This window comes from Marmota flaviventris, chromosome 1 (assembly GCF_047511675.1).
Source record: "Marmota flaviventris isolate mMarFla1 chromosome 1, mMarFla1.hap1, whole genome shotgun sequence".
Lineage (NCBI taxonomy): Eukaryota > Metazoa > Chordata > Mammalia > Rodentia > Sciuridae > Marmota > Marmota flaviventris.
This window is the reverse complement of record NC_092498.1, coordinates 40,749,836-40,810,783: the sequence shown is the minus strand read 5'-3', so window position 1 is coordinate 40,810,783 and position 60,948 is coordinate 40,749,836. Positions and strand designations below refer to the sequence as shown.

Below are 60,948 nucleotides of genomic sequence, written 5' to 3'. Positions count from 1 at the left end.
CTAAATCCATACAATAACCTAACAACTTTATAAATGGTGTTATCAGCATCCATTTATGTAGGAGGAAACTGAGTCTCAGAGATAATTTGACCTAAGAGCTACAAGCAGTAGAAAATGATAGTGGGAATAGAAGGCAGGTAGGAAGAAACCATTTTTGAAAAGAGAATGGGAATTCATACTTTCTGATAAACCAAACTTAGCCAGCCTTCCCAACTTTTTCCTATGCAAACTGTGCATTCCTTTCAAAATATAGTTTTAGTGAGAGAACTCAGTTTAGCTAAAACCCTTCCTCTCCATCTAATCACACTCATGCTCCATTATCCTTTGGTTGACATCTGGTCTGTTTTCAGCAAAACTTCTGTGAGGTCCCTTTAGCCAGACTTCTGCATACCCTTGATGTTTTCTCTTAATAATTTTCCATCCACTGCCCCTGGTCTTGCTTCTGCCCCCACCCAAAACTGCTTCTTGGCTTTAAATTTCCACCTGCTGGCTTTTTGGTGCTCTATTTTGAGTTGAGTGGCCCACCCCATCACCAAATGGTGTTGCCTGTGATTCCACCTCCACTCAGAATGGCAATTATCAAGAAGACAAATAATGAGAAATGTTGACAAGGTGGGGGAAAAGGTTCACTCACATTGCTGGTGGGACTATAAATCAGTGCAACCACTCTGGAAAGCAGCATGCAGATTCCTCAGAAAACTTGGAATGGAACCACCATTTGGCCCAGTTATCCTACTTCTCAGAATACCCTAAGGACTTATATCAGCAGATTATAATAATATGGCCACATAGATGTGTATAGCAGCTCAATTCATAATAGCTAAGCTATGGAACCAACCTAGGTGCCCTTCACCAGATGAATGGATAAAGAAAATGTAGTATATATACACAATGGAATAATAACTTAGATATAAAGAAGAATAAAATTATGACATTTGCCTATAAATGGATCGAACTGGAGACTATCATGCTAAGTGAAATAAGCCAAGCCTCCCAAAACAATGAACGTTCTCTCTGATATGTGGACACTAACACACAATTAGTGCGTTTGGGGGTAGGAGGGGGGAGAATAGAAATCCACTGGATTAGATAAAGGGTAATGAAGGGAATGGAGGGGAGGAAAAGAATAGAAAAGACAGTGGAATAAATCTGACATAACTTTCCTATGTACCTATATGAATACAGGATGAGTGAAATGTCATATATGTCAAAATATGCTCTACTGTAATGCATTTCTAAAAAAATAGAAAAAGATGGGAAAAAATGGTATTGCATTGGTATCTACACTTATGATATGGTCTTCAATAGTCATCTTTGCCATGTTTTAATAAATATTATTGACTATTTTCTTTAACTCTACTTCATGCCAGGAAAAAAGTTTCAGTGAATATTCAACCTTGTAAAGAAGGATTTATTTCCATTTTATGGATGGAGAGAGATTGAAATCACAACTAGGATTTAAACTTCTAGACTATTTGGCTTCACAGCTGTTGTGGAATGTTGCCTAGAAATAATACCTCCATACGTTTATTAAGTACGATCAGAGTACAAATGGGAAGCAACCCTGGAGTTTAAAGAACTCTAAGGTCAGGGAGAGCTAAGAGCCTAGGAAAAGGAAAGATGCCAAGGTGGTGGATTAATGGTAGACTTTACTAGAAATGCAGGCTGGGGCCAGGAGAAAAGGGCTTGAAAGCGGGTCTGACACAAAGTAGACACAAAGCCATATTATGTCATATATATTAAAGAACAGCAACGCCTCCTGCAGTATTTACAGTCCACATGCGGCGATCCCGCCCGAGCTGCTCCAGTTTCGGTCCAGCCTGGGGCGGTGGCCTAGATGCTTGATGTGTGTGATACTTGGTGGTCTCACTCCCTGCGCTCTTCCGCTGCTTCCAGGTCCCCGGAGCTAGGCCGACGCCCTGGCTATGACAGTTGGCACTGGTGAAGCAGTGCTGGACAATCTTAGGTCCGCCACCGCGCCCGGGTTGGGGCGGGGAGGGACCCGAGAGGGGGACGGGCTTTGGAAAGGAAGCGCGACGCGCGGTTTGACCCCAGCGGGGATCCGTACTGTGGCGGACTCGGAGGCGGAAATATGGCGGCCGCTCCCGGGCCGGTAACGGAGAAAGTTTCTACTGAGACTGGCTTGTACTAGTGTGTGAGACCTCTGGCCCTTGTTCCCTTAGGCGTGGCACTTCCCCGTTCCTTGTCCTAGGTTCTGCCCCAAAGGCCTCCTCCCTCCTTTTGCTTTGTAGGCCTGCGCAGGTCGAGAGAGCATTGGCGGTCGTCGAGCCAGGTAGGGGGGCCACGGGGTGCGCGGCGGGGCGGCGGGGCCGGGACACAGACACCGCCCAGGGCTCCGTGTGGTCCAGATTTTAAGCTCCGCCCAGGAGGCCTCCTGGGGCGCAGGAAGGGATACCAGACCCTGGAGTCGTTGACAGTGGCGGGTGAGGGTGTGGGGCCCTTTCTCTTTATTCCCCCAGCGGTCCCCCCTCAACTGGACGCCACGTTGTGGTCGCCTTCTCCGGAAGTAAAGGGGTAGATGAACAGCCAGGGTCCTGGTGTGACCGCCCCGCTTCTCGTTAGAAGGAGGCCGAATGGTTGAGAAATCGCTGCTGTTGCCCATTACGGGGGATTTAATCTTCGAGGTTTCCTATGGTACATTCGTTGAACCGAAGGACCGAAATTCCCGACGGTGGCTACTTTGTGGTTCTTTCAGCTTTTGACACTTCCCTTAGATGGATCAAAAATAGATTCCTAGCGAGAGAGTATGCAGATGATAGTGTCTTGAAGCCATCCCCTGCATGTAGGTCACGGAGACAGAACCGGTTTGGAGGAAATTGGGTGAATTAAACGAAGCCTGGAATAAGACCAAAAGAAAAACAAACCAAAAATTCGTGGAATCTTCCTTAGCTCTACTACTTAGTAGCTGTGGAATATTATACAAGTTGTTTTCTTTGTGCATTACTAAGTGTTCAATAACTCATTACCATTATTTTTAAAAGTAGTTGTTTCTGAATTAGTTTATATATATATATATATATATATATATATATATATATATATATATATATATATATATATTTTTTTTTTTTTTTTTTTTTTTTTTTTTTTTTTTTTTTCAACAAGTAGTTGGGTACTTACTGGGTGCCAGGTTTTATGCTATACACTGGGCATGCATTATTGAAGAAGAATCCTCAGAAACCATGTGATATAGTGGGGAATACAGACATTAAGGAAGTGAAGATGAATTTTCTACTATAAAGGAAGTATATGGATCATATAATGGGAACAGGGGTGCTCTTCCTAAGAAAATTATTAAAACTGAGATTCAAGGAGTAGTACTAAACCAGGTGGGGCTAGAAGGAAAGAAAGGAATGTGTCAGAAGAGGAAATATGGTATTCAGAAATGAAATGTCACTATGCCTGGAATACAGAGTGTGAGAGGAAAAGTGGTAACAGATGAGACATGAGAGTGAATTTATTCAGGTCCAATATGGAGTACCTTATAAGACATTGTAAGGAGTTTCAGGTTTTTTTTTTTTTTTTTTTTTTTTTTTTTGCTAAGGGTCATAGGAAGTAATTGGAGAGTTTTCCATAGCAGAGTGAGTTGATAAATTTTGGTTTTGAAAACACACTTCTTACAGAAGGGCAAGAGTGGATAAGGGGAGACATTCAAGCATGAGATTATGATGGCCAAAATTGGGGTGTTGAACTGGAGAATGAGAAGAAATATTTAAGAGATGTTTAAAAAGAAGAATAGACACGTGAGGATTAAATGGTGGGAAAGGAGAGGAGCATTAAAGTAGTGTATGTCTCTGTGTGTGTGTGTGTGTGAGAGAGAGAGTGTATATATATATATATATTTATTTCCCTTTGTTTTGCTTGGGATGTTATCCTGGGCCTTGTGCATACAAAGCATGTGCCTCACCACTAAGTTATATCCCCAGCCCAGAATTTTATAAATATTTAGACTCTAGAAGTGGTTAGTTAACTTTTGCCATATACTTATTGACTTTCTTGTGGTACATTCTTACCTGCCCCACAGTAATTTTTCTATTGAATCATTATTGATGGCAGACTAACTGAAAAGGATTGTCATGCTTTTTTGTTTTACTAATTCTCACTATTGTATTTTGAAGAAGGTAAGAATGGGGGAAGACATTATAAATTAGCCATTTAAAAATAAATACCTACCATATTGTTTTGTTCCGTAAGAATTTGATTGCATATATTCCATGATATATATAATTGAAGGCATGGAAATAATTGAAATTGCCCAAAGAAGGTATGTAGTGAGAGAAAAGCCTAGGCTTGGGATTGAGTATCCAGGGGATGGGCTGAGAATAAAGAACTTTCAAGGAAGACAAGTAGGTTATGAAGAAAACCTATAGAGACTTGGTCTTTGTAAGCAGAGGAGGTGGGGGAAGGTTTTAGAAGATGACAGAGTGCAACAATGTTAACATTTTTGTAAAGAATGTTCAGGATGCTGAGTGAAAAGTATTCATTTAGGAATTTACAAGTTTCAGAACTTGGCAGAGTGGTTTCCTAGTGTGAACCACTGTTTAGTGTTTTGAAAAGTGAGTGGGTGTGAAATGAAGCAATCAAATATTGGCTGTCAAGAGGAGGAAAGATTGAACTTGGTAGGAAAGAACAAGGTGAACAAGGATTGCTTTTATTTTGTTGTTTGTTATTCTTTTTTCCTTAGTTTGTTAAAAAAAATATACTGATGTTTAAGTGCTAATGGATAAGAGCCAAGTAAGAATTTGGAGAAAGGAGAAAGTGACATTTTGCAAGAGGCAAAAGGGAAGAGAAACAGTATGGATGAAAGTTTAGCCTAAATAGGGATGGTACACTCTTCTTTCCTTGTATCCAGAAATGGGTTTGTGGTATTGGAAACTCAAGTGAATTCCCTTTTGATGACTGTAGGAGGCAGTCAGTTGGTGAAAATGTGGTAGAAAGTGGATATCAGATTTAAGAGAAAGAAAGGTGCCTTTAAGCATAATATGATTTTTTTTTCCCTCCAGCAGTGTTCAGTAGTCTGACCCCAGACTGTACCATCAGCCTTTTGTTGAATGATTGCCTAACAGCTAAGAGTAATATTTTCTTTTTAAAAAAAAAAAAAAAAAATCTCAGTGAAACCCAGATTTTATCAGTTTTTCCTACTTAAGATAAAGTGAAATATACAAAGGAAGACATTTTTAAAGTTTTATCTTAAGTAACAAGTGAATGAAAATATTATAGAAGAGAAGCAGTTGAAATACTTAATCTATCAAGTATATTTCATTTTTAAAAATATGCTTTTTGGGGCTGAGGATGTGGCTCAGTAGTAGCGCACTTGCCTGGCATGTGTGAGGCACTGGGTTCGATTCTCAGCATCACATATAAATAAATTAAATAAAGGTCAGTCAACAACTATATATATATATATATATATATATATATAAAATATGCTTGTTAAACATATAGAAGTAGAATTGATAATAATACTTAGAACCTCCCAGAGACCCTAAGGTTATTTCACTAACCTTCTTCTCCAGCCAAATGGTTATTTAAGGGTTAATTCCATGTTATTTTATGTTTCCACTGGGTCTTTAGTGTATTGCTATTAAGAAAGTATAAATAAGCTGATCACAAGCTGGTTGCCCAGCCCCCTTTTTCCAGCATTGGAGATGGAACCCAGGGTCTCCTTGTACATGCTAAGCAAATAATCTACCACTGAGCAACATACTCAGTTATTTTTAAATATCTGAAATCTTGAATATTGTGTGACTCTAATCCATTAAAGTAGATTAGTTCTTCTGAAGCAGTATACTAGAAAATTTTGATGGAATTATCTAGTAGATGTTTACATTATCATTATTTTTTACTCCTATAATATTTTAGGTGCAACTTGTGGGATCACTTAAGTTTGAAGTAACTTTCTGGATCCTCCAGCAAATAATAGATGTAGTAACCTTTTTTTTTGGTGGTGGTGCTAGAGATTGAACCTATGGCCTTGTTCATGCCAGACAAGCACTCTACCAACTGAGCAATATCCCCAGCCCTATAACTTATTTTTTTGGAAGTAAAATTGAAATAGTTCTTTATTTTTTAATGGCTATTGGTCGTCATTTCAGTTTTTTAGTTTTGACTAGGGAATTCAGGAATTGATTTGCTAAAGAGGTAGTATTTAGATTTGGAATAACCAAGGTAGTTTAGTAGAGGTAAAACTACAGGGATAATTATGTCTCACCTTTAGGGACCGAATAACTTAATACAGTTAAAATTTATTTCTACTAAGTTTATTAAACAATATAAGAAGTAAGATTTTATAGTATTTTAGAGCTGCCTTGCAGAAAGGCAGGGGATTTTAGGTAGGTAGTAATGGTTGCTATTACTGTATGCTGGTGCTTTTCAAATTAGAGGTAATGATGAAGTCCTTCATTCCATTTAAGAGTTGACTAGCTAGTTATTGTGAAAAGCTGTGTGCCACAATCTAAGCTAAAAGAATGGATTAGGTGAATTTTTCACCATTTCTGGAAGGAGACTCCATTGATGGTGATTTAATCATGCATTTTTAGCAAAATAAGTATGAAGCAAGCCCTTTCCTTTGGATAAATTGCAGAGTGTTTAAGCCAGAAACTGTTATTAATTAAGATTTATGCAAATCAGGTTTTAAACTGGATTTCAGAAATCCTTTATTTTATACTTGTAAGTGCTTATTTATTGTATAAGGAAGATGGCATAAAATATTATATAAAATTAACTTTGAATTTTTTTTCTTTTTAGATCACCACAAACAAAACCTCTACCTGAGAAAATGTTGAAATAGGAGTTGCGGATACCTTGGATTTGTTGGATGAAATACAAGAAACTAATTTTTGTAACGTGGGAAAAAAGCCTAAATTGTCAGATTACATGTGTAAATCACTGCGTTACTGCTTTAGTCATTGTCTTTATTTAGCAATGACAAGACTGGAAGAAGTAAATAGAGAAGTGAACATGCATTCCTCAGTGAGATATCTTGGCTATTTAGCCAGAATCAACTTACTAGTTGCTATATGTTTAGGTCTTTATGTAAGATGGGAAAAAACAGCAAATTCCTTAATTTTGGTAATTTTTATTCTTGGTCTTTTTGTTCTTGGAATTGCCAGCATACTCTACTATTATTTTTCAATGGAAGCAGCAAGTTTAAGTCTCTCCAATCTTTGGTTTGGGTTCTTGCTTGGTCTTCTATGTTTTCTTGATAATTCATCCTTTAAAAATGATGTGAAAGAAGAATCAACCAAATATTTGCTTCTAACTTCCATAGTATTAAGGATATTATGTGCTTTGGTGGAGAGAATTTCTGGTTATGTCCGTCATCGACCCACCTTGCTAACCACAGTAGAATTTCTGGAACTTGTTGGATTTGCCATTGCCAGCACAACTATGTTGGTAGAGAAGTCTCTGAGTGTCATTTTACTTGTTGTAGCTTTGGCCATGCTGATTACAGACCTGAGAATGAAGTCTTTCCTAGCTATTCCAAACTTAGTTATTTTTGCAGTATTGTTATTTTTTTCCTCATTGGAAACTCCCCAAAATCCAATTGCTTTTGCATGTTTTTTTATTTGTCTGATAACTGATCCTTTCCTCGACATTTATTTTAGTGGACTTTCAGTAACTGAAAGGTGGAAACCCTTTTTGTACCGGGGAAGAATTTGCAGAAGACTTTCAGTTGTTTTCACTGGAATGATTGAGCTGACATTTTTCATTCTTTCAGCATTTAAACTTAGAGACACCCATCTCTGGTATTTTGTAATACCAGGCTTTTCCATTTTTGGAATTTTCTGGATGATTTGCCATATTATTTTTCTCTTAACTCTCTGGGGATTCCATACCAAATTAAATGACTGCCATAAAGTATATTTTACCCACAGGACAGATAACAATAGTCTTGATAGAATCATGGCATCCAAAGGGATGCGTCATTTTTGCTTAATTTCAGAGCAGTTAGTTTTTTTCAGTCTTCTTGCAACAGCGATTTTGGGAGCAGTTTCCTGGCAGGTAAGTTTATGTGTTTTAATTATGTCCAATGTCTATGATATGTGATAAAATGCAAGGTTCAACAGTTGAAATCAATCAGGTCAAATTTCTGATTTCAAAAGGAGATTTTTATTTTGTGCTTATTTAATTTTGTTCATGGAATTGAATCACTGAATGCATTTTGACAGGATAATTTAGTTTGATCTCTAGTGATGAGGTAACAAAATGTTAGGAATATTCAGTATGTGATATGCTGCCTACATCATGATTTATCATTGTGGAAACACTCATAATTAAAGAACTCTAGAAAACTAGCATTTGAGGAGTTTTTTTTTTTTTTTTTTTTTTTTTCATTTTACCTATAGAAACTGAAAGCCAGACAGAGCATATCCAGAGTTACTACAGAATCAGTTACCTACCTTCTGTCTAATCCTTTGGTCTCACGACAGCATATTTCTTTTATGTATAGCCATTTCTATGAAGATTTTATATAAAAGGGGATTAGATATATAACACCATATGAGGTTCTTAATTATAGATTAGAGACTTCCCTTAAGGAAGAAAAATGTGTTTTACAATATATTTGTTGCCTCCAAAATGTTTTACAAAGGTCCTTGTAGACATTTAAATTGTGCAGTTGGACATTATATCTACAGTATTAACCAACCCAGTCTTTTCTGTGAGTTTATTGACTCTGCACTATATGCCATGTACTATGATAGGTGTTGAAGATCTCAAGATGTCTGTGTCCTCAAAGAAGGAACAGTCTGTAATGGGAGGGGGAAGGGACTGGCAGGTAAACAAATATTTATCATTATGTGTGACAAATGCTATAATTTGACTACTTCAGGCTGGGGTGTGGAGCATAAAGAAAGGTCACTTCTGCTAGGTGCAGTTCTTTGCTTTGGACCAGTTTCTTCCTGCAGCTTGATTTCTAGATATGAGTGTTAAAGGGAGATATGGACACTTGCCTGGGCATAGTGTTTTCTAGTCAGTATGGGTTACAGCAGGACACCTACATGGGAGTCATCCAAATGATGAAAACATTATGGATGTTGCCTGAGGATATCTTCCTCACTTTGCTCTATTTGCCAGGGCTAAAGACTGTCAGAATTATGATGATATCAGAAAAACCAAAGGAAGAATTTGCCTTCTCCTTCCTAGCCTTAACTACTTTTTCTTTTCAGGTCAGCTTCATTCATGGAGAATGCTTTTCCAGGTCATTAAATCCTATTAGCCAAATACTTTCTTGGTCACCAGATTCTTCTTCTCCCTCCTCATCCCCCTCCCCTCCTTCTCCTCTTCCTCCTCCTTCATACCAGTGGTTTTCAAACATGTGTACCATTGGAAGTACATAAAAGCTTTCTAAGAAGTATGGCAGCAAATATAATTTTAAGAGAATCAATTTTCAGATTCTTACCTTCCATTTTTACTCTTAAAATTGATTTTAGAAAGTCCCTCAAATTAGGTGTGGAGGGTTACCTCATTGTGGTTTTTATTTATACGTGTCTTAATAACTGATGAACATCTTTTAATTGTGTATTAGCCATTTACTTAACTTGGTTATTGAAGTAGTTTTCAAATCTTTTGATCATTTTTAAATTGGGTAATTTGGAGTTACAAGAATTTTTTAATATATTCTGGGTACAATCCTTTTATCAGATAAATGATTTGGAAATGTTTTCTTCCTGTGGCTTATGTATTTGTCTTAATGATGCTTTTTGAAGAGTAAACATTTTTAACCTTATAAAGTCAAATTTATCAACTCTTTTATAGATTATGCTTTTAATATCTAAGAAATCTTTGCCCAACCATAGGTCACAAAGATTTTTCTTCTGTATTTTCTTCCAGAACTATTTTCTTCTATTGTTTTAGCTTTTATATTTGGGTATATGATCCATTTTTTAAAATGTGGATTGTTTCTTGAAAAGATGAACTTTTCCCCTCTTGAATTGCCTTAGCATCTTTATCCAAAATCAATTAGATAAAAATGTAAGATTTTACTTTTGAGCTATTTTGTTACATTTACTAATACTGTGCTGTCTCATAAGATATTTTCTAATTTCCTTTGGATTTTCTTCTTTGACTCATGAGTTATTTATAATTTTATTGTGAGATAGCCAAATATTTGTGGATTTCCCACATTTCTTCATATTGCTGATTTCTAATTTCCATATGGTTGGAGAACTTAGTTTGCATATGTTTTATTCCATCTTCACTTGAGAAGAATGGGTGCTATGTTGTTGGGCAGAGTGTGCTATAAATATCAGCTTGATCATGTATCTATATCTTTGGTAGTGTTGATTGGTAGTGGTGTTCATGAATCTATATCCTTGCTAATTTTCTGTCTAATTCTATCAGTACCAAGAGGAAGTTATTAAAAAAAAACTCTTTTAATTGCTGAGTTGTCTATGTCCTCTTTCATTTGTCTTTTTTTTTTTTTTTTTTCTTCATGTATATTTGAAACCCTGTCTTAGATGTAGGAACAGATTCTCTCTCTAATAAGTGATTCTTATCATTTGGATAAGTGACATAGTTGTGTAGTTTCAAAAAAGACCCCATTGCCTATGAAATTTAAAATATTAACTGGCCTTTTCCAGAAAAAGTATGACAACTTTTGTTGTTGATTAGTGCTTCTCTTATGCATGTGAATTATGTGGGGGAACTTGTTATAGTTTCCACAATTGGAATTTAGTAATTTGGGGAAGGAGGCTGAGATTCTGCATTTTTAAAGATCTTCAAGGTTATGCAAAAACCTGTCAGCAGCACACCTGTTGAGTGACTATTAATTTAGCTCTTCAACACACTTAGGTGAGCATACCAGCATTATGTCTACATTTCCTAATTAGTTGTTTTGTGCTTATTGCTGCCTTGTCGGCATTGTGCCTTGCAGGCAATTAGATTTTTTTTAACTTAATTTAATAATCTATTGTGGAAAGATTTTTCAAACTCTACTCATGTTTGGTGACATGTTAATGAGTGTACTCAGAGAAAAAATGTTCAGAGAAATACAGAAAAAGAATCATTTCCAAATTTACTTGACCATGAAATCCTTCCCTCCACCCCTCATTAATCTTATTACCCACCTTCTCACACATGCACCAACTTTTTAACCTCTGTGTGTGAATTCTTTTTGGACTTTTGGCTAGGATCAAGTGTAACCTCTGTGTGAAACATAATTTGGGAAGCATCCACTAGATTTACGCAAGTTCCCAGTCCTGATTTTAAATTGGGTAATTTGGAGTTACAAGAGTTTTTATTTATTTATTTTTTATTCTGGGTACAATCCTTTTATCAGATAAATGATTTGGAAATGTTTTCAATATCTGTTAAGGACCTTCTAAATTGTCCAGTCCTGTTGAATAATGAAAGAATCAGAAACTTTTATTATGAAGTAAGAGGTTTGTTAGGAGAAGACTGTTTTGGGGATAACATCAGTGTTGATTCAAGTAAATTATAAAGAGGTATCTTGAATGGATTTAAATGGATTTTTAAATTGAACTATTTTTGCTTAACTTTCTAAATGATATTGATTAATAATATAATTCACCTAAACCCATTTGTCACATTTCTGAAAGATGAATATCAGAGTAATAAACTGTTTTTTCTCACTGTTCTGTTAACATATTCTTCAATAGATTTTCACTGGAAAAACTGTTCCACTGATTGGGGAGGGAAGACCTAATGTGGCAGGAATAGATGAGAAATTAAAGAAGCCTTTTCAGTAGGTCAGTTTGTTAACCATGGCCAGGATTGATAAAAGTAGAGGTCAGATAGTCCAGATTATCTGTTATTTCTTTTATAAATCTTTTGATGTCTAGCTAAGAAGTCTATATAGCTAGCTTTGTTTTTTTGTTATTTTACCAAGTTTAATATTGTCAGAATGAGTCACTAGCATCATTCCAAGTCATTTACATTAAAAAGCTGGAATTTTACCATTAACTTCTGTTGTGTTTTGTTCATAATCTCATTCCAACTTTAAAATGCAACATTACAGCTGTTGTTTCCTACAATTTGTATTATGTTCATTGAATGTGTTATTTGCTTTTCCTCTTTTAAGCTCTTTTTTTCCTTAAATAAGTCAATTAGAAAGACACCATACCCCGTAGCATTTGATGCCAGTTTTGCTACTCAGCTTTAGGCTTTTATGATAATTGATAATTCACAGAAGGGTAAGAGGAAGAAAGTATCCAGATATTTAAGAAAACATGCCCTATGGCACTTTCTTACATTTAGAAACTTTCTCTGAAACCTCTCACATGAGATTTTTATATGCCTTTCCTTGCCAGCCATTGTCATTTGCAGATTCCATGGGGGTTTGATGCATCTTTTTTTTGGTACAAGTCCTTTTGACCCAAATGAGAAAAACAGTAATCACAGTTGGCTTCTCTATGGGGAAGGAGTGACAATTGCTGGGTATGACAACTGTCTTTATGTCAGCCTCACATCCAAGAAAGGGATGAAATCCACATATGCACCACAGTTTCATTTCCAGCAAGATGGAGGGATCAATCATATTTCTTCTCTTAGGAGCAGGGAGTTTTCAAATCTTCTGTGAAATTAAAAGTGTTCATTTTTCATAATTTTTCTTTTGTTTCCTTTCTCTTCCTAAAATCTTGAGCCATTTTGGTTTAGATGAGAAAAGGAACACTTTTACCTTGAAACTAAAATTTTGTTTTATCATTTTTTGCCAGAACAGTGTGGAACAGCATATCTTAGTCTATTCTGTGTTGCTGTAACAAAACCCCAGAATGGATAATTTAAAAAGAATTGAAATTTTTCACAGTTCTGGAGGCTGGGAGGTTCAAAATCAAGGTGACAATCAATATCTGTTAAGGACCTTCTAGATTGTACATCATCCCATGGAAGGGGAAAAAAAAAAGGAAGACATGAGGTATAAGAAGTCCATCTCATAGCCTCAAGCCATTTAAACCATTGAATATGAATCCATTTGTAATGGCAGAGCCCTCATGACCCATACATCTACCATTAGGCCTCATCTCCTGTTAATTTAGGGATTAATCTTTTGGCAGGAATATATTCAAAGCATTGGACAGGAGTATTATTTTGTCCTGTGTGTTGAATATCACCATCAGTTTTGTATAACCAACATGTACATATTACATAAGATCAGGATCCATTAGTTTTGAAATTTTAAGTTAAAAATTCCACTTGTTATCCACAAATGACTTGCACTTGAACTTTATTTTTTACTTAGTGCACTGCTAAATCATACTATTTAATGCTTTTTTTCCTAATGGTAAAAGCAATATATCTTTAATTCCACAATAAACTATTAGTATTAATAGCTTTATGCAGAAGTCAGTGTAATCATTGGTATTCTATACACATGAATATTTAAGAGAGGCCATTCTCAACATTTGACATATTTGGATAAATAAAAGACCAAGTTTCAAATAACTATTTTTAGGCCTTTTTCAAGAATGGAAACTTCCATTTTCTGAAGGAAATAAGGAAAAATTGATGGATAGCAAATTGATAAAGTCTTAACTAAGAAAATGGTTTCACTTAAAAAAATGAATAGTTTTTGGAAGTACTATAGGGGAGGAAAAATAATTTTATCTCTTTGTAGTTTTTAGCTGGGATGGTGCCCTCTTAGAAAAGACAGATTAACAAGAGAAAAACAGAAGTATATTAACATGTATACCTCATGTGTACATGGAAGATACCTAGGGCATAAATAATTCTTAAAGAGATTACTTTGAAGTCAGGTTTACCTATCAGACTTCAATAAAGACTGATAATAAACAGTAGAGAATTGTCAAGACAAAGGAAAAGGACTTTGAGGCTCTAGAGGTAATAAATTTTTGTGAAGGGGTAAGTGTTATCTATGTTCCTTTGGTGCCATCTCTTCTGAGTCTGAAGTTGTTTTCATTATCAACCTTGTCCTTCCTGATAGATGGGGAGGAGGGACATCTTCGCTTTTATAAAGTTATTCCTGCTTTTAGGGAAATAAGGCAAGGCTAGAGATATTTTCTTTTAAGTTGTATTCAGTTCAAAATAATCACTATGCCAAAAAGACATATTTTAAGAAGGCATATTATGATCCCCTGCAGTACAATGTTCTTTATTCCTCATGTACGTTTCAAAATTTAGTTCACCATTGTAAAAGAATAATAAGTTCTTTAATATTTGTGAATTTTCTTTAATATATGTTTTTTAATTTATTTCATGAAATTTCCTAATAATTCTTACTATATACAGAAAGGTTATTTTACACACTCTTAAATCTTGATTGACTAACTCTTAAATCTTAATAATTATCCTAATTTTAGAGATAATGTGTGGTGATTTTAAAAAAGAGGATGTTATTTTCTTTTAATTGTATTTTAAAATGTCCTATAATTACGTCTGTAGAGCAAAATAAATGAGTAAATAAACATAGCTATAAAATTTTTGAGTAGAATAATTTTGTTTGGCATATTGCATTTTTTTTAAGTGTGTGCCTTTAGATGGCTATGTACCTTCCTTTAGATTACTTGCAACTACTTAGCTACTCTCAGTTGTAGCACACATTTGTTTGGCCTCTGAAGGCATTTATTTGAATTTGTGACCCTTGCTATAAAATTATAAGAGTCATTTATTTAATTTCTTATACTATCTTGATTAGAAAAGTCCTAGGTGTGTGAAGATAAAAGAAGAAATAATAAAGTTATTATAATATTGTTCATGTTATTGTAATTCTTTTATGTAAATGTCTATTTGAAAAGTACCCCTTTTAGATGAATATGTTAATTGATAAGCCTTTTCTATTTTAGTGGAACAACATATACAATGGAAATTATAGAAATTGCAGTAAAGTATTGAAATTATAAATATTTGCAGGTGATTACCTATGAAACCTAAAAGTTAACTGATAAACCAACTTACAATACTCTACTAATGTTTGTCAGAATTCTGTTGCTTCTTTAAAGTTGTAAATTATGTCATTTTGCTGATATTGGATCATTAATCCAACCAGTATAGAAACTATGTAAATATCTTTTGAACTTATACCATGAGTTATATAAGAAAAAAAAACACATAAAGCATAACTGATATATAAAAAGACATAAATAGCATATTTATACTGGAAGTACATTTTTAATACCATTAAACAGGCAAATGAAAACTTGTAAATAAATACACATTAATAGCCTGGAGGTCACTTATTAATTAGAAAATATAATGGAAATGATTCCATTAATAAGAAAAGCAGAAACATAGAATGCCTAGGAATGAGTTTTAAAAGAAACATGAAACTTTTATAAAGAAATGCCATAAAATTCCACAATTACCATACTTTCTGGGATAGTAGACTCAAGCTGTGTCCTATGGACATTTGTTAGTATAGAATAAAGAGTTTTCAAAGGTGAGCTTCCTGAAGCAAAATGCAAAGTCCAGGGTCCCCCAAAGTGGGATCTCTAGTAAACTACTTTCCATTTTAAACAGACACATTGGACGAAAATGGTGTAGTCATATGTATTACAGTCCTCCCATGAATTTTCATCTGAACTTTACATTTTTGTTTGTTTGTTTGTTTTCTACCAAGGGCATGTGCATGCAAGGTAAGCACTCTGCCACTGAGCCACATCCTCAGCACCTAGCCTTTCTTGTGTCTTGTTAGTAGCCCAGCTAGGATTAAGTGTCAAACTTGTATTAAGATATGTAGATTGATAATGTCCTCAGCTCTCTAGACAAAACAAACAACATACTCTCTAAGAGAAGGTATCCTTATCTTAGGCCTAAAATGAATTATATAACTTTTTTACATATAGTATTCATCTTATAAAAAGGTATATACACATACACACGACAGTAAGAACAACAGAACCCACAAACAGCAAAAAAAGGTCTTAAGATACTGGAATTATCAAACAGAAAGAAACATATACTTATTACTATGTTGAAAAAATAAAAGCAAAGATAGTAAGTAATGGTTGGAAATAATAAAAAGTAACAAGACAGATTTGAAAAAGAACTAAATAGAAATTTTAGAATCAGAAAATAAAATTACCTAAAATGAATGTGCAAGTAGTATATTAGACAAAGCTGAAGTGAACATTAGTGAACTGGAATATATAGTTCAGAAGAAGCTATGCAAGAAGGAGCATGGAAGAGGAAAAATTTTTGGAAAATACTAAACAGGAGAAAAGGGTGAGACTCAAAAAGGATACAGTAATAAGATTTCATCTGTGTTTGGAGTCCCAGGAATAAAGGGGTGAAATAAAGGCCAAAGTCAATACTTGAAAGGTAGATAAATAGACCAATAGAACAGAAGAGTCCAAAGACAGATCTGTGAATACTTGGTTTATAACAAAGATGGCATTGTAGAGTAATGTGGAGTGTCTGATATTTTCAGTAATTGGTGCTTAAGCAATGGGGTGTTCACAGAGAAAAAAAATTGAAATTGGATCATTATCATAAAATTCAATTCCATTGGACTATGGGCATTTTTTTGAAAGAAATAGAATGGTACATTGCAATTAAGAACTTATGCTAAGCCTAAAACTATGTTAAAGAATCACACAGGGGGAAAATATTTGCAATGCAACCCACAAAGACTTTTATATCAAAAATATTGAGAACACAACAGAGCTTACTAAATCAATGAGAAAAGGATCAGCCCTATAGAAAGAGTGGGCAAAAGTTTTAACACTTCACCAAAACCTGAATGATCAAAGGGATTTAGCCTCATTAACAATAAGAGAACTTGATATTTGTAGTTTTGTTTACGAAAATGGCAAATTATACACAATGTAAATTCCAAGAATAAGGGAATGCCAGTTAGTCTTTATGGATAATCTAGAATTAATAGACTTACCATATATGAAAAAGTTCACAGAATATTGTACATCATCTTGTTTTGGTAAAAGCTATATATACCTATATATACACATGAATGTATATAAAATCTAGAAATATTTTAAAAGTTTTTTTTTATTGGTTGTTCAAAACATTACAAAGCTCTTGACATATCATATTTCATACATTTGATTCAAGTGGGTTATGAACTCCCATTTTTACCCCGTATACAGATTGCAGAATCACATCGGTTACACATCCACGTATTTACATACTGCCATACTAGTGTCTGTTGTGTTCTGTTGCCTTTCCTATCCTCTACTATCCCCCCTCCCCCTCCCCTCCCATCTTCTCTCTTTACCCCATCTACTGTAATTCATTTCTCTCCCTTGTTTTTTTTCTCTTTCTCCTCACATCCTCTTATATGTAATTTTGTATAACAATGAGGGTCTCCTTCCATTTCCATGCAGTTTCCCTTCTCTCTCCCTTTCCCTCCCACCTCTCCTTAATCTTTTTCTCATGCTCTTCCTCCCTGCTCTGTTTTTAGTTGCTCTCCTTATATCAAAGAAGACATTTGGCATTTGTTTTTTAGGGATTGGCTAGCTTCACTTAGCATAATCTGCTCTAATGCCATCCATTTCCCTGCAAATTCCATGATTTTGTCATTTTTTAGTGCTGAGTAATACTCCATTGTGTATAAATGCCACATTTTTTTAATCCATTCATCTATTGAAGATGCATCTAAGTTGGTTCCACAGTCTAGCTATTGTGAATTGTGCTGCTATGAACATTGATGTAGCAGTATCCCTATAGTACGCTCTTTTAAGGTCTTCAGGGAATAGTCCGAGAAGGGCAATAGCTGGGTCAAATGGTGGTTCCATTCCCAGCTTTCCCAGGAATCTCCATACTGCTTTCCAAATTGGCCGCACCAATTTTCAGTCCCACCAGCAATGTACAAGTGTACCCTTTTCCCCACATCCTCGCCAGCACTTGTTGTTGTTTGACTTCATAATGGCTCCAATCTTACTGGAGTGAGATGGTATCTTAGGGTGGTTTTGATTTGCATTTCTCTGACTGCTAGAGATGGTGAGCATTTTTTCAGTTTCATTTTGTTGCATATGGTACTTGTTGATTGATTGTATATCCTCCTCTGAGAAGTGTCTGTTCAGGTCCTTGGCCCATTTGTTGATTGGGTTATTTGTTTTCTTATTAATTTTTTGAGTTCTTTGTATACTCTGGATATTAGGGCTCTATCTGAAGTGTGAGGAGTAAAGATTTGTTCCCAGGATATAGGCTCTCTATTTACCTCTCTTATTGTTTCTCTTGCTGAGAAAAAACTTTTTAGTTTGAGTAAGTCCCATTTGTTGATTCTTGTTATTAACTCTTGTGCTATGGGTGTCCTATTAAGGAATTTGGAGCCTGACCCCACAATATGTAGATCGGAGCCAACTTTTTCTTCTATCAGACGCAGAGTCTCTGATTTGATATCAAGCTCCTTGATCCATTTTGAGTTAACTTTTGTGCATGGTGAGAGAAAGGGATTCAGTTTCATTTTGTTGCATATGGATTTCCAGTTTTCCCAGCACCATTTGTTGAAGATGCTATCCTTCTTCCATTGCATGTTTTTAGCTCCTTTATCGAATATAAGATAGCTGTAATTTTGTGGATTGGTTTCTGTGTCCTCTATTCTGTACCATTGGTCCACCTGCCTGTTTTGGTAGCATTTTTATACTTCTTATGATCTTAAATTTCTTTAAAAATTTTCTGGACTTTTTTCACAGCAAAATGATGAGTCCTTCATAAAGTATCCTTTCTGATAAATTAATGAATACCTTATTTGAAAAATGACATAAGGCATGTGGGTTTAACAAGGAAATATGTTTTGGACTTTTTTTCTTTCATATCAAAGAGGAGTTAGATTTTTGTTCCGTTTTGGGTTGGATTGAAAATGTTATTTCACAGATTTAAAAAAAAAAATAAAATGTGCTGTGTTTTGCCACAGCTTCCAGGAAGTTTAGAGATAAATTTAAGCTTCATTGCACTAATTAGATTATCCGTGTATATTTTTTCTCACTTATAATTGTTTTAGATAATTTATTGTTCTTTTTATCCTTCTTGGAAATACAGGTAAAAATGTGAATTAATATGCGCAGTTATAAATAAACACATAAATATACTATACATGTATGCTTTGAATTTCTTTTAGCCAACAAATGGAATCTTCTTGAGCATGCTACTAGTCGTCTTGCCATTGGAGTCCATGGCTCATGGGCTCTTCCATGAATTGGGTAACTGTTTAGGAGGAACATCAGTTGGATATGCTATTGTGATTCCTACCAACTTTTGCAGGTACTGTGATTGGAACTACTTGAGCCATAACAATTTCTTAATGTTTAATATAAGTATGAATAGAAGATATAGCTCATTTTATAAAGCTATAGTATTTTCAAAATATAATAACTGTTGCATTTTTTTATTCCTTACTTTTAGAAATTATATTCCAAGTGATAATATAATCTTCATGGGTTCAACTTAAATATTGATAAATATGATTAACTTATATTTTAGCTAGAAATCAGAAAATATGAGTAAGTACATTTTCTAGGGAAGGATTCTTCCCTAATGAGAATATCTTGTTTAAGAAAATGTGTGTGAAACAATATAATAAAATATACTTAATTTGTCATTTGTCCCAGGATTAGATCTGTCTTCAATTAGTGCTCAGGAGTATAAGGCAATGGACCTAAGTTTTAATAACTATTTTAATAAAAACTATTTATTAATAGATCATTTCTTTTATCATTTTTGTACCTTAAATTTGAAAGCAACTTTTTAAAGATCTTATATTTTCCAATACAGAAATTAAATATATAATTAAAATATTGCTTGTACATTTGATATGTTAAAATTTTTTCTTAAAAATAAAGTTTTTTTCCCTTATAGTTCCCACGCAGGTGTTCTTGAAACATTTAATATAATCTTGCTTTTAAAAAATCTTGTACATTATTTGTTATTTGGTAAGAAAATAAGAAATAGGAATATGTACATTTGGAGATATACTCCCATTTTTTTGTTTGGTTATTTTATTGATAAAAAGTATAGTTATTTAAAACCACATTTTGATTCTAGGCCTAGTAGCACTATAGAGCTTTGGAAAACTTTAATTTTAAAATCCTGCCATTTAGCAGGAACTATTATGATTGTTAGATAATCAATGATAAATGACAGGTGAGAATGTAATATAGAATAATACTTGTTAAACACCAAAATTATTTTTTTCTCCTTCAGTCCTGATGGTCAGCCCACATTGCTTCCACCAGAACATGTACAAGAATTAAATTTGAGGTCTACTGGTATGCTCAACGCTATCCAAAGATTTTTTGCATATCATATGATTGAAACTTATGGATGTGACTATTCCACAAGTGGACTGTCTTTTGATACTCTACATTCCAAACTGAAAGCTTTCCTTGAACTTCGGACTGTGGATGGACCTAGACATGATACTTATGTTTTGTATTATAGTGGGCACACCCATGGGTCCGGAGAATGGGCTCTAGCAGGTAAATTCTCCTTTGGCAATTTTGCCATTGTGAAAAACACATATATTTATCAAAATCTGTTCTTTACACAGAGATATTAAATTTTCTGTTTTCCGTATCACAGCTTACCAAGAATACATATGATTATCTTTTCTCTAGCATATGGATTTAATGAAATTTTAAGTAATCTATAACAGTAAGGGTTTGAGAATTATGTATTCTAGTAATTGGAAGAAAAAAAATCTGCTTGATTTGAGATATATGATCAGTCTCCCCTAATAGTATTTCAGAATTATAAAATATAGTAACATTTTTCAGCAGCTAATAAGGTTCTCTGATAGTTCTAAGTCTTAAAATGTTCTACATCTAGAATTAAGTAGATCTTCAAATGTATAGTTTTACTTATATTAGAAAGTTTTCCAAAATTTTAAACAGGCATTATAAAATGGTAAGAGTAGTGCCAGTTCAGGAGACCTGTCCTAATTGTCCCAACTGTATAATTTTATTTTATTCTTAAACTTTATTAGTTCTTCTTAGTTATACATGACAGAATCCATTTTGATAAAATTATACAAGCATGGGGATATATCTTATTCTAATTAGGACCCCATTTTTGTGGGTCGGCATGATGGTGGGATTCACTTATGCATACATAGAAAAATTATGTTATATTTATTCTACTGTCTTTTCTATTATTTTAGCAGGGTGCTCCTGTTAGTTTCAATTATTTCATCTGTAAAATGAGAGGGTAGTATTGAATGATCATTGAGTTCCATTATAAGGATAAAATTTTGTTATTTTGAATTTTGTTAGTCTTCTCAACTATGATAGAGACCCTATAAGTCAAGAGCTTGGTTCTATGAAATATTAAATGCTTAGAACCTAGAACGGCACCTGGAACATAGTAGGGGACCCTTAAATAATTGATAGGTCGATGAAATCATTGAATGAATTAAGAAACATGAAAAGGGAAGGGATTTTTCCTATTTTAGATTAGAAATAGTTCATAATTGTATCTTGCCCTTTTTTCCATAAAAGATTTTGGATGTTTTAAAACCAGAATACATAATAAAAATAAAATAGTCATAAAATATAAGGGGGTACATTTTTATGTCAAAGAAAAATAAGTAGTATAGAAAAGACAGAGGAAGACCTACCAATATAAAAACTCCAGAAGGTAAAAAAAAAAGAACCTCAACATTATAGTAGAAATGATTTTAAGTCAGCATTATCCCACTGATTTCATGCCAGGTTGGTAACTGGGGTTTTATCATAAAGAAATTTTTTCAAAATTTTTCTTTTTTGCAATTAAATATTGAACAACTCAATAGCTATCTAGGATTAATGGCAAACTGACAGTAGAGACATTTTTAAGTATAAGCCACGGTGTTTAGTACTTTGCAAACAGATTTAATCTCTATGAAATCCCTTGAGGTAGATGCCATATCACCTCTATATTTTCATTTTTCAAATGATAAAACAGAAGCTGAAAGTCACTGTGTAATTTATAGTCATACAACCAAGTGAAGGAAACATGATTCAAGCACAGGTCTGTCTGACCCCTGACATGTGTTTTCCCCCACTGTTCTGTGTTGCTGCCAAAGACAAACACTGTGATGATAAAGAAATGGCATGTTGAGGTTAAGTACATACTTTTGTTAGCATGGATCACTCATTTTCAGAAATGTAGAATATGCAAGAAGGTATTTAACACTAAAACTACTGAACATGGCTTATAAACTCATTTATTTATCCTGTAACTTTTTAATTACAATGTAGAAAATAACTTTTTTAACCTTTATGGCTACTTCAGTTTCAGATAAAGTATATCATTCTTAAAGAAAGAAAGTTTAATCAATTAAAAAATCTTTACAGAAGTAAAATTTCAGACCTAAAAGTTGGGACTGATTATTGACAATTTACTACAAGCCTTATAATAAACTCTTCCCAGATCAAAAGAAAAAATAAAAAGGCATGATTTTGGTGTATACATATATTCCTAATTATTTTAAAATATCAGAAAAAAGTAATTTTAAAAATAGCTTTGTGTGTGTTTATATGAGGATTTCTTACCTAATTTAAGCATTTTTTTAAAGTTTGCCTTTTTCTTTTTAAAATTTTAAAATTTATTTCAAGCATTTGTTTTTGGTACTGGGTATTAAACACAGGGCCACTTTACTGCTGAGCTATATCCCCAGTCCTTTTTTTCTTTATTGTGAGACAGATCTTGCTAAATTGTTGAGACTGGCTTTAGACTGGTGATCATGCCTTAGCCTCCCAGGTAGCTGGGATTACAGGCTTGAAGCACCATGCTGGGTCAAGTATTTTTTAAAGGTGACTTAGGAATAAATTCTAGGCATTCAGTTTACTAATATTTACTCAGCTTTCTCTTTTACTACAAAAAGTAAGAGACACCCAGATAAGCAGTATATAAATTAGTATTCTTAAATTTTCATTCATGATGAGTTTCTAGGAATAATTTATTAAGACTTAACTCTTAAAATAGTTATAATTTTAGGTAAATATCTTGCAGTCACATTCTGGAATAGTATCTTCATATTTTTTGATGCATTCTATCAATAAATTGACCATTACCGAATTATTCTACTAGTCAAGATTGTTCCTGTGTAACGTTGAGTGCTTATCATAATAAATAAAAAGAAAAGAAAATAGAGAAAGCATAGCTTGACATGGTCCTCACTTATCCCACAGTTAACCAACTGCATCTGTCACACCTAGCCTAAGGCCCCCAGCTCACTTTCAGGTATTCTGATTGAGCCAGGAATAAAAGCCCTCTTTTCAGTCAGTATGTGCCTTAGACATTAGCCTTCCAAGGCTGATTCTGTCTGAAAATAAAATTATACATTGCTGCTCTGGGGCAAATGCTTTAATTTATTCTAAACCAAGTGACAAAGAACTTAAGCTTGGATGATTTATTTATTGTTATCTTTCTAGCAACCTTTGAAATAGGAAAATCATGAGAGTAAGTCCAGAATTAACTATTACTGTGGGAAAGGCAGACTGTTTTTACCTTTCATCCTATACTTTTACTTGGAGTACTTCTGAGAATATGTAGCCTTCTTGCATTTATGGAGTTTCATAATATATAACCTGTTTTTTTTTTCTTCTTCTTTGCCGTAGGGCAAAAAATAATTATAGTAATTGTAATAGAGAAATAAAAAGAAAAAATGTAGATAATCTATAATGTAGTATATCACAGATAAAACCTTTAAAAAGCAGTCTCAATTACTTGAAATGCATCAGATGGTTGTTATCCGAGATAAATGTTAAATACTTTGCATCTGGGCCATAAGCCAAATGCAGCATAGAACCTATTTATACAAGAAAGCAGAGCAAAACTAAACAAGAGAAGAGAAATAATTTAAAAGGTTTCATGCTGCTTTAAGTTTTCTTGTTAATGTATAAAGAGCTTTTATATAAGAGAATTAGAGTAGAATGTGCTAAAGAATGTTGATAGTGTGTGAATGCCATATAAGCAATGATGTTTTATGATAGGTAGAATTTGTATAATAACCCTTGTAATCTATGTCATCCTCTGATCTCTAGAGACATTTTACAGAACCATAGATAATGAAAAGTCAACATTTGGCCATTTTTTTAAAAAAAATAGTATCTTTTGGAGGTATTGGTGAAGTGCAGCACATTAGTCATATGTAGAGACTATGTGTTGAAATAGTTCCTGTATGCATGATTGTTAGAGCAATTCATTAAACATATTTTTCATTTTCAGAGTATGTGATATAGCAGGCTGATGAATAAAAGAATATTAATTGCACATAAAGAATGTGATATAACCTAGCTTCAGAGATTATGTTAATAGAACTGAAAATATAAAAGATTCTTTTTTTCTCTAGTGGTCTCATTTTTGATAGTTATGCAAAGGAATTATTGCTCATGGTAGAAATGTATATTAGGTTATCGGATGTTTTGCTAATAAATTGTTGCTTATTAAAATTCTTTCTAATTGTAAGAGTAACATATGCTCACTCTAAAAATATGGGAAAATGTATAAAAGTATTCTAAAAACCAGCATAAATCCAAATACCCAGTAATATGCACTACAATTTTTGCAGATACCCTTCTGTGCCTGCTCTAATATAAACATTTCCCATCATACAGTTTTTATGAATATTTAATTTTAAAATTCTCTAAGATTATTTCATTATTTATTTCTATTCTTCATTTCAAATTTTACTCTACTTTAGTGAAAAGTTAGTGAGATGATCTTTATATGTAATTTTTTTGTCCCCACTTCTGTTCTTTCCTGGGGATAGATTCCTAGAATTGGAAGGACTGTATCAAAGTAATTGAGACAGGGCCAGGACCAGGTGAGGTGAGGGTGGCCTTGGAGAATGATAAAAATTTGCCTGAAGAGAGTGGTAAAAGATTAAGTCATCAAAATAAATACTCTGTTAATGCAGCATTCTTAAATATAAAAATCAATGCAAAAATCTATAATGATCCAGATATAAAACCTGGAATCTGTAAGACAAGTTTATAGGTTAGAATTGCATTTTTAAAAGATCTTTCTGGGTATATATTTTTTAATCTTTTGTTGGTCTTGGAACTGATATAAATGTAAATGCATTCTTAAACCCTTAGTACAGGAAAGGTGTTTTTATGTTTGTTTTAATTTAATAGTACATATTTATGAAGATAAGGAAACATTTTATTTATTAGTGGCATAGAACAGGGGTTAGGACACTTTCTCTTTAGGGCCAGATATTTTGGCCCCATACTTTCTGCAGTACTGCCAATTCTCAGCTCTGTCATTGTAGATTGAAAGCAGCCATAACCAGACTGTAAATGAATAAGTGTTATATTCCAATAAAATGTTATTTATGGAAATAATTACATGAAATTTAAATTTCCTCTATAATTTCATGTCAAAAAATATTCTTTTACCAAAGCAAAAATATAAAATCATACAAAAACAATTGACAAGCTACAGTTTGCTACCCCAGTGTAGAATATGAAGTTTTCTATATAATTTTTATTTTTACTGAATTTAACTATACTTTCTCAATTAATAGTGTGACTTAACAATTTTTCAATTTTATAATGGTGCAAAAGCCATATGTATTCAGTAAAATACATACTTCCAATTTGAATTTTGGTCTTTTCCCAGGTTTGCAATATGTGGTACCATAACCTTTAGGTACTTTCCAGCTGCAGTTCTTAGATAGCCACATAATCACAACAGTAAACAACTAACACTTTACAGTGTCCTTTGTTGCTAAGTTTTGATATTTGGTAGGTGAGTTGTATTAAATGAATTTTTGATTGTTAATATTTTCACTTTGGCTGAGTTTGTCAGGATAAACCCATTGCAGATTGAGGAACATACATATATATAAAACAAGTTTCTTAAATTATCATAGCACACTTATTTTTTTATGGAAGTAATAAGGATGATTTTTTTAACCTAAAGTTGAAAAATCTGCTTTAAAAATGTCTTCTGACAACACATCAATGTTTATAACAACACACTTCACAATAGCTAAGCTATGGAACCAATCTTGATGCCCAACAACAGGTGAGTGGATAAAGAAATTATAGTATTTACACAATAGAATATTACTCATCCATAAAGAAGAATAATTTCATGACATTTACCCATAAATGGATGGATTTGGAGACTATCATGCTAAGTGAAATAAGCCAGTCCCCAAAAACCCAAGGTCAGATATTCTCTGATATGTGGATGCTAACCCATAAAAAGGTGGGTGAGGAGGGGAAGAATAGAAGTTCAGTGGATTAAACAAAGGGAAATGAAAGAAAGGGAGCAAGGATAGGAATAGGAAAGACAGTGGAATGAAGCTGACATTACTTTCCTAGGTACATATAGGAATATACCACAGTGAATCTCAACATTGTGTACATCCACAAAACTGGGATCCTAATTAGAATAAGATACATTCCATATTTGTATACATATATCAAAATAGATTCTACTGCCATGTATAACTAAAAAGAACAGATAATAATAATAAAAAAAACACTTGCTAGTAGGTATTATGCACTATTTCAGGAAGTTGAAATAGCTCTAAGATACAGATACTAATTTCACCATGATGTAGCCTGGCTTTGCTTGACACTATCAAACAAACTGGTTGAGAATCTGGCAATAATACTGTAAAACAAAATAGATAATAAGCTGTTGTCCTGGGTCAGATGATCTTTCAAACCCACTCAAGTCTAGAACTGACACATGCAGAACCACCTCCCAAATTATCTCCAACCTATAACTACTCGAATGTTTGGTCTGAGGGGAGTTGTTTGCAAAATTGAACAATAAACAAAACCCACTGGCAAAAATAAATACATTTTCAAAAATACTTTGGAATAATTATCTTTCAAATATTTTCATATTTTTTTCTTACATGTTTAATTCTAAGAACTTAAAATATACTTAGGAGAATATTCTTAATGAGAGGCTTCAGAAAGTATTGGTCTGTTGAATTTTTTCTTGTCCACAGGTGGAGATATACTACGCCTTGACACACTTTTAGAATGGTGGAGAGAAAAGAATGGTTCCTTCTGTTCCCGGCTTATTATCATATTAGACTGTGAGAATTCAACCCCTTGGGTGAAAGAAGTGAGAAAGATTAATGACCAGTATATTGCTGTTCAAGGAGCAGAGATGGCAAAGACAGTAGATATTGAAGAAGCTGACCCACCACAGCTTGGTGATTTTACAAAGGACTGGGTAGAATATAACTGCAACTCCAACAATAACATCTGCTGGACTGAAAAGGGACGCACAGTGAAAGCAGTGTATGGTGTGTCGAAGCGGTGGAGTGACTACACTTTGCACTTGCCAACAGGAAGCGATGTGGCCAAGCACTGGATGCTACATTTTCCTCGTATTACATATCCATTAGTGCATTTGGCAAATTGGTTATGTGGTCTGAACCTTTTTTGGATCTGCAAAACTTGTTTCAGATGCTTGAAAAGATTAAAAATGAGTTGGTTTCTTCCTACTGTGCTGGACACAGGACAAGGCTTTAAACTTGTCAAATCTTAATTTGGACTCAAAAATGGGATTATTGAGAGTTCATATTACCAACTATCACTAACTTGCCATTTTTGTATACTGTATTTTTATTTGTGGAAAATATTTTGCTACTTCTGTAGCTGCTCTCACTTTGTCTTTTCTCAAGTAATTATGGGATATGTAAGGTGTCAGGAATAAGCATTATTTTATACTAAAAGTATGTAGGGAGTCATAAATGCTGACTCTGGAAAAGATGTTAAAAATAACATTGCACTTTCAGGAATGTTTGCATTTGCCTCTGACTAGAAAGAAAACAGTTGTCTGTGCTCTGCAATGGTCATTGAAGAATTACTAATGCCTTATTTTCTAGGCAAACATTAGCGAATGTACACCAAACAAATTTGTTTACTACTTTAAGAAAACTACCAATTGACTAACAGAAGATTGTTTTTTGTAAACAGTATATTTGAATCTGTGAACATTTGAAGAACTATAAATTCTTAGAAAAAGAGGCCTGCCCAAAATAAATGTAAAATTTGCTTATATTTGATCACATTCAGATGTCTTGGTTGTGATCTATTACCAATAAAGTGGAGAGACTCGAATTGCTTTTTAGATCAAAATAGACTTTAGGTAGGTAACCGTAAGAGATGAGAGCCTTCATGCATTGGTGAGGGTATCTGAAAACATTGATATTTTAAAAGTCTTTCTCAGGGTAACTTAATGTTTTCTAAATGAACAGTGTTTCAAGCTACAAATTTCTTCTAAATAAAGTATCTTTCTTTTCAAAAAGTACTCATATGAAAGAAATTTTAGCAATTTATCATTAACTGATTAAGTAAATTTTAAGTATTCAGAAAAGATTTTGATCTCTATGGAGTTAATGCTGTGCCATGATAATTTTTTAAGTCCTCATTTGTGATAACATTTCCCACCTCCCTCAACTGAAGGTCAAAGATAGGAAAAAGGTCATTTTTTTCTTGTATCCATGTATTGTATTATGTAAAAAAGTATTTATCTTGGCAATTTTAGTTACATATAATGGTGTCGTCGTAATTTTTAAAACATAATTCACTGTTTTGTCTGAATAAAGCAGACGCTGATCACAGTGTCTACTAGTTATTCACTTCTTATTCCCTTCCAATTATCCTTACATTCTAAATTTTCACATTTGAGAAGTAACAGGAGGGGAATAAAATTAAATGGGGAGATAATCTAATCTTTGTTCTTTAAATGGTGTGATTCAAACCTTTGAAGGCATTTTTCCAGCCTTGCAGAAGAAATAATGCCTCTACCATTTTCTATTGGTGACTTGAAAATTGAAGTTTTAGTTAGGAAGAAGTCAATTAGCATCAGGGAATTTGTATACCACTATCTATGCAGCATTGTTATAGTCTGATAATTTCTATGTTTTGAATTTGATTTTCCTAATGCTTTAAATAAAATTTTGTTAAAAATAATTTTTCATTTAATGTGCAATTAACAGTTAATGAATATTTCATTATATTAAAAGTGGAAGTTATAAAAGATACCCATGTTTTAGAGTTCATGTTTATGGCAGGTTGATTGGAATATTTCCATAATTTGGTTAATTATTTATATTAACATCATTGAAATGAAATAGTATAGTGTTTCATTATTGTTCTATTCAGATATAATGTAGAAAAATCCATTTTAAAATTATTAGCTTACAGTATCAAAAAGCAGTTAAGTAAAATCTCCTTTTAAATTTCTTAGCCAACTGAGCAAATTACTTTAAACCATATCTCTTTGCCCTGAGAAAACCAAATACAAAAGTATATTCTGCATTTTTTATAAAGTATTAATAAGACTTAAAAATACATTCAAAAGATTTTACAGCCATCAAGCTGACTTTATATATTTTCTGTGAACAACTGAAAAACGTCTTCAGGACTTTGTGACAAAGTCCAACTTATTTACTTTTTAGTTCCTTAAAAGTAAGGGAACTTACTTTAATGAATTTTCCTGCCTAAACAAACAAAAACTATAAATGACTCTTTGGAATGGTATCTTAAATTGAAGCTGCCAACTTTAAAACATTATTTAGTTTAACAGTGTAAAAAATAAATAGCATAAAAAGAATAAATTGGTTAACTTGATCTGAAAATTAAAAATAGTTCAATAATTAATAAGACTAATTTGCCAATTTTATATGTCATAAAGAAGTTATTTGGAGTAAAAGGAATTATTTTAGGGAAAACCTTTACCTTTCTGCTAAAAAGAGACATAATTTGTTTCCTTATATAATCCCTTGCTAAAATCACAGAAGTACTATTTTCTGAAGAGATCTTTTTAAAGTATACACCATTATATGATACATTAAGAGCCACATTCTTTTTCTCCCTATGATTTTTTCAATGCTGTTATTAATTCATTGAAATGTTTTAGTTTGCTTTGGTCTAAACCTTTCCTTTTTAGGAAAATTAGATTTATCTTTCCATAGAATTCTACCTTGCTGTACTTAATAAATTCCAAATTCTGTGGAAAAGAACTGTTTTAGAAGACTTAAATAATCAGCGTTTTCATAAATTCTATGCTTTAAAAACTTACATTCTAATTCAAATACTTTTATATTTAATGCATTAGTAGACAAATTTATCAGTCAAATCTTCATTAGAATATAACTATATTGTACTTATAATTTTGGCTTACATATATTTGTTGTTTTGGGTACTGCTTTTTTAATATGTATTCTTTTAAAGTTAGAGGTTAGTCTTGAAGAAAATATTACCTTTCCAGATATTATATGGTAGTTAATATTGTGTGTACCAGAAGAATATGGTTTAAAGAATGTGATTATAGATATACTTGAGAGAAAATGTTCAAAGGAGTTAGATGTGTCAGTACTTTTGATGTCTCTATTGGACTATTAGACTGTCATCTTTTTTAATTAGGGGCCTACATATCTTGGTATTTTTGTACACAATTATCCAGAAGAGTGCCTTGCCCATAGTAGGCATTTAATAAAAACTTTTTTAGTAAATGAATTTAAAATTCTAAGGAGAAATTGGAATAACTTGAATTAAATGGATATTATTTGAAGATCCTCATTGAGCAAGGGAAAGAAACCTCTCATTTGATGTTTAAAGGGTAGCAAATGTCAACATTAGGGAAGAGAAACCTATCTCACACCTATTTGATGAAAACACAGCTGATGTATCATAAAATTGCTTTTTCTGGGTTGAATCCATTTTTATCATGACTCAATAAGATTGAGTTTTTCATTCATTTCCCCATTATTACGTTTAGAGTGGAGATTTATCACAAATGGAACTCATTAAAATTCTGACAGATGAACACAGAAATTGGCTGTGCCTATGACAACTAAGTTATCAAGTCAGAAAACTCTTTGTGTTAATTAACCAATAGATTAAGAAAAAGCTAGGGAAACTACAAGTGTCTCATTATAGAAATACTTTCCACCTTCACTAATTGTAATATATCGAAATAAAATGTGAAATAATGAAATCTAAGTAAAAACTGCATTGAGCGACATTTTGTTGATAATCTACATTTATGTTTATTAGGAACTATTATTTGACCAAAGTGGATTCAAAATTGAAAATTATGGGTTAAATAGAAAGTATTTTTGTTTTTTAAATACCTATTTATAAAAGTAATTTGATTGAAAAAAATCTAATTGACCATTTTGTGTGGTGACCTCACAATATTTTTTAGTCTAAATTTAGAATGAATAACTAGAAGAGGTAGATAATTTTAGTAAACTTTTGTCACCGTTGTTTGGTGCAGATCTAAGAAACTGATTATCCAAATTAAAGATTTTTTGCAGCGTGCCAGGAATAAGTGAGGAACATGGTAAACCTTCTTAGACCAGCAATGTTTACTCCATATATGTAAAGTAAAAGTATTTTTATATTAAAACATATACCAATGTACTGATGAGCAAAATTTGCATTAACTTAATATCAAACATAATACTTAAGAACAATTTTAATCTTGCAGTGGGCCTTTTTTTTTTTTTTTTTACCCTCCTTATCCCAAAACACTGAAGAATCTACATACAATGTTAGATGTTAATGACACTCCACACAGGACATAAAAAAATTCTTTTATGACTTGAAAAGATCACAATGAATTTTCACTGAAACATTTTGTTGCATATGTTTATATATGTATATAGACACACGTACATATATACATATATGTCTATATATAAATATGAAATTTCAGTTGGATACCTTTTTAGTTCCGTTTTATAATATTTCTAGGTTCTTCAGAGTCCTTACAATGCTGTCTTGAGCTGCACACCTAAGTATTGGTAAGGATTTTTAAAGCATGTATTTTAATTTATAATCACATCCATGTGCATTGACACGTATTCTATCTAATTTGAAGAGATATTCCTCTTTCTTGCCAACCTGTACCTTTGGATTCTTTTCTTTCCATATAAAATAGCTAACCATAATAATAAAAATGACCATGACTATTGTCTACTGAGTATATACTATGTTCTAGGCCCTGTGCTAAGCACTTTTTATATAATTTCATTAAATCTTCCCAACCATCTTTTATGGTAGATATAGTTTTGTTTTACAAATGAGGTAATGAACTTAGATATTTTTCCAAAATGACACAGCTTTAAGAAATTGGGTCTCAAACCAATTTGAGACCAAAATGGGTCTGAGACTCAGGCTTATCTCCAAATGTTTTATACACTATTGTTTAATACTATCAAATTATGTATTTTTAAAATTTTTTATTAGTTGCTCAAAACATTACAATGATCTTGACATATCATACATTTGATTCAAATGGGGTACATAATCTTATTTTTCCATGTGTACAGATTGCAGGATCACATTGGTTATACAGCCACGTTTATACATAGGGCCATACTAGTGTCTATTGTATTGTGCTGCCCTTCCTATCCCCCCTCCCCTCCCCTCCCCTCCCATCACCTCTTTCTACCCAATCTACTGTGACACGTTTCTCTCTTTTATCTTCCCCCTCACACCATCTTATATGTAATTTTGCTTAACCATAAGGGTCTCCTACCATCTTCCGTGCAATTCCCCTTCTCTCTCCCATTCCCACGCACCTCTCATCCCTATTTAATGGTAATCTTCTTCTCATGCTCTTCCTCCCTGCTCTGTTTTGAGTCTCCCTCCTTATATCAAAGAAGACATTCTGCATTTGTTTTTTAGGGATTGGCTAGCTTCACTTAGCATAATTGGCTCTAATGCCATCCATTTCCCTGCAAATGCCATGATTTTGTTGTTTGTTAGTGCTGAGTAATATTCCATTGTGTATAAATGCCACATTTTTTTATCCATTCGTCTATTGAAGGGCATCTCGGTTGGTTCCACAGTCTAGCTATTGTGAATTGTGCTGCTATGAACATTGATGTAGCTGTGTCCCTGTTGTATGCTCTTTTTAGGTCTTTTGGGTATAGTCTGAGAAGGGGAATAGCTGGGTCAAATGGTGGTTCCATTCCCAGCTTTCCAAGGAATCTCCATACTGCTTTCCAAATTGGCTGAACCAATTTTCAGTCCCACCAGCAATGTACAAGTGTACCCTTTTCCCCACATCCTCGCCAGCACTTGTTATTGACTTCATAATGACTGCCATTCTTACTGGAGTGAGATGGTATCTTAGAGTGGTTTTAAGTATTTTTAATGTCTCCACTGGCACTCTCCCCTCAGAATATGTTATGCATATCCTCAAGTGTAGTGAAATCCTTCCTCAAAGTTACACAGATCTTTGTATAGTTTTTGCTCATACCAATTACTTGAGTATCCTACACTTAGTTTTTAATTTTCCAACTTCCACTATATCTTATATACATGACAATAGGAGTTCCATCTACAACACTCCACTGATAGTGTACTTATTGACTTTACAATAATTTTCATGTTGTCAGATAGTTTTATCTTAATTGATATCTAGAGCATTTAACTTCTTCCTTTCTCTATTTTCTCTCACTAGATTCTGTATTACAGTGTGTGCGTGGTGCTGAGTATCCAATCCAGGGCCTTGCAAAAGCTAGGCCAGTATCCTATCACTGAGCTACATCCCGGCCCTCTGATATTATTCTTGATTTTCTGCTCTTTCTCTGCACATGCTTTGATATGTTAGTATGTCTTGCCAGACCTTATGTCCCTACTTACTGTATTAACTGCACTCCCAACTCCTCCTCTGCCCATCCATCACCCACTTCCAGTATCTTTACCACATTTGGCAATTCAGCTACATTACACGGATTACTCTCAGATGTTTATCTCAGCCTGGATATTTCTATGGCACTCCAGGCCCATGTACTCAGTTAGGTACTGAACATTTCATTTCATAGGTGCCTCGATCTCCCCGAGTCCAAATCAGAGCCCTAATTTACTCTCTGAATTGCTTTATTCCCATTCATGTACCCTTGTTGAAATAACTTTCGGTTTGCAGCTAGCAGCTATGAGCAGAACAGAGTGCTAGGAAAACCTACGCTCATACAGGCCTGACAGGAACACCTGCAGGACAGGGTGCTCTGCTCTAGCGAGCTGTCAGTGAAACCACATCCTCAGTGCTTGAGGTCAGCGTTGCCAAGCTACAAGGCCAGGAACCGAGAGTTAGGTGCTTCAGGGCATGAAACCCCTGACTTTTAAGGTCCCCTCCCCTAGGGCCAAAGATCTTTCCATACTGCTTCCCACTGCGTAGCAATATTCAGAGCTTCCTCATAATCTGGCTACATTAATCATAATGATTGGTTCCTAGGTAGTTGTATAACCTGCTTGCTTATGTATGATTGGAAGATGCATTCTATTTCAATTGTAATCACTTCCGCATTAAATGAGCTACTGGACATCGGCTGAGGTTGTCACCTGCCAGCTCTCACCAGCTCCCCGTATCTGTGTTTTGACTCTGTGTCTCTACCCACCCCCCACACTGAGGTAGCCGAGTGACCAATTGACCACACCAGTGACCAGAACACTCACATACCCTCCCAATTTATTACTCAAACCTAAAGGTGGGCTTTATCCTTTACTCTCCCTCTTCTTCACATCCACATCCCATTAGTTTCCAAGTCCTATCAATTCTTTTTCCTAATATTTTATGTAGCCATCCCCTTGTTTCCATTCCTACTGCCTTTCCCTTATAATGGCCTTCATCATTTTCCCCACTAGATACTGTTATAACTGTTCTTATTTTTTCTCTGTTCTCAAGATTTGTTTTGCTCCAATATAACCTCCATATTTTCTTCAAAATGATCTCTACACTTCCTACAGCTTTCACCATCAAGAATAGTACATCATACATGCATTTGTGGTTTGGCAGTTTCCAGACTCTAGCCATTACTCATCCTCTCTCTTCAGCTATTTGTGATTTTAAAAAACATTTCCACTTGGGTTAAAAACATGCTAGTTTCAAAATACATTAGTTACATTCGCAAGGTAGACAGACAGTGGTGGTGGTATAAATCTGGCATGAGAAGGATTTTCTCATGTTAAGTATGAATCACAGACTTGTATCAGAAGGCAGGCTAAGTGGAGGAGAAGCATGGAAAATGTGTATATCAGCTTAACTGAACTGTCTGTTCAGTTAACATGGAAAGATTATGGCAGGGGCCGGGGATGTGGCTCAAGCAGTAGCACGCTCACCTGGCATGCGTGCGGCCCGGGTTCAATCCTCAGCACCACATACAAACAAAGATGTTGTGTCCGCCGATAACTAAAAAATAAATATTAAAATTCTCTCTCTCTCTCTCTCTCTCTCTCTCTCTAAAAGAAAAAAAAAAGAAAGATTATGGCAGGCAGAGGGGAGGACCTTAGATCTGGTGGGGAACTAGATCTAGAGGGCTAGACTTGGTAAACAAAGCTATACAAAATCACTAAGTCACTAGAGGAAAGAACTTGCCACCTAAGCTTTACTGGAACATAGGATAATATATATATACATATATATATATATAATATATATATATATATATATATATATACATGTGTGTATATATATATATATACATACATATATATATATATATATACATGTATATATATATATATACATATATATATTTTTTTTTTCAAATAGAGGAGAAAAATAGGATAAGAAGTCTTAAGTACAAAAGTGAAATAAGTAGCACTCTTGCAAACTATGCACTATCTTACTTGGTGATTTCTCTGTGTTTGTGTGTGTGTGTGTGTGTGTGTGTGTGAGTTACTGGAGATTGAGCCCAGGGCTTGAACATGCTGGGCAAAAAGTGAGCTATATCCTCTCCCCTTTCTATTTTAAGACAGCATCTTACTAAGTTTCCTAGGCTGGCCTCAATCTTTGGATCATCCTGCCTCAGCCTCAAGAGTAGCTGGGATTATAGACGCCATGCCATTGCGCCCAGATGATTTTTCTTTCTTTTAATTAATTAATATTTTTATTGTATATAGGTAGTGACATTTCAGCAAAATTGGAAGGGGAGCAGCATGTCCAATATTGTGAGGAACGGAGCAGTTCCCATGTGGCTTTCTGTCCTCAAAGTGAGGCTTACCAAATGAGAAGGACTAGGGATTTAGGAGCTGTGTTAGTTATGTGGGATTCTTCTCTTTTCATGGTATTTTGTAACTGGATCCTAAAGAACAGTTAAATCTCTATTAAAAATGACCCAGAATTCCACACTGGAGACATCATCCCCTACTCCCACCCCTGAACCTTTTATGAGATATATCACAGGTTTGGGCTACCCAACATTAAGAAATGACTCAATTCCACAGGAGGGAACCATATCCTATCATATCCTTCCAGTGGGGCCACTAAATCTAAGTCCTACCATGAGGCTCAGGAATTCTTAGGGACAGGGACTTCTCTCTACATCTCTTTATATAAAACTTCAAATGGAAAAAGCTTTGTGTTCTGCTGCTCCATGAATTTGGTACCCTATAGTGAATGGGAATGCTCTGCAGGGTGCCAAACCTCCTTGGTGTTGTTCTGAGAAGCAGGCTCAGTAGTTCTGAAAGGGATGCTTTGTTTACCTTAGACCAGACTTCACATCTCAGTTCTGGAAGACCTAGGCTGAAACAAAAAATTTGGAATCCTCTTTTCAGTCCTGAGAAGACAAGAGATGTGTGTTCAGATACTGCTGTGCTCCAGGGTCCATTCTTATTTTTAAAAGTGACTACTGCAGCTGGAAGTGCAGCCAAGCTTAGAATGGGGTGTGGAGTGAGGGTCCTGCATAACCTGAAACTGGTCACAAATGGAGGGGAAAGCTCAGCTGTGGAACCCTGAAATAATCAGGATGTCTTGTTAGGTCATAGTTTCAGGGTGAGAGAAAAACCAAGGATTTCAGGAATTAGAGGGGAAGGTATTACATATTTCTCTTAGTCTGGACAGTGAGAGGGGTATAATATTAAATATTTTGCCACAGGAACTTAGCTGAATTGGATGAGGGGACAAATAACCATGAGCCAAGACTTGACTCCTCTGAAATAAACAGAAATGAAAACCAAGTCAACAAAGTAAATATCACTTGGGAGTTGGGCAAAGTGGAAGAATTCAGTTTGGGGACAGTGGTACAAAAGCCAGCTGACGGCAATAGGCATTTGGAGATAATGATGCAGAGAAGTTTTAAGAGTAGGGGAGAAAAACTGTAGACATTTTTATGGAATTCCTGCAGTAGAGTAGCACAACTGGTATGTGACCTATGAAGTGTAATTATAAAGAAGCTTTGATGTCCCACTGAGCAGTTCCCATGTGGACTTTCTGTCCTCAAAGTGAGGCTTATCAAATGAGAAGGACTGGAGATTTAAGGGCTGTGTTAGTTATCTAAATCTCTCTCTAAATTTGAGAGATTTAGTTCTTTTGTGCAAGCTCAATGAATATTCAAGTTCAGTTTAGTAAGGAGAACAACCATTCCCATGCAATGGTCCAAGATTCCAGTTTCATCCAAATCACAGCTATTTCTCCCTCCTCTAACTAGAAAAGGAATAGGAGTGGCTTCTTTCTTTTCTCAGTTTCAGTGTTTGACTCTTCCAGGGATACAAGAGGAGTACAGAGGAGGTAGGAGAGGTAAGGAGGGCAGGAAATTTTCAACATGTCTAGCACTATGGTGAGCTGGCTCTGGTTACAATTTGCAGCACATCCTGCACTGATACTCCTGTTACTGGGGATTTACCACATATATGCACTTATTTACTGTATTCTTTCCATTTTTTAGGACTCATCTGATGCCCCACCTTCTCTCTACTGAGGTCAGTTTGGTTTTCTGGGTTGAGGGGGTCTTCATGGGCCTACCTGGCCATATCCCAGTACTCTGTTCATGTCCTTCCTTTAGTTCATGGAAAACTGGGTGAAACCCTGCCCTGATAAGTCTGGGCATGTGTATAGATCTGCAGCTATAAATATCTTCAACTTATTTCTCAGCAGCGGGCTAGTCCTTTTCTGGTCCTTCAGATTTCTCAGGCAAGAATCAACACCAGTCCATTGTGTCTGTCAACTGCAGAACCATGTACCAGTTTCTCTGAGGAATTCAACTGAAGTCCTTTCACCAGGATTTGAGCTGAGGGGTGGACACCCTCATTGTTCCCTCAGTAAGGACACCACATTAGAACAACCCTCTCCAAGGATCCTTTTCACAAATCTATCCTTAGTCCACAATTCAAGAATGCTTTATATCCTAGGTGGGGGGTGAGGGATTCAAGAGTCATATGACTTGTTCTTGACCCTCCTCTTTGACATTCTCCTTCTTTATCTGCCTTTGAAGTCTGTATTTATTATCTGAAAAAAAAAATTGGGGGAGGGGTGGTTAGGGTCTTTCTGTTTAAACATCCCTTTTATCAGCAAAAACTAGCTTCCAATAGATTTAAAAATAGTTTTCTACCAACTACAAACAGAAGTAGAGAATATAACAATAATCAGAAATGTTTAGGGCATGTAAAAAAGAAAACCAAAACTTTACTGAAATCAACATAAGACTAAATACAGAGAAACAATAGGTTTTTCTGAATAAATAGGGTATGAATAAATAGTATAAATACCTGGATTCTTTACAGAGTAGTAAAACAAATTTAAAACCATCCTAAGTGAAATGTTAATGGTAGTTATCTATGGTCCATGTGCTTGAGATTTTTCCTATTTTCTGAAATTTTGGCATAAATGTGTTTTAAAATCTTTCCTACTTTAAATACAACTTTAAAATACATGAAAGGAATCAAATCATACTGAAACAGTCCTATTTCAGTATTTCCCACCAAAGAGAAAACTATTTAATTTTTTAATTCTTCTAGTAATTGACTCCATGTTTGTAAATAATTTTATTTTACAATTTACAATGCTGGCATTTTTTACTTACCAATTTCAGATATTATCTATTAATGACCTACTATTATACATGAAGTCTTATTTTCCTTATATGATTTTTCTTTTCTCATCCTTCCAAATGGTTCCACAAAATTTTGGTGCCTCTCTTGTTTTCCTCATCCCTTTAATGGAATTAAGTTCCATTTCTTGTCTCTTCAGTATGGACGCCCTATCTTGCCTCCTACCTTCTGTGATAAATCGTTAGCACTTCTACTATTTCTTCACCTTTTACTCTCCATCCTGCCTCTTTCTCCTATGAGTTTCTTTGGTAATTAACTCTAGTCACATCTCTGCTTAACTTAATGATTGGTTCTAAAATCTAACACAATTGCATTATTATAACTTTAAGAATATTATTAATCACATACCCAAATATGCTGAGAGTACATTTCCTCTTTAGTGACTTTCGTCCCTCTGTAGTTTGTGATCACCTCCCCCTCCTCCAATACCTAAAATTCTCCCAAATTTCCTTACATTCTTTCTGAGGGTAAATAATCTGCTGTGTAGGCTCAATTTCCACCAAGTTCTGGTTCCTGTTCCCACTCCCTCCCTCTAGTCAGTGGAAGCTCTTCTCTACAGCTTCCGTAGTGTTAGTCCCTTAGGGTTTCCTTTGAGTGTTCAGTGTTAGAAAACAACAGGAGTCCACATCTTCCTTTTTACGTTTGTTCACTTTACTGGAAGCACTTTATGAAGTATGTTCTCAAGACATATGGAAGATAAACATTCTTAGGTCATGTTTGTCATGTTATTGTTCTGTTCTCCTTCTTGGTGGAACGATTGGGTAGAGATTCTAGTCCACAGAAACTCGAAGGCATTGCTTCTCTGGCTACATACTGCAATTAGAGTCTGATTCCTTTGTCAATAACCTCATCATTTTTCTTCTGTAGAAGGTTTTCTAATCTCCTGTCAAAATATTTTCTCTTTACCCTTGGATGTTCTGAAATTTCATTTCAATAGTTCTGAGTGTGCATGTTTTAGTCATTGTTATTAGTATTCCATAGCAAACCATTTGCATTTGAGGATTTGTGTCTTCCTAGAGCTTTGAAATTCTACCCCCATTCCTATGGTCCTAGAGGTTTCGTTGCCATTGTTTTGTACCAGAAATTGAACCCAGGAATGCTTAAATACTGTGCCACATCTTCAGCCCTTTAAAGTGTTTTTTTAAATTTTGAGAGAGAGTCTCGTGTTAAGTTGCTTGGGGTCTCACTAATTTGCTGAGGTTGGCTTTGAACTTGCAATCCTCCTGTCTCAGCCTTCAGAGTTGCTGGAATTTTAGGTGTGTGCCACCATGCCTGTGGTCGTGGAGTTTGAAAGACAAAGCCTCCAACACTAGAAGAACTCAGACTCCTCACATGGAACCATTCTCTTTACTTGTTGACAGAGGACAATGTTGAACTGAGTGCTCATCTGACTCCAGGAAGTGACTCTCCCCACTGATACAGGCTGAAATCCCTTGCTTGAACAGGACCATTTAGCATAGAGATATAGTTTTGCTTTTTATACATTCCTGCTTTGGGTAGGAATAACAGCTTTGCAGCGACTAGGACAAAAAACTTTAGTTACAACTTTACCAGGACTGCCCATGTATGTCCCTGAAGTGTCTGTAGGCCCCTACTCAATTCTTTTGATCTGATCTGTGCATCTGAATACTTAAACAGTAATCCCTCTGAATAAATGGACATATTCAACTGTTTAACCTGGGATTATACTAGCCTACTCTTTGGTTGGTCATACTTGCTATAATAGATTGAAATATCCTTTCTTAGATTCAAGGGACTTTGGAAAGTCAAAGAAAGAGTTCATTAAAACAATTTAATTGATTTCCTTGCCTTGCTGGACACTTACCTTTAGTTATTTATTAATTTTTTACCTTTCACCTGTAGGAATGGAAAACTATAGAAGGAAATGAATGTCATATTTGCATTTAGTTATTTAGAAGAGATGTTAAAAATAAAGAATTTATTATCTTCTTGTATGTCCAGAAAGTTGTTCTGTTGGAGGATAGTCAGTACAAGGATTGTAGTATGGTAATAACTAGTTTTCAGTGGTGTTTTTGTTTATGCAATAAGATGTTTATAACTAGGAATAAGCTTATAACTTTAGCTATAATGTGAAAAGGAATCCTGATCAGGAAAAAATTTGTAAAAATCTATAGCTAGTCATGTCAGAGTAAAATTGGAAAAAGACAAGGGAAAATCTAAAGTAACTTGTTCTTATTTTTAAAGGAACTGTTATCTTCAAAGAGGCAAAATGTATACTGGCAGCTCTGTCTTATCAACAACAATAAGAAAAAAATCAAGAGACAATAGAATCGAATAATTAATATACTGGAAAAAAATAATGACCAACATACCTAGCAAAATTATCCTTCAGAGATGAAAATGAAATAAAGACCCTGCCTATCAAAAAAAGAATTTGCTATCAGCAAACCTTCACAGGAAGGAAATAAACACGTTCTTTGGGCAGAAGGAAAATGATATCAGTTTGAAGATGGACTATGCAGGTAGGAAAGTATAGCAAAGAAAGCCATAAATAAGTGGCTAAATCTAAAAAAAAAACTGACTATGTAAAATAATAGTAATAAATTTTTGTGGAGTTCAAACTATACAGAGAATTAAAATAAAGACTCTTAAATAGTAGTATTTTAGTTGTTATTTTCCTGTGGTTAAAGTACTAATTTGCCATTTTTAGAATAAAAAGTTGCATAGCTTTCAGACTAGTGGAAGAACAAGAATGGAATAAGAAAGATCAATTTCCCATTAAGCAAGCAAGAAAGCATAGAAAAGAAGAATATAAAACACGCAGAATAAAGAGGAAGCACAGTAAAAAGGGAGATTTAAGCCTACGTTTACCATTTCAAAACTTCTGCAGATCAGACAGGGAACATGATAGAAAAAAGTGCAATTGATTTAGTCAATTCATTTTGTCATGTCCTAAGAAGTCCTCCTTAAAATTTTCCATGAATACAAGTATAAAAATTTTTATTTCTCAGGTACTTTAGTTACCAAGATAGCACAGGAAGTCACTCTGTATCCCTCATGTCTCAGTCCTCAGGATGAACCTTCAAGATAGGTTTTCATTCCTAATTTAGAGGCGAGGATGGCCTAAGATTGCTCAGACACCAAATGACAAAAACAAGATTCAAACCAGGTCTAACTCATCACAAACCACAACACATCCCACTACGACAATTATGCATTTAATAACATTCCATTTAGTCATGTTGTTCAAATATATCCTAAGTCCTTACTTATCCAGAAGAAACAGATGGACAAACGTTTTGCAACAAACCCACCTATTTAAAAAAGGAGAACTCTTGAGATTTCTCCTGTCACAAAAATAGATCTTCAAAGCAAACATACTAAACTTAACCTATATTCTGTATACAGCTACTCATATTCAAATTGAGTATTTGTGGAGGTGTTATGCATTCTTTTTTTCATATTGCAGTCCACCCTGCATAGGCATTTTAGGTTCTGCTTGGCCCTCCATTTAATTCGGCTTAAAACATGCATTTGTTTTATGTTAAAGGCAGAAATTTCATTTCTGAAATGATTTATAATGGAAGACAATATAATTGCATTAGAAGATATTTTAATTTGCAAATTCATATCCAGCTAAGATTTGGGCAAAATAAAATCTAATTTATGCTAAAAATATAAATTCTGCTAATCAATTCTCTTTTAATGAATTCCCAAGAAGAAACTGTGTTGGCTATGATTCTTCACATAGCAATCTTCCAACCATATTGCTTTTTAAAAAAGTATTCAATATATTTTTACGGTCCTTTAGAAATGAGGATTGCATTATCTGTTTACCACAAAATGAAAACTTTGCTGCCCAAACAATAAAAGAGAAGGTTGTTTTCTTTGAGGTCATTCATTTCCAGGTACATTTTTATTTCCTTTGCTTTGTTACTACTTGACTCCAAATGCCTTCTACACTTATTTAACTGTATTTTCATATTGTACCATAAAATGCTGATGGGACTGTAGCTTGTCCCAAGACCATTACAGGAGAACAAATTGGAGAAAGAAAAATCATCACTAGAAAAGATAGATGGATGACATATTGGTCCTTAAACCCTGTTTCTAATGGAAAATCCCATGCAAGAGATGAAAAGTTACCAGAAAACATGAACCACCTCATTAACTTTATGCTCAAGTTCCATCAGCAATTGATTTTTAATGCCCATGTTCATCATTTATGAGCTCCTAGCATTCTTTATATACATTTTAAATTAAGCTTAATAAAATGGACTAGTTACATCATGATGCTCACTGCATCATCTATTTAAGGCATCCTAAAAAGTAATTCACAGAAGAGAACCAGAGAGCTGATGGGCCAGTGCAATCTTGTGATGCAAATTACTAATTATTAAATGGGGTCAAATGTGGCAGCTATAATCACCCACTTTATTTGAAGTGATCTGAAAGTGCCAACATATCTTAGAGTATACTTTTGGAAAACCAAAATAATATTGCTTTCATTCATTGTATTTCCATGGTATCTTTCAACTCTGGTTCCTAGTAATCCATGGACAGGTTGTTTGCATCACAACATATTTATTATTGATAGAAAGATAGAGAATTGGAAGTAGCTGTAGGTCACAACAAAGCAGATTAAAGTGAGCCAAGCACATTAGTTTTTGCTGAGAGCCATAGCCAAGTAGGAATGACGCATGGCAATTTCCTTGTCAGCCTACCCAATGTTGCTTAGAGGGAGGACTCTCCATTGTGGAAATGGGCTTGCCTGGGACCCAGGTCATTTGCAGTGACATTGCATGAATATTTGAGAAAGGTGACCCTGCTCAAGGACCAGGGCAGATGGGGGTTTAGGGTGGTTCCAGGTTTAGGGTGTGGATCCTGCTGAGAATAGGGCGGTTCCAGGTTTAAGGTGGATCCTGCTGGGAATAGGGCGTATCCTGCTGCCTCGGGCACCTGCTCCTTGAGTTCCCGTTGAGTTCTCGCGGGATTCAGAGAGTATTTGGTATGCAGAGCCCAGTGGAGTGTGTGGATTTTTCCCAGAATGTGCATGTAGAGTGTCGGTGACAGTTCGAGAATAAAGAGTTGCTGTTTGAATCTACAAGGCTGTGAGTGGCTCGTGATTTTGTGCCCAGCCAGGCTGCGGCAAGTTTTCAACATGGGTTCTAGCAATGACAATTCCACAGCCCACTAAACAACCTGTTCAGATTTGAAGAGTTACCTGGAATCATTCTTTTTTTTTTTTTTTTTTTAATAAGAAGAAGTAATGTTTTTAATAAAGCAAGTATAAAAAAGTGTTTTAAAAGCCTGCTTATAATCAGCAGGACACTGTTAATGGTAGCTTTGTTGTTACTAAACTAAGTTAAAAATAAATTGCCAGAGGCTGGGTTGATTTGGAAGATATTCTTGAATTAATGATTAGAGGATAGCCAGCCTCTGTGTAAACATCTGACATATTTGAACTTATTTCATCCTTTTAACAACTCTGTGAAAGAGGTACAACTATTATCCCTACCCCAGGGATGGGAAAATGAGGCAGAGAGGTCTAAGGAGGTAATAATGGCTCACCTAAGATCATTCAGTAGAAAAGGGAGGGATACAACTTAGATGGTCTGGCTGTGAAGCCTGATTGTCACCATTACATATAAACTTAGAATCTTAAAAACTGAGCCAATCATTCATTGGATTATTAGATTTTAACTGGCTTCTTTCTTTTCTAACAAAGAGACTTTCCCTGCACCTACAGACTTTTAGCTCCCCAGAAAGAGGTCTTTCGGTCATTGGGAGTGTATCCTTGAAAGGATTGTGAGACCCCCTTTCTCTTTCTTTCTCTTCCCAGCCACAAGGTAAGTGGATTTTCTCTATATCATGCTCCCACCATGATACACTGCTCACCCACCGCTCACTCAGGCCTAAAAGCAATGGGTCTGCCTCATCTTGGAGTGGAACCTGCAACACTGTAAGCCAAAATAAACCTCTTCTCTCTATGCTGAGGATTTCTGGTATTTGCTATGCCGATGGAAAGCTAACTAACATACATGGACTTCTGCAAAATGAAGATGGGGATATCGTAAATATTAATTCCAAAAATTCCAGTGTTTAATATAATTCTATATCATATTTACAGATTTGTTTATGCAAAAGATTTTTGATTCCGCCTTGGTTAAAAATTATAGGAAACCATAAGTTACAATGATATTTGATTATTTATGTCAGAACATTTTAGAAACCTTAGGCACATGGAAAACAGAGACTGGAAGAGTTTTACTTAGAATTAAATTAATGTGTCAGATACTACATTTTTGTATCTCAGCACCAAATCTATCCTTCCTATTGTATTTGCTGCTGGGGCTTGGACTTTGCAAACCACATTTCTGCTTTTCCAGCAGGCTCCCTATCAAGTTACATCATATGTTGGTGGTGGTAGTAGTGTGTGTTTGTGTGTTAGGGGAGATTTTTAGAGTGCAAGTACAAAGTAGAAGGAGGAAGATACTACATGCTCCTTGCTGTCTGCTTCCTGTTCCTGGGAGCGTCAGTCCTGCAATGCTGCTTCTTCCCAAGATGACAATTCCTTCACATCATGATAATGGTAGAATCAGCCTGTTTGCATCTCTTCAGAGACACCAGGACCAGCTGCCTAGAGACCTCTTTTCAGAGATTGTGGCTCCTTCCCCAAGCTTTTAAATATTATTGTGACCAACCTCTTCCTTTTGTTCCCCTAGCCCGTGGGGTAGGAGCTAGTTTCTGAAGTTGATTCTTTATGTTCTCTTTTGTCTTTTCAGTTATGTAATTAACAACTTTATAAGTTATTAACAATTCCTCATGTTATGTTTTCTCTGTTGAATAACTAGCATGACTGTGGTATTCTGACAGGATCTTAATGCAGACAATGGATATGGGCCACGTCTCACATTTTATTATGTCTCCTAAGACAGTCACATACTCTTCCTGAGTATCAAAGATCTCCCCATGGTACTCAGTTTTTTGTTAAATATAAATTTTGTTTTAACAAGGAAGCATGTTAAAGCATTGTTTTATTCCTTTTAAATTTTGGGTCAAACATTCTCCCTTTTAAGGTATAAATGTACTGTGTTAGTCAGAATCATATCTACATGAATCATTTATCAGTTAGAAGAGCTCTAGAACCCAGGTATAATTACTCTATTTTTTTAGCTTGGAAATAAAAATAAAGATGGTAATTCTAGCAGCTTAAAAAATAAACTCAACAGGAAGTCTGGATGATGATGATGATTCTCCTTCCTTCCTTCCTTCCTTCCTTTCTTTCTCTTTCTTTCTTTCTTTCTTTCTCCTCCTCCTCCTCCTCCTCCTCCTCCTCCTCCTCCTCCTCCTCCTCCTCCTCCTCCTTCTTCTTCATGATTTGCTATTGTAAGAGTTCAAAAACTTAAAAGGATAGTAGGAAGATTGCTAGCTCTATAAAGGGAGAAGTGATTATTTTTGGAGTCAATGATTATATTTCCATATTAAATTTAACTTTTGGCTTCCTGAAATTCAAGGCAATAATCATTGCTTTTAGAAACAAGTAAAATAGAGTTCCCTTTTCTTTCAGATATTAGACCTCTAATAATGGGAAGGGACAATCACCATGGTTCAGTGTTTTTCAGGACTAATAGAAAACATAAGGCTAAGAGAACCAACCATTAAATCAATGAAAGGGCTATTATTATAGGGCAAGAAAGACCTAGATTTTGAGTTTAAAAGATAGGAGCCAAATCTATTTAGAATTACCTTAACAGAAGAGGGCTAAATATCAAATTTAAAGTTCTAGAAAAATATGTCAACCAAGAATTCTATACCCAGCAAAATTTGAGTGAACTTAGATCTGCCTAACAAGAAATAGCAGGAACCATCTTTAGATTGATAGAAAATAACATAGGATGGTAACTTGAATCCTCAGAATGAAATGAAATGGCAGATATGAGGGTAACTTTTAAAAAAATCTATAAATTATCTTTTTAATGTTTTATTTAATTGTACCAAGAGACATAGGATTATATAAAGTAATTATAACACTGTTTTTGTTGGGTTTATAATATAAGTTGAAATAATGTAGCAATAATAGCACAATGAAGGAGAAAGGAAAAACGATTATACTGGAGCAACTTTCCATACTTTTTTTGGGGGGGGGGTTCCAGGGATTGAACCCAGGGGCACTTAACCACTGAACCATATCCATAGCCCTTTTTGTATTTTATTTTGAGATAGGACCACACTAAGTTGCAGAGGCTGGCTTTGAACTTGTGATTCTCTTGCCTCCTCCTCCCAAGCCACTGGGATTACTGGTGTATGCCACTGCGCCCAGCAAGGTTGCATAATTTTACTGGAATTAAGTCTGCATTAACCTGACATAACTGTAAGACACATGATGCACATAGTACTACCCAGTACAACTACTAAGAAAGTAACTCAAAAACTATTCTCAAAAGTTTGATGGAGGAGTTAAAATGATACACTTCTTTTGGCTCAAAAGAGGGCCCAAAAGAGAACTGAATAAATTAAATAGAGATAAACATTACATGTGATATCTAGAAGACAAACAGAAAAATACAGACATATTTCTAATAAAATCAATAATTACATTAAACTTGATGTAACTAAAATAAAAAGCAGGGATTGTTGGACAGGATAAAAAAGAAAATGCAGAGTCTATGACACATTGATCGAAAATAAAGGGATATTAACATAGTTAGAATGGTTACATGAATATATGACAAAGTAGACTTTAAGGAAATAGTACTAGAGACAATGAGAGACATTTTATACTGATAAAATAGTCAGCATATCATGAAAATGAAACAATTTTAGGAGGTGGGCCTTGTGGCACAGGCCTATAATCCTAGTGACTTGGGATGCTAATGCAATTTTGAGCCCAGGCTCAGCAATTTATCAAGACCCTGTCTCAAGGAAAAAAAAAAAAAAAGGAGAGAGGGGGGGGGGTATAGTTCAGTGGTGGAGTGCTGCTGGGTTCAATTCCCAGTAGAAAAAAAGAAAACAAAAAACAAAAAAACAAAAAAAAAAAAGAGAGAAAAGGAAAGTAAAACAATTTAAAATTTAGAACAAAATAGCCCGAAATCAGAATAAGAACTGAAAAAAAATCAAAAGAACAATAGATAGCTTAAAAACTGTAAATTTCAGGGCTAGGGTTGTGGCTCAGTGGTAGAGTGCTTGTCTTGCATGTGTGAGGCACTGGGTTCTATCCTCAGCACCACATTAAAAAAAAAAAAAAAAAAAAACAACTATAGATTTCAATGCCCCACTTTCAATACTGAATAAATCAGTAGACATAAAATCAAACAGATTATAGAAGAATTAAACATCATTGTCAGTCCATTTAACTTATATGGTATAGATTGTGATGAGTTAAGATGCATACATTTACAGCCAAGGCAACCAATTCATATGAGAAAGGAGAATGTTTTCCACAAAGAATGCTAAGACATTTGGCTATTCATGTGCCAAAACAAAAAATGAGAAAATAATAAACTTAGAGCCTTCCCACTATATAGAAAATCAACTAAAAATGAATTCTAGAGACTTAGATGAAAGAAATGAAATTATAGGGAGTAACTTGGATGGTGGAATGTGTTGGTCATCATTATACAAAGTACATGTATGAAGACTTGAATTGGATGTCAACATACTTTATGTACAAACAGAAATACAAAAAGCATGGTATTTATGTGTATTAAGAATTGTAATGCAAAAAAATAAAAAGAATAGCATTATCTTAGATTAGGTAGAGGGAAGTGAAAGGAGGGGAAGGCAGGGGATGTGGGGATAAGAAAGAGAGTAGAATGAAACAGACATTATTACTGTATGTGACTGTATGACCAGTGTGATTCTACAATATGTATACTCAGAAAAATGAGAAATTATATCCCATCTATGTATGATACATCGAAGTTTATAAGTGTATTCTACTGTCATGTATGAAATTATAAAACTTTAAAAAGAAAATCTCTGTGACATTGGGTTAAAAAAGATTTCTTAGACATAACACAATTAAATCATGACCCATTAAAAAAAAGTTGACAAACTGGATTTCTAAATTAAAAACTGTTGGTCTTTAAAAAGCATCATTAAGAAAAAAAAGAGGAGGAGGAAACACTCGCAAACCATTTATCCAGTAAAATAGTCTAACATCCAGAATATCTAAAGAACTCTAAAAAATCACAAAAGTACAAGTAACCCAATTTAAAAGTGAACAAAAGTGTTGACCTGATGTTTCACTAAGAAAATGACTGTAGGGCTGGGGTTATGGCTCAGTGGTAGAGCGCTTGCCTAGCATGCGTGAGACACTGGGTTTGATCCCCAGCACCACATAAAAACAAACAAATAAAGCTATTGTGTCCATTTACAACTAAAAATAATTTTAAAAATAAAATGATGGTATATTTGACAAAGGATAGACATCCAGAATACCTAAGAAACACCAAAAACTTAAGAACAATAATAATATTAATAATAATCTGATTAAGAATGGGAAAAAGTCTAATAGACATTTTTTTAAGGGAGACACACAAATGGCCAACAAGCATATGAAAAAATGTAAACACCATGAATCATCAGGGAAATCCAAATCAAAATCGCCATGATATATGAAGTTACTTCAGTTAGAATGAATATTATGAAGAAAAATCAAAAAAAGATAACAAATGCCAATAAGGATGCAGATACAAAGGGAACTTTCACACACTGTTGGTGGAAATGTAAATTAATGTAGCCATTATGGAAAATAGTATGGTGATTCCTAATAAAATTCAACAATAGAACTGCTATGTGATCTGGTAGTTCCACTACTGTGTACATATCCAAAAGAAATGAAATCAGTGTGTTGGAGAGACATCTGCACTCCCATGTTTACTGCAGCACTATTCACAGTAGCCAATAAATGAAAACAATAGGAATAGTGACCATCTGAAGAGGGGAAAGAGAAAATGCGGTACATATATACTGTGGAATACTATTCAGCCAGAAAAAGAATGAAATCTGTCATTTGCAGCAACATGGATGAAACTGGAGATCATTATGTTAAGTGAAATAAGACAGGCACACAAAGACAAGTTCTGCATGATCTCACTCATGTGTGGAATCTAAAAACATTGATACGTAAAATTTGAGAGCAGGAATGGTGGTTACCACGGGCTAGGGAGCTAAGAAAGGAAGAGAGAGAGAGAGCAGGGAAATGTTGATTGATGGGTATTGAGTTACAATTAGGAGGAGGAGGTTCTGGGGTGCTATTGTACAATAGGGTGACTATAGAGAACAATAATTTTCTGTACAGTTCAAAAAGTTAGGAGAAAAGAGTTTGAGAGTTTTTACCAGACAAATGATAAATCTCTGAAGACATAGACATGTCTAATCTGACTTACCCATTATACCATGTATAAATGCATAGAAATATCACATGGCATTCCATTATTATGCTCGAGTTTTATGTTTATATATTAGTTAAAAACTTAATTTAAAAAGAAGAAAAAAGAAAAAAAAATATGTGAATGGCTAATTAGCCAGTGAAAAGATGTTCATCATTACGAAGTCCTAATGAAAATCACAAAGAGTGCTGGGGACGAGGCTCAGTGGCAGAGTGCTTGCCTCGTGTGTGTGAGGCCCTAGGTTTAATCTCCAGTGCTACAAATAGCAAATAAATAAATAAGATCACAGTTAGATATCAATCCACATCTATCAGCAAGGTTATTTTTTAAAAACAGATAATAAAAAAAAAAAAACCCAGATAATCTCAAGTGTGAGTAAGTGTGTGAAAAATCTGGAATCCTCATATACTGCTGATGAGAATGTAAAACAGCACAGCCACTTCAGAAAACTCTCTGGCAATTGCTCCCAAGTAAAACAACTTGGTACTAATAAATTATTATATTAACATAGTCAACTCAGCATTAACTAGAAATTTTGTTCCTAGTGATCTACCAATATAAGGAAAACAAATGTCCATACAAAGACTAGTACAGCAAGACTTACAGTAGCAGTATTCATATTAGCCAAAAAAAAAAAAAAAAAAAAAAAAAACCCTGAAAGTTACCCAAATCTCCATTATCTAATAAAGGAAAAACAATGATACAGAATGTTTTTATCATAAGCATCTCCTTGCTGCCCTTTTATAACCAACCACACTCCAACTCCTTTCCCTTCTTCACTACCCTCCCACTGGAAACTGTTCTCCATTATTATAATTTTTTAATTAGGGAAATGATATGAAATGGAGTTATACAGATAGTATCAAACCATTAGGATTGGCTTTTTTCCCCTCTGTACAATTCTCCAAAATTTATCCAAATTGTTTCATGTATTCATGATCCACTTCCTTTTACTACCGAGTAGTTTGTGGTGGCATACCACATGACCACTGTTTGTTTAAGTTGCTAGAAAACATTTAAGTCGCTTTAATTCTTTCGCTTATACAATTAAAACTGCTGTAGACACTTGTGTACATTATGTGAAAATAAGCTATCACTACCAGTGAAGTGCTGGGTCCTAAGGATAGTTTGCATATTTATTTGGAAGAAACTGCTGAAATGTTTACTGGAGTAGCTGGGGATTAAATTTAAGAAAAATTCTGTTTATTGTTAACACTAACCAGACAAGAAAGAGAAAAAAGAAACCACACCTGTGTTCAAGATCTTCTATAGGAATAGGAAAGAAGTCTATTCAGACTCTCTTATTTTCAATAATTGAGAAAAAAATGACAGTGCATTATTATCCAGCTGTCTTTGAATGGAAAACAATTTATTAATAAAATTAATTTAAAAATTTACAAACAATTTCAAAGTTGACCTATGAGGTCAAAAACAATACATCCACAGTATCTTGATGTAATATTTGGCGTTAAGCAGACTGAATTTTTTTGCTCAACATTTTGGGTTAAAATACAGAAAATATATTCCTTATGTACCCAAATACATAAACCTATTTATCTTGGTTTATTTTTTATTAAAGAAAAATCCCTTGGAAAGATGGAGATATTTTCTCTTCCAAAAACAAGACAAACTCTATCCTTTGAGGATAAAAAATAAAAATTTCAGAAGATTTTCTGAATAATTTAGAAGGTTCTAAGCCTTGAGGCATAATATTCTCATTATGAAATTATTACGGCACAGCAAGTAATTTTGGACTAAGTCATTCTCTCAAATTCTGAAATCAACAGAAATTATGAGCAAAAGAAATTCATATTCTGTACACAGTGAGCTACTTCTCAGTTAATTGAGAATGTATGTATCCTAAACCAGACATAAAAGCCATCCTGGGATCTGCCTGCATGAAGACTATTTAGGAATTCTTCCTCCACTTACCAGCAGTCTGGATTCCTGCCTGCTGCCCTTTGGATATGGTTTTAAGTTTGTTCCCCAAAGTTCAGGTGTTGTCTTAGTGTGCTGGTAAGACCTTATGCCCTCAGGAGAGATTATTGGCTCCTTTACTCTCTGGCTTCCTGGTTAGAGAAGTGATCTCTCATCTCTTACATGCCATTTGGCTGTTGCCATGGGGCTCTCACCAAAGTCTGTGCTATGCTTTTTGGAATTTCAGCACCCAACACTGTGACCTAAATAACTTTTTTTTCTTTATAAAGTTACACTGCCTCAGGTATTTCATTATAATAACAAAATTGAGTAATATACCTCCCATTATGATATCAGCCTTTTATGCCCCTTTCCATACAATTCTGCTCAGCCATCTCTGAATGTCTGATTGTAGGAAGATCCTAGCTCCAAAAACATCTGGGCAGCTCCCTAGAAATCCTACTTGCTATGAGGTTTTCTGCTTCCTTTTAAGTGACAAAGTTCAATTCTCATCCATGATGATACATTCATCCCCACTCTTTCCATATTGGAGCTGCTACTCTTTCTCTGTTCCTATCATGTTTAGCTATTATCAACATACATCTCCATCTGCTACATTTGTATTAATTCATTATTGTCATATGGACAGTAAAAATTTTATTTAAAATATTTTTTATAATTAGTCCATGAGTACTCCTTCCTTTCTCATAATTACATACGTAATGATGGGTTTTAATTTATTAATAGTGCAATACTGGCTTACTTGAAGGATTTATAACCTTTTTATATATTCAACAAATATAACACATATTCATTGAATGCCTACTATTTCTACTGTGATTATCACTGAAGATTCTGTGGTGAAAAACATGGATGTATTTTTTTTCCCTAACAGTAGAGAGAGACATTAAGAAGATTGTCACAAGTAATTATTATGTTAGAAATAATGGGGGAAAATATATGCTAGGAATGTATACATTAAGGAACTTGAAATAATATGGCAAGAATTATAGGCTAGGAAAAAAATCATGTTTGAGCTGAGATCTGAAAATGATTGGAGTTAAGAGAGCTCAGAGGAAACAGTGTAAAGAGAAGAATTTTGGCATAGACAAGAACATAAATTTGTACATGTATGAGTATGTAAAAGACAACAAATCCCACCACAGTGCACAACTATAATGCATCAATAAGAAATATGGAACAAAGAACCCACCGACCCTCACTGTTGCTGGAACTCAGAGCTGAGGCACGAGAGCTGGGAGGTAGGTAGGAGCCACACCATGCCTGGTCTAGTAGCTCTACATTTTATTCCAGTTGCATTCAAAAATTTTTTAAGCAGATTCACACTTTATTTCATTTTCCAGGAGTGATTCTCTTCAAGTTATCATTCTGGCTTAGATTGGTGGGGAACATGAAGGGATATCATTTAGTAGCCTTTTAGAGACGTTCAAGGGAGAAATGATAGATTTCTTAGATTATTGTGTTGGCACTCAAGAATGAGAAAAATGCCTTCGAGGTAAAAAGATGTGGATTGTGGCCCAAGTGACTGATTGGGTAGAAAAGATTTAGGGGATGTATGTACATTCAGTTTGGGACATCTTGAATATAGGCCTAGAACACAAGTTCTACAAGGACAGAGTTTTTGCCTGTCTTGTTCCTGGCCACAGCCCAGATGAGACAGTCACGTCGAGGTATTGAATAAACACTGAGACTGTATGTATAACTTAGAAGAGAAACATGGCTCAAATTTAAAATGTGGAAGTCACCTATCTACAGATGCTATCAGAAACTAGGCGAAGGATGAGTTCTGCATAGGAGTGGAGAGTGCTAAGAAAAGAAAGAGACAAATTCCAGGACTGGTGGTCAGCTTACTTCCTAGCAGTCCTCTGTAACACCAACCATGGTGGACCAGGCATGCGATGATCAGATTCTGTGTGAAACCCAGTGTATGTAGTTCATGCTCTGAGGGACCCAAACGTGTTCAGGTCCCAGTATTTCCATTGCTGCACTGAATTCGGATCTGCCTTAGGAAGATTAAAGAATTCATCCCTATGCTTTAATGACTTTCTCCTTGCTGCTTCATTGAGGAGAAATGGATGGCAGGAAATTAGGAAAATGGATCAGTCTAAAATGCAATGTGGTGTTGAAATACTGATGGAAGATTAAAAAAAAAAATCAATTCTCTATGCTTTCCATCTATCAGGGCCCAAGTCAGATGACTAATAAACATTTTTAGCCAAGAAGGCATTTCCGTGGGATCACAGATACATTCTGTTTTAGATCCTCTTGTCAGTTTGTGAGCCTCTAAAACTCTAGTTAATGAAATTCAAAGAATAAATATGACTGTTATCACAATGATTAATATGCCTATTGTATCATTAGTTGCGTTGACTTAAAATTTTTCTGAATACTTCTAACATACTCATAATAACGACTTTTTTTTAAAAAAGGCTGTTAATCCAATAAATATGCTGTTAGCCCAGCAAAAATGCAAACAGGTCATTCTATAAAATGGGAATAATGATGTGACTGCTTCATAAGATTACTGTGAGAATTAAATGAATTAACATTTGGAAAGCATTCAGCACATGGCAAGCCAAATTCATTTTGGTGGCTGTTGCTGGTACATATAAACATAATTCCTGTTTATATGTATTAGAGATTATCATTTGGGTGGGATCATAGCTACGTTGAAATTACAATCTTTTTTTAAAAAATATATTACATTGGTTACTAAGCAAGAATTTTGTGTATAAATAAAATAGCTTCCAAGGCAGTAGAAGGGCCACTATTCAAAATAATTCTTTAAGCACATAATTTGTTTTTTTCCAGGAACACCAAAGATGCCCATAAGAAAGTAAATTTCCCTTCTGCTGCCACATTCCCCCAGCAGCTGTTCCAATTTGCCTCTGTGACAGCCTGCTTGAGAATTGGTTCCAGACTGGGTTAGAAGGGAGTGTGTTACAAGCACTGAGATGGCAGAATGACCTTGGATGAGAACTCTCTCTCAGTCTGAAACTCATTCATTTCCTCTTTCCATTATCAGTCCTCCTTCCCTTTTCTATCTCCTTTCCTACTTTATGATTCCCCCATGACAACTCTGATTCCTCCTCCTGATCCTTAGCTACTGTCCTTGTCCTTCTCAGTGCTTCCTGAAACAGCAGATGCAGCTGACTATGGGGCTATATCTCAGCACCATTCTAATCTACTTTCTTGATTCTACTCTTCACTCAGACAAAAATTTGCAAATTTTAAAAAATGCAAACCAATCTATGGTGACTGAAAGCATATCAATGGTTGCACAAGAGCGAGAAAGAGTCCACAAGGAGATGAAGGAGGGACGAATTACAAAATAGCATGAGGTAACTTCTGGAGGTGATGAGTATGTTCATTATTTTGACTCTGGTGCTGGTTTCAGGAGGTATACATGTGTCAAAACTCATTATCTTGTCCATTTCAAATATGTGCTATTGCATCTAGACTAATTATATCTCAATAAAGCTATTTAAAAATTGTATACTCACCTTCATAATATAGTATGTGACAATAATATATTTCCTAATATTATGTCTACCCTGCATTCTTGGAATAAATCTCACTTGCTCATGATTTATTATCTTCTTAATATGGTGTTAGATCCTGTTTGCTACTATTTTATTAGTTTTTTTTCCTGGAACTTTTTACTTTAACTTTCATTTTTTTGAAAATGAAAGTTAGTTTTGGAATATTCCAGGATCTGAATTCCATAGGATGGAAATCTATTATTTGTTGTAGTCCAGACCTCATGGTTCATTTTTATTATACTTGGGAATTTCTCACTGGGAATCTATCTTTGTTTAAATCTAATATGCAAGAATCCTGGGGGCTTAAAGAAGAAGTGCTTTCCCCAAGAGTTGCATTTGTTTATACCAAGCACCAGGAAGTGCTACTAACCTGGGACTACTTTATTTTCTCAGTTTGGGATTTTTCTGACTCAATGTATAGTATAAATTCAGACTCCCAAATCACAGAAATATGGGTAAAGTTAAAAATGCCGAGGGGAAAAATATTGTCTTTTTATGATTGTTGGTGATTTTCAACCAATGTTATAGCACAGAGAGATAATTTCCTGCTAGTTCCCTTCAGCTGCTTTCTCAGATTCTTTTTTTCCTTACACATTATTTCATTGAGATCATATTCCTTTTGTGATTGGGGGGGGGGCTTCACTTTATATAAAGCCTGAGTTTCATTTACTTGTCTTACATATGCACAAAGTATACCCTCTCATTTCCTTAGCGATTACAAATCCCAGAGCTTTGGATTAGGTATCAGCATCTGCCCCAGGGTAAGTCAGCCTTCTGTGTTCCCCTCGGCCCTGATTCTAGCTCACAGCTTTTTCTTTTGGCTCTTGGGTATCTCCTTTACTTTCTTGCAAACTCAGCCATGTTTTAAAATGTATTTTTTTTGTTCAGGATTTGTATGTAATTCAGGAGGATGCCTCTCAGAATATCAGATTCATAAGACTGCTAAAAGTGGTTCCCCACTCTGTCTTAGGTATGAGAAACTTCTCTATTAAAATGAACCCCTTTGTAACACATGATCTGGTCGCCTCATTTTATCAGTAGAAAATTCATGCGTGTTTCTCATATTAAGCTCTTGGACTTTTAAAGACGCTAAAGACCTTTAGAAAATTGTTCATACTCTCCAGGAATTTTTTGAGTTGTTGATTATGGCCAGTGTGGATGGTAGATAAAACCCACCAAATATTAGTAAAAGCTCTAGTATATCACTGAGATAAGAAAAAGAGATGTGAATTTTTTAGGTATATGATTCTTCCCAGTAGGAAGACTTTTTTTTTTTTTTTTCCAAATAGCCACTAGGATTTGGATTTGCAAATCATTAGGATTTGTATTTATTAACTAATTCACTGAATCATTACCAATGGCCACAATCACTATACCATTAAAACAAAGAACTCTGTCTCAGAGGACAACTGCAGCCATCTGCCTTTCCCAGAGTAAAGCAAGGCCTTTGTGTTAGCACCAACGCTACTTCAGTGAAATCTGAAATATCCTTACAAGACTGAACCAGATAGATCAAGTCAAGCTAAAGAGTTCTAATCCACCTGCCACAATCAAGCACAGATTGTGTGAGAAACAACAAAACTGATTCCCATGTCAATCAAGATTGATTTTTCTACCATGAGTAAAAAATGACAAAGTAAAAAAGATGGCTAAAAATGAGTCCTGATGCTTAGAATGACACTATCACAAGTTTCATTAATAAGGACCACACTGGCTTTTATTATTCAGTCTTTTTTTTTTTTCTTAGCCATTTTCAATTTTTTTCTTTGAGTCTTTCCAGGCTAATTTATCCATAGGTGGGTCATTTTCACCTGGAAAAGAGAGGGTCTTACCATTGCCAGCTCTGACCAAGCCAGTGCCAGCTCTCTCTGGCTGCTTCTGACCTGCACTTCATCTCCTTTAAAACACTTTGTTTAGTGGTCCTCCAATTGTGGTATGCAGTATAAGTCACAGGGGACATGTTAAAAATGTTTTAAAATGTCCTGGTTCAACTTTAATAGATGAGAACTGAGCGTGGCACCTGGAGAGTCCCTAGGGGAGCCAGCACCACACCCAGAGAAACACTCAGTGGCCGGTCCCAGGTTCCCACTGACTGCAGAAGCCCTTTGGCAATTGACCCGCCCCCAGTACCTGCTTACTTGTCTGGCTGACCCTATGGGGACATCTACTCATACTGACTCTTTGGCCCTTCCCTACATTTGCCGGAGGCTTTATCTAGCTTGGCTGGAGGACCAGGCTTAAGCATCCTCTTGCCTCATCTTACCACCCCAACAAATCCCACCACCCCAAAACATCTGAGCCTCCTGATGAAAAACTGAATGTGATTTTTCAAGCTTAACATTGTGTGCTGTTACAAAGACTTACCTTCCTCAGATCCCCTGGCCACGGCTTCCTTGTGGCAAGTGAGGACTTTGACTTCTACACAGTCCTTTCTATTCCTAGTCACCCACCATGAAGCTTCAGGTGTCTTTCATTCAAAGATTCCTCAACAGTGAAGGGATGCACCTGACCCTATTCTAATGAGGAAAAGGAGAACAGGGGAAATGGGAGCTTTCTCCCATTTTAGCTGTGGCTTCTTTTTTATTTTATTTTTTGGTACCAGCGATTAAACTCAGGATGCTTAACTACCGAGCCACATCCCCACCCCAACCTGTATTTTATTTAGAGATAGGTAGGGTCTCACTGAGTTGATTAGAGCCTTGATAAATTGCTGAAGCTGGCTTTGAAATTGCAATCTCCTGCCTCAGCCTCCCGAGCCACTGGCATGGGAGGGTGCACTACCATGCCCAGCTCATCTTAGCCTCCTGATTACACTATTGCATTAAGTGGGTAAAGGCATCCTTGCTACTTTTGTTTTGCTGGTTGCTTTAATCAGTTACTCTGACACTTCTCGCTCTCCAGCCTAACTGAACTCCTGACATTCATGAGAGGCCCTGAACCCAAGCCACTTGTTTTCAGAAATGATGTGAGATACTACTGGCTCTTTCTGGCTGCTTAGATTTGGGGTAATTTGTTACCCAGAATTTGATAGCTAATACAATACCTTTCTCACTTGTCTTATGTCCATCAGCACTTTCATCCATTTCAAAGGGTTTTTCACATTTATTATCCTACTTCTTCCTAAATAAAGTCAGGAACCATCCTTTGTGCTAGGCACTATATTAAGCATTCACATACAATATCTGAGAAATTTGCCCAACAATTTTTTGGGGGTAGTCTTTTTATTATCTCTGATTTAGAGGTGAGGGGATTGAGAGGCTAGATGTTAATAATTGGCCTCAAATGATGTAAATAAGTAGAACATGGATATTCAGACCCTCCTTATAGAGCCTGGAGCTGTGAGGCTATTTGTTTAAGGACACATAGCTGACGGTCCTGGAGATAAAACCAGAATTCAGGTCTCCTGACTCCCCACCCAGGATTCTGGGAAAACCGCTGGGATTTGTGAACAAATTTAGAAACCATTCTCAGCTGCCAGCTGGACAGAGGGCATGGCTCAGAGGTTTGGTGACAGGAAGCCTTCTAAATGTGTCAAAATCTTGTGCAAGCCTGTGTTTTTATCTGTATCTTGGGACTAATCTGAGAGTCCTCACATTCTGGTGGCCTGCATTGAGTCTTCTCACACTCTCTACACCAAACAAAACTGACCCAGAATGACAGGAAAGAGTGGGAATAAAGTACACATTGTAGAGATGGTTCCAAGGATACTGACTCTGTGGGAAGCTGTGTCCCAGGGATGTAAGGGTTGTAGTAGAATAGGAGTTTAGGAAGATGATTTTCTGGAATTAAAAGTTCATTAATTCAGACTTATTAAATTGTAATTCATGTTGAATTCAGGAGAGCACGTGAGCTAAAGCTGCACATTATGGCATAATAGCATGATGATATTATTGGAAGAGAGAATGCTTAAGCTATTTGAGAGAAGACTTCACATTTTTAAATTCTTTAGAGCATGTTTTGTTTTTTTTAAGTTTTCCATCTGATAAGTTGGATAAGGCCCTAAAAAGGAGTTCAGTCAATGTCAGTGGCTCCCTGAAGGGATCTTGTAGCAAATGCAGAGTCTCAGGCTTTCTCTCAGATTGTATTCTTTTTTTTTTTCCTTTTCCATATTTTTGTTGGCCTATTACAATTGTGCTTAATGGTGGGATACATTGTTATATATTCACACATATGCACAATATAACCATATAACTTGATTAATATCATTCTCCAGAATTTCTCCTTTACCTCCTCTCCTTCTTTCCCTGGTCCCTTTCCTCTTCCACACTTTGCTGGTGTCCCTTTTATTTTCAAAAAATCATCCCCCACACAGCAAAAAAAAAAAAAAAAAAAATTCCTCTCTAGCTTCCACATGTGAGAGAAAACAGGACTTTTGACTATTTCAGACTTTAATTTATTTGGCTTTCAAGTTCCATCCATTGCCACCTGTGTCCTGGGTGCCTAGTTCTTAAAATACTGCCCCATGCTTCTGATGCACTAGGTTTACACACAGTTGTTGGAGAATCATCACTGATGTGCTAATTATACAAACCATGCATCTTATCTTGTTTACCAAAACAGATGCCCCAAGGACTTCCCATAAAAATTGGAGTTTAAAAATGTTTTGGGAAGCTGAGCACAATGGCGCATGCCAGAGATCCCAGCCGGCTCCCAAGGCTGAGGCAGGAGGATAGCAAGTTCAAAGCCAGCCTCAGCAAAATCGAGGTGGTAAGCAACTCAATGAGACCCTGTCTCTAAATAAAAATACAAAATAGGTCTGGGGATATGGTTCAGTGACCAAGTGCCCCTGCCCCTGAATTCAATCCCTGGTACCCTCTTTCCCCCCACCAAAAAAAATGCTTTGGGAAAATTTCCATTTCTAGTTATATACACTGGAACTTTACCATTTATTGATTTTTCCTTGCTACAGTTATAGTAGATCAGTATAATTTCATTTGCTATTAGCTTTTTCCCCCCACTCCTCACAGATTTCATCACCAGGACAATGTACCTGGAACATGAAGCCCCACTTCAGTCTCTCAAAACAGATTTTTAAAAGTACAATTTAAGAAATAACTCTCCTACCATACCTCATGTCTGGATGGCTTTGGAAATGGTCCCTTGCCTGATCTGCAGTTCCAAGAACAGTATCCTTGTACCTCGACCCAGTGGAGAGTTCTTTTCTGGTGTTTTAGATCTCATCAATGATCTTTCTGTATTCTAGATCCCAAGGACTGGAATTCCACCAGTGAGCCTGCAAGGGGACTTTTGAACTTCCTGGTTTGACCTCTGACCTTGCCTTCTACCAGATTTCGCCCCCGTAGTCCACCTGAATACAGTTATTACCTTCTGCCATCCACCAAGGGAACTTCCTCCACCACCTGCCCCACTCTGCAGGGGTCGGCTTTTCTCTGTCCCTCTCCCAGCCCA

At 35.1% G+C, this 60,948-nt stretch overlaps 1 protein-coding gene across 3 annotated transcripts; it reads left to right on the top strand.

The window, feature by feature from the left end:
- Positions 1-2,069: 2,069 nt before the first annotated feature.
- Positions 2,070-30,444, top strand: Tmem168 (transmembrane protein 168). Of its 3 annotated transcripts, none has more exons than XM_027926478.2 (5): positions 2,070-2,293; positions 6,769-8,025; positions 19,016-19,158; positions 20,098-20,372; positions 26,852-30,444. In XM_027926478.2, exons 2-5 carry the CDS (start codon positions 6,898-6,900, stop codon positions 27,397-27,399), a joined length of 2,094 nt encoding a protein of 697 aa, XP_027782279.1. In that variant the 5' UTR covers positions 2,070-2,293; positions 6,769-6,897; the 3' UTR covers positions 27,400-30,444. The 3 variants fall into 3 exon arrangements, with proteins under 3 accessions (XP_027782279.1, XP_071468783.1, XP_071468790.1); XM_071612682.1 differs by lacking the exon at positions 2,070-2,293 and adding an exon at positions 2,388-2,444; XM_071612689.1 differs by lacking the exon at positions 2,070-2,293 and adding an exon at positions 2,681-2,803.
- The last annotated feature ends 30,504 nt before the right edge of the window (positions 30,445-60,948 follow it).

What these genes read in the sequence shown, in the direction of transcription:
- Tmem168 (XM_027926478.2), top strand. Translation starts at nt 6,898, where the DNA reads ATGTGTAAATCACTGCGTTACTGCTTTAGTCATTGTCTTTATTTAGCA. An exon ending in ATTCCTACCAACTTTTGCAG is followed by an intron (nt 19,159 to 20,097) that starts GTACTGTGATTG and finishes TTTCTCCTTCAG; the next exon opens with TCCTGATGGTCAGCCCACAT. An exon ending in CGGAGAATGGGCTCTAGCAG is followed by an intron (nt 20,373 to 26,851) that starts GTAAATTCTCCT and finishes TCTTGTCCACAG; the next exon opens with GTGGAGATATACTACGCCTT.